Source organism: Scyliorhinus torazame, chromosome 22 (genome assembly GCF_047496885.1).
Source record: "Scyliorhinus torazame isolate Kashiwa2021f chromosome 22, sScyTor2.1, whole genome shotgun sequence".
NCBI lineage: Eukaryota > Metazoa > Chordata > Chondrichthyes > Carcharhiniformes > Scyliorhinidae > Scyliorhinus > Scyliorhinus torazame.
In genome coordinates, this window is record NC_092728.1 from 6,647,381 (window position 1) to 6,706,521 (window position 59,141).

General features: G+C 59.7%; 1 pseudogene; it reads right to left on the reverse strand.

Moving 5' to 3' along the window:
* Positions 1–12,002: 12,002 nt before the first annotated feature.
* LOC140399414 (ETS domain-containing protein Elk-3 pseudogene) lies at positions 12,003–47,041 on the reverse strand (annotated as a pseudogene).
* Positions 47,042–59,141: the final 12,100 nt, after the last annotated feature.

Below are 59,141 nucleotides of genomic sequence, written 5' to 3' on the forward strand. Positions count from 1 at the left end.
GTGCACAGTTCCAGTCTCCATATCCCTCGGTTAGACCCACACTGGGAGCACTGTGCACAGTTCCGGTCTCCGTATCCCTTGGTTAGACCCACACTGGGAGCACTGTGCACAGTTCCAGTCTCCATATACCTCGGTTAGACCCACACTGGGAGCACTGTGCACAGTTCCGGTCTCCGTATCCCTTGGTTAGACCCACACTGGGAGCACTGTGCATAGTTCCAGTCTCCATATCCCTTGGTTAGACCCACACTGGGAGCACTGTGCACATTTCCAGTCTCCATATCCCTCGGTTAGACCCACACTGGGAGCATTGTGCACAGTTCCAGTCTCCATATCCCTTGGTTAGACCCACACTGGGAGCACTGTGCACAGTTCCAGTCTCCATATCCCTTGGTTAGACCCACACTGGGAGCACTGTGCACAGTTCCAGTCTCCATATCCCTCGGTTAGACCCACACTGGGAGCACTGTGCACAGTTCCGGTCTCCGTATCCCTTGGTTAGACCCACACTGGGAGCACTGTGCACAGTTCCAGTCTCCATATACCTCGGTTAGACCCACACTGGGAGCACTGTGCACAGTTCCGGTCTCCGTATCCCTTGGTTAGACCCACACTGGGAGCACTGTGCACAGTTCCAGTCTCCATATCCCTCGGTTACACCCACACTGGGAGCACTGTGCACAGTTCCAGTCTCTGTATATAGAATCTATAGATATGTCAGGAATAAACGAATGACTAGGGCAAGAGTAGGGCCAGTCAAGGACAGTAGTGGTAAGTTCTGCGTGGAGTCCGAGGAGATAGGAGAGGTGCTAAATGAATATTTTTCGTCAGTATTCACACAGGAAAAAGACAATGTTGTTGAGGAGAATACTGAGATTCAGGCTACTAGACGAGATGGGCTTGAGGTTCATAAGGAGCAGGTGTTAGCAATTCTGGAAAGTGTGAAAATAGATAAGTCCCCTGGTCCGGATGGGATTTATCCTAGGATTCTCTGGGAAGCTAGGGAGGAGATTGCTGAGCCTTTGGCCTTGATCTTTAAGTCATCTTTGTCTACAGGAATAGTGCCAGAAGACTGGAGGATAGCAAATGTTGTCCCCTTGTTCAAGAAGGGGAGTAGAGACAACCCCGGTAACTATAGACCAGTGAGCCTTACTTCTGTTGTGGGAAAAATCTTTGAAAGGTTTATAAGAGATAGGATGTATAATCATCTGGAAAGGAATAATTTGATTAGAGATAGTCAACACGGTTTTGTGAAGGGTAGGTCGTGCCTCACAAACCTTATTGAGTTCTTTGAGAAGGTGACCAAACAGGTGGATGAGGGTAAAGCAGTTGATGTGGTATATATGGATTTCAGTAAAGCTTTTGATAAAGTTCCCCACGGTAGGCTACTGCAGAAAATACGGAGGCTGGGGATTCAGGGTGATTTAGCAGTTTGGATCAGAAATTGGCTAGCTGGAAGAAGACAAAGGGTGGTGGTTGATGGGAAATGTTCAGACTGGAGTCCAGTTACTAGTGGTGTACCACAAGGATCTGTTTTGGGGCCGCTGCTGTTTGTCATTTTTATAAATGACCTGGAGGAGGGCGCAGAAGGATGGGTGAGTAAATTTACAGATGACACTAAAGTGGGTGGAGTTGTGGACAGTGTGGAAGGATGTTAAAAGTTACAGAGGGACATAGATAAGCTGCAGCGCTGGGCTGAGAGGTGGCAAATGGAGTTTAATGCAGAAAAGTGTGAGGTGATTCATTTTGGAAGGAATAACAGGAAGACTGAGTACTGGGCTAATGGTAAGATTCTTGGCAGTGTGGATGAGCAGAGAGATCTCGGTGTCCATGTACATAGATTCCTGAAAGTTGCCACCCAGGTTGAGAGGGTTGTTAAGAAGGCGTACGGTGTGTTAGCTTTTATTGGTGGAGGGATTGAGTTTCGGAGTCATGAGGTCATGTTGCAGCTGTACAAAACTCTGGTGCGGCCGCATTTGGAGTATTGCGTGCAATTCTGGTCACCGCATTATAGGAAGGATGTGGAAGCATTGGAAAGGGTGCAGAGGAGATTTACCAGAATGTTGCCTGGTTTGGAGGGAAGATCGTATGAGGAAAGGCTGAGGGACTTGAGGCTGTTTTCGTCAGAGAGAAGAAGGTTAAGAAGTGACTTAATTGAGGCATACAAGATGATCAGAGGATTGGATAGGGTGGACAGTGAGAGCCTTTTTCCTCGGATGGTGATGTCCAGCACGAGGGGACATAGCTTTAAATTGAGGGGAGATAGATATAGGACAGATGTCAGAGGTAGGTTCTTTACTCAGAGAGTAGTAAGGGCGTGGAATGCCCTGCCTGCAACAGTAGTGGACTGGCCAACACTAAGGGCATTCAAATGGTCATTGGATAGACATATGGACGATAAGGGAATAGTGTAGATGGGCTTGAGAGTGGTTTCACAGGTCGGCGCAACATCGAGGGCCGAAGGGCCTGTACTGCGCTGCAATGTTCTCCATGTATTATCGAAGGACTTGGGGAGACGACACGAGGCAGAAGGACGATCACAGAACTGAGAACTCAGGTAAAATTGGACAGCGAATGGCCTGGATTTGTACTGGGCCTGGTGTGTAACTATGGAATCATCACTGACTTCTGGGGCGAAATTCTCCGTTATCGGCGGAAAGTCCGCCGATCGGCGCAAAGAACGGCGCAAATCCGACTTGCGTCACGTCGGAAAAATGGGTCGATAGTCTCCGGCCCGAAATGGGCTAGCAGCGACGTAACGGGATCCGCGCTTGCGCAGTGGTTCACGCCGTGCAGCGTCATACGCGCTGCACGGCGTGACGGCTCATAAGGCCGCGCAGCTCCCCCCCACCCGACCGGAACACCCGACCGCAACACCCGACTGGATGGCTGGCCGCCGCTCAGCCCCGAGGTTCGAGTCACGCGATGTGGAGGCGCTCCTGGACGCGGTGGAGCAGAGGAGGGACACCCTGTATCCCGGGCACGGCCGCAGAGCTGCCCCACGCCACAGCCGGCGTCTGTGGAGGGAAGTGGCAGAGGCCGTCACCGCTGTGGCCCTGACACCACGGACAGGCACCCAGTGCCACAAGAAGGTGAACGACCTCGTCAGAGCAGGCAGGGTGAGCCTCCCCATATCCCCCCCTCCCCCATATCCCCCCTCCCCCATATCCCCCATATCCCCCCCTCCCCCATATCCCCCCTCCCCCATATCCCCCCTCCCCATATCCCCCCTCCCCCATATCCCACCCTCCCCCATATCCCACCCTCCCCATATCCCACCCTCCCCCTATCCCACCCTCCCCCATATCCCCCCTCCCCATATCCCCCCTCCCCCATATCCCCCCTCCCCCATATCCCCCCCTCCCCCATATCCCCCTCTCCCCCATATCCCCCCTGCCCCATATTCCCCCTCTCCCCCATATCCCCCCTGCCCCATATCCCACCCTCCCCCATATCCCCCCTCCCCATATCCCACCCTCCCCCATACCCCCCCTCCCCATATCCCCCCTCCCCCATATCCCCCCCTCCCCCATATCCCCCCTCCCCCATATCCCCTCTCCCCCATATCCCCCTCTCCCCCATATCCCCCCTCCCCCATATCCCCCCTCCCCCATATCCCCCTCTCCCCCATATCCCCCCTCCCCCATATCCCCCCTCCCCCATATCCCCCCTCTCCCCCATATCCCCTCTCCCCCATATCCCCCTCTCCCCCATATCCCCCCTCCCCCATATCCCCCCTCCCCCATATCCCCCATATCCCCAAGTGAATCCAGCCCTAACCTTAACCTCTGCAATGCACGCGCAACCGATGGCGTGCATTCATATACCTGCCTAACACTGTTGCCTTTTACCCCTGCCACCCCCCCCCCCACCCCCGCCCCCCCCCCACAGGAGAAGCGCGCACACAACAATAGGGAGCATGTGAGGACTGGAGGAGGCCCCGCTGATGAAAGGCCACTGACCGTACACGAGGAAAGGGCCCTGGAACTGGCTGGCGGACCTGAGGACCGGGAGGTTGCTGATGCAGAGGTCGGGGCCCCACGAGCAAGTGAGCCACCAACAGCCCGTCCCCATATTCCCCCTCCCCTATATCCCCCTCCCCCGTATCACCTGATCACTGCCTGATGTCTAACCATGCATGCTTCATTGTGTATCGCAGGACCAAACGTCCAGGCACCCATCCCCGCAGATGCACACCGCCCGCAGGATGCCCCTCGGAGACCACAGGAGACGGAGAGACCCGCACCCTCCAGCATGCGACGCCCGCAGGATGCCCCTCGGAGACCACGGGAGACGGAGAGACCCGAACCCTCCAGCATGCGACGCCCGCAGGATGCCCCTCGGAGGCCACGGGAGACGGAGAGACCCGCACCCTCCAGCATGCGACGCCCGCAGGATGCCCCTCGGAGACCACGGGAGACGGAGAGACCCGGACCCTCCAGCATGCGACGCCCGCAGGATGCCCCTCGGAGACCACGGGAGACGGAGAGACCCGGACCCTCCAGCATGCGACGCCCGCAGGATGCCCCTCGGAGACCACGGGAGACGGAGAGACCCGGACCCTCCAGCATGCGACGCCCGCAGGATGCCCCTCGGAGACCACGGGAGACGGAGAGACCCGGAGCAACAGGGAGGCGACACCCCCGTCACGTGCGGGAGCGACCACCCAGCGACGAGGGGGGCAGCCACAGGCCCCCGTCACATCCGAGCCAGGACACCACTACCCAGGACACCACTACCCAGGACACCACTACCCAGGACACCACTACCCGGGACACCACTACCCGGGACACCACTACCCGGGACACCACTACCCAGGACAGCACTACCCAGGACACCACTACCCGAGACACCCCTACCCAGGACACCACTACCCGAGACACCCCTACCCAGGACACCACTACCCGAGACACCCCTACCCAGGACACCACTACCCGAGACACCCCTACCCGGGACACCACTACCCAGGACACCACTACCCAGGACACCACTACCCGGGACACCACTACCCAGGACACCACTACCCAGGACACCACTACCCAGGACACCACTACCCGGGACACCACTACACAGGACACCACTACCCGGGACACCACTACCCGGGACACCACTACCCGGGACAGCACTACCCGGGACACCACTACCCAGGACACCACTACCCGGGACACCACTACCCAGGACACCACTACCCAGGACACCACTACCCGGGACACCACTACCCGGGACAGCACTGCCCAGGACACCCCTACCCGGGACACCACTACCCGGGAAGACGAAATACCGGACAGTGACTCAGAGTGGATGGGTGGAGACGAACCCCCGCCCCAAAGTGCCATGGACTCAGAGTGGGACGAAGAGCACGACACAACGCCACTGCTGTCACCAACACCCTCCACCATCGCAGAAACACTCACCACGGTTGGGCACTTTAGTGATGAGGCGTCTGGTACACTCACTGGTGCGCACAACACAGCCGTCCCGGTACAGCAGGTGGAGGTAGGAGCAGCAGAGGGACCGGGCGGTCGGAGGGCAGCCCAGGCCAAGCGAACATCTGCCGCCCAGATGGATCCCAGGTTCCTGGAGTTACCACACCCACACATAGATCCGATGCAACCACTGACACGGAGACGAGCGAAGAGGGTGACGGGCGGCTTGCGGCGGCTGCGGTCGCAGGTGGAGGAGTCCACCCGCGTCCAGGAGCTGGGAGTGGTGCCGGTCATGCGTGCCACCCAGGCCGACACCGCACGGGTGGCGTCCGCGGTGGAGGCAATGGGTGCGACGGTGTCAGACATGGGGAACGGTTTGCGAGGCCTGGGGCCTTCCGTGCAGGCGGCGTCTGTGGCCCAGGAAATGGCTGCCCTCTCACAGGAGGCCATGAGCCAGTGCCAGCGCCAGATGGCAGAGGCGCTCAACGCCATAGCCCAGTCTCAGCAGGCCATAGCCCAGTCTCTGCAGGCCATGGCCCAGTCTCTGCAGGCCATGGCCCAGTCTCAGCAGGCCATGGCCCAGTCTCAGCAGGCCATGGCCCAGTCTCAGCAGGCCATCGCTGAGGGCATCGGCGCCAGTGGCCATGTGCGAGCCGGCGTCGCACTGTCACAGACAGGGTTTGACAACCCCCTGGGCTCCATGGCTGCAAACCTGCAGACCCCTGTCGATACCAGCACGGGCCTCCAGGACTGGCAGCGCCAGATGTCGGGGGGGCGTCGGATGGCCAATCCGTTCGCGTCCCCCACCCATGTAGAGGCCTGGGGGCCATCGGGCACCCCGAGGGAGGAGGAGGTGGTGTGGTCCGTCCCGGCTCCCTCTGTAGGGGAGGTCCCTGTACACCGCGACACCTCGGACTCCCCCCCTTCCGTCCCAGGTGCATCGGGTGGGCAACGGGCAGGACAGGCTGGCAGCTCGCCATCCCAGTCGCCCGGGCCGCAGCCTGGCCCATCTAGGCCAGGACGCCCCAGGAAACGGCCGCCAAAGGGATCCAGTGTCAGAGGGCAGGAATCACAGGAGTCCACCTCCAGTTCTGCTGTACCGTCTGGGGAACCACGTAGACGTAGTCAAAGGGCCCGTAAGGCCAAACAATTAGACACTGAGTAAGTTGGCACGGTTGCAGGGCACAGATGAGTTTTAGGGGCTAGGGCACGTGCATGAACTCCTTTGGTTATTAAAGTCAATGTTACACCTACCGAAGCTGCCTTTGTGCTCTGTCCAAAGCGTGCGGGGGTGTCATGTATGTTGAGCGCAAGTGTGTGTGTGAGGGGTGGTCTTACCTCAGCCCCAGGTGAGTCTGCCCCGTTCCCCCTGGGCCGCCATCAACATCCCCCCGGGCAGAGGACGGGACCGTGCGCTGCAGTGTCACAGCCGCATGCAGGGATGGTCCGGGTGGATGGTGATACTGTGGCCATGGGTCAGACATAGTCCAACGATGTAGAGCCAGGAGCTCACCGCAGGGCGGGTTGTCATCATCCTCCATGGCCTGCGATAGACACGCGTCCACCCGCAACTGTGTGAGCCCGGCCCGTTGTGCCGCCGGTGGATCGGCAATGGGGGGGGGGGGGGGTGGTGTGCATGCGGGTGGGGTGGGTGGGGTTGGGGAGGGGGGTGAGGGTGCTGGGTGGGTGGATGGGTGGGGGGTGTGGGTGGTCGGCTGTTGCCATGGTGTGCGGTCTGTGGCCATACTACCCGATTCCCACGCCCATCTAGTCAGTGAAGTGGGCGTCTATCAGTCTGTCCCGTGCCCACTGGGCCAGCCGGTAACGGTGGACAGCCACCCGCCTGTGTCTACCCCGTCTGCCCTGACCATTGCCCCCATCCCCCTCATCTGGGGAGGACTGGGCCTCTTCCTGCTGCTCCTCCAGTCCGCCCTCCTCTGCCTGCGGCACATCGCCCCTCTGCTGGGCTATGTTGTGCAGGACGCAGCACACCACAATGATGCGGCCGACCCTATCTGACCGATACTGGAGGGCGCCCCAGAGAGGTCCAGGCACCTGAAACGCATCTTCAGCACGCCAAAGCACCTCTCGATCACTCCCCTTGTCGCTACATGGGCATCATTGTAGCGGTTCTCCGCCTCATTGCGTGGCCTCCGTATAGGCGTCATCAGCCACGATCGCAATGGGTAGCCCCTGTCGCCCAGCAACCAGCCCCTCAGCCGGGGATGGCGTCCCTCGTACATGCCGGGGATGGATGACCGCGACAACACGTATGAGTCGTGTACACTGCCTGGGTAACGGGCGCAGACGTGCAGGATCATCATGCGGTGGTCGCAGACCACCTGTATGTTCATCGAATAGGTCCCCTTCCTATTAGTGAACACGGCCCTGTTATCTGCAGGTGGCCGCACGGCGACGTGCATCCCATCGATCGCGCCCTGGACCATGGGGAACCCGGCAACGGCAGAGAAGCCCACGGCCCGGGCATCTTGGCTGGCCCGGTCCACGGGGAAGCGGATGTAGCGGTGCGCCATGGCATAAAGGGCATCTGTCACTGCCCGGATGCACCGATGTCTGCGATATGCCGGACAGGTCCCCACTCGGTGCCTGGAATGACCCCGTTGCATAAAAGTTCAGGGCCACCGTAACCTTGACGGACATGGGGAGAGGGTGACCCCCGCCAGTGCCATGCGGTGACAGGTGTGCCAGCAGGTGGCAGATGTGTGCCACGGTTTCCCGGCTCATCCGGAGTCTCCTCCTGTATTCCCGGTCCGTGAGGTCCTGGTATGACTGCCGGGGCCGGTACACACGGGGCGCCCTCGGGTGCCTCCGTTGCCGTGGGGCCGCGACGTCCTCCTCCCCCTCCTCGTCCTGTCGGTCAGGTGTCCCTTCAGCCTGGGCGGCTGCCGCCTGCCCTTCTGCGGCAGCCTGCGCCGCCTCTCTGGCACGCTCCTCCTCCTCCTCCTCCTCCTCCTCCTCATCCAGGGCAACATGGACATGAGCGGCTGCCACCACGGCGGCCAACATTGCTGGATGGTCTGAAAACATGACGGCCTGGTGGGGGGGAGGGGAACGACAACATGTCATCATTGCCCATATCCCCTCCTCCCCCCAGCCAGGTGGCATGGACCGCATGGGTCCAACTGTTGGAGGCTGGCACCTGGCCATGTGGACCAACTCACTTGCCCCCCATCCCCCTCCCCGGCACGGACCCCCCCGCCCCATCCCCCTCCCCGGCACGGACCCCCCCCCCTCCCCAACCTCCACCCCGGCACGGACACCCCCATCCCCCTCCCCGGCACGGACCCCCACCCCATCCCCCTCCCCGGCACGGACCCCCCCATTCCCCTCCCCGGCACGGACCCCCCCCCATCCCCCTCCCCGGCACGGACCCCCCCCCCCCCACATCCCCCTCCCCGGCACAGACCCCCCATCCCCCCCCCCTCTCGGCACTCCCCCGGAGCCCAGCCTATTCTAACCACCCCCCCCCCCCGCCCCCCCCGCCGCACACACACACACACACAACCCGAGACACACCTCTCCTCACACATTCAGACTGCGGCCACGCCATCGCCTGCCCAGAGCCAACCCCCCAGGCCGTCACTCACCTCCACGCTGGCCGGCGTGAACCTGGAGCACCGGGTCACGCCGATGAAAAGGAGGTTTGATTGACGTCGACGTGAACGGTCATCACGTCGACGGGACTTCGGCCCCATCCGGAAGGGAGAATATCGGCAGGCCGAAAATCGGCTGCCTTGCGCAGACCCGTGACATTCTCCGCGGCAGCGGCGACATTAACGCCCCGCTGACTTTTCTCCCTTCGGAGACTTCGGCGGGGGCGGGGGCGGGATTCACGGCAGCCAACGGCCATTCTCCAACCCGGCGGGGGGTCGGAGAATGACGCCCCCAGATGTCTGATTGGTAAATCTCCAACTCAAACTCTAAACTGTGAGAAACAGCCACCATCGTACAGTTCTGCGCATTGTACACAGATCTCAAAAAGTTTGGTCTCCCCCCGGTGTCCCTGCACCGTGGGGCCCTCCTCCTGGTGTCCCTGCACCGTGGGGCCCTCCCCCTGGTGTCCCTGCACCGTGGGGCCCTCCCCTAGGTGTCACTGCACAGTGGGACCCTCCCCCTGGTGTCCCTGCACCGTGGGACCCTCCCCCTGGTGTCCCTGCACTGTGGGGGCCGCCCCCTGGTGTCCCTGCACCGTGGGACCCTCCCCCTGGTGTCCCTGCAACGTGGGGCCCACCCCCCGGTGTCCCTGCACCGTGGGGCCCTCCCCCTGGTGTCCCTGCACCGTGGGACCCTCCCCCTGGTGTCCCTGCACCATGGGACCCTCCCCTAGGTGTCACTGCACAGTGGGACCCTCCCCCTGGTGTCCCTGCACCGTGGGACCCTCCCCCTGGTGTCCCTGCACCATGGGACCCTCCCCTAGGTGTCACTGCACAGTGGGACCCTCCCCCTGGTGTCCCTGCACCGTGGGACCCTCCCCCTGGTGTCCCTGCACCGTGGGGCCCACCCCCTGGTGTCCCTGCACCGTGGGGCCCTCCTCCTGGTGTCCCTGCACCGTGGGACCCTCCCCCTGGTGTCCCTGCACCATGGGACCCTCCCCTAGGTGTCACTGCACAGTGGGACCCTCCCCCTGGTGTCCCTGCACCGTGGGACCCTCCCCCTGGTGTCCCTGCACCATGGGACCCTCCCCTAGGTGTCACTGCACAGTGGGACCCTCCCCCTGGTGTCCCTGCACCGTGGGACCCTCCCCCTGGTGTCCCTGCACCGTGGGGCCCACCCCCTGGTGTCCCTGCACCGTGGGGCCCTCCCCCTGGTGTCCCTGCACCGTGGGACCCTCCCCCTAGTGTCCCTGCACCGTGGGGCCCACCCCCTGGTGTCCCTGCACCGTGGGGCCCTCCCCCTGGTGTCCCTGCACCGTGGGACCCTCCCCCTGGTGTCCCTGCACCGTGGGACCCTCCCCCTGGTGTCCCTGCACCGTGGGACCCTCCCCTAGGTGTCACTGCACCGTGGGACTCTCCCCCTGGTGTCCCTGCACCGTGGGACCCTCCCCCTGGTGTCCCTGCACCGTGGGGCCCACCCCCTGGTGTCCCTGCACCGTGGGACCCTCCCCCTGGTGTCCCTGCACCGTGGGACCCTCCCCCAGGTGTCCCTGCACCGTGGGACCCTCCCCCTGGTGTCCCTGCATCGTGGGGGCCGCCCCCTGGTGTCCCTGCACTGTGGGACCCTCCCCCTGGTGTCCCTGCACCGTGGGAACCTCCCCCTGGTGTCCCTGCACCGTGGGACCCTCCCCCTGGTGTCCCTGCACCGTGGGGGCCCTCCCCTGGTGTCCCTGCACTGTGGGGCGCACCCTCTGGTGTCCCTGCACCGTGGGTCCCTCCCCCTGGTGTCCCTGCACCGTGGGACCCTCCCCCTGGTGTCCCTGCACCGTGGGACCCTCCCCCTGGTGCCCCTGCACCGTGTGGCCCTCCCCCTGGTGTCCCTGCACCGTGGGGCCCTCCCCCTGGTGTCCCTGCACCATGGGGCCCTCCCCCTGGTGTCCCTGCACCGTGGGGCCTCCCCCTGGTGTCCCTGCTCCGTGGGACCCTCCCCCTGGTGTCCCTGCACCGTGTGGCCCTCCCCCTGGTGTCCCTGCACCGTGAGACCCTCCCCCTGGTGTCCCTGCATCCTGGGGCCCTCCCCCTGGTGTCCCTGCTCCATGGGGCCCACCCCCTGGTGTCCCTGCACCGTGGGACCCTCCCCCTGGTGTCCCTGCACCGTGGGACCCTCTCTCTTGTGTCCCCACACCGTTGGACCCTCCCCCTGGTGTCCCTGCACCGTGGGGCCCTCCCCCTGGTGTCCCTGCACCGTGGGACCCTCCCTCTTGTGTCCCCGCGCCGTGGGACCCTCCCCCTGGTGTCCCTTCACCGTGGGACCCTCCCCCTGGTGTCCCTGCACCGTGGGACCCTCCCCCTGGTGTCCCTGCTCCGTGGGACCCTCCCCCTGGTGTCCCTGCACCGTGGGACCCTCCCCCTGGTGCCCCTGCACCGTGTGGCCCTCCCCCTGGTGTCCCTGCACCGTGGGGCCCTCCCCCTGGTGTCCCTGCACCATGGGGCCCTCCCCCTGGTGTCCCTGCACCGTGGGGCCTCCCCCTGGTGTCCCTGCTCCGTGGGACCCTCCCCCTGGTGTCCCTGCACCGTGTGGCCCTCCCCCTGGTGTCCCTGCACCGTGAGACCCTCCCCCTGGTGTCCCTGCACCCTGGGGCCCTCCCCCTGGTGTCCCTGCTCCGTGGGGCCCACCCCCTGGTGTCCCTGCACCGTGGGACCCTCCCCCTGGTGTCCCTGCACCGTGGGACCCTCTCTCTTGTGTCCCCACACCATTGGACCCTCCCCCTGGTGTCCCTGCACCGTGGGGCCCTCCCCCTGGTGTCCCTGCACCGTGGGACCCTCCCTCTTGTGTCCCCGCGCCGTGGGACCCTCCCCCTGGTGTCCCTGCACCGTGGGACCCTCCCCCTGGTGTCCCTGCACCGTGTGACCCTCCCCCTGGTGTCCCTGCTCCTTGGGGGCCCTCCCCCCACCCCTGGGGTCAGGCAGTGTTGGGGTATTCCCGAATCTGGGTATTCCTGAGTTCACGATGTATCTTTACCTTGTCATAATAGTACCTCAAGGCTCGGCTGAGCTTGTCGTAGTTCATATTGGTCTTGTTTTTGCGCAGTCCCCACAGTCGAGCGACCTTCTCTGCGTCCAGCAGTTTGAACTCGCCCAGGTTGGACGTCCAGGTGATCAGATCCTCACTTTGTTTCTCCTCCAGAAGCTGCAGCAGGAACTGCCAGAGGGTCACTGAGGGATCCATCACTGCCCGGGGCAAAAACACCCCCGTCAGCCCAGAGTGTTCACCCCGACACACACCCTCATACACACCCTCACCCCCCCCACACACACACCCTCACACACACCCTCACACACACCCACACACACACTGCCCGGGGCAAAAACACCCCCGTCAGCCCAGAGTGTTCACCCCGACACACACCCTCACCCCCCCACACACACACCCTCACACACACCCTCACACACACCCACACACACACCCACACACACACTGCCCGGGGCAAAAACACCCCCGTCAGCCCAGAGTGTTCACCCCGACACACACCCTCATACACACCCTCACCCCCCCACACACACACCCTCACACACACCCTCACACACACCCACACACACACCCTCACACACACCCACACACACACCCTCACACACACCCTCACCCCCCCCACACACACACCCTCACACACACCCTCACCCCCCCACACACACACCCTCACACACACCCTCACACACACCCACACACACACCCTCACACACACCCACACACACACCCTCACACATACCCACACACACACTGCCCGGGGCAAAAACACCCCCGTCAGCCCAGAGTGTTCACCCCGACACACACCCTCATACACACCCGCACCCCCCCCACACACACACCCTCACACACACCCTCACACACACCCACACACACACTGCCCGGGGCAAAAACACCCCCGTCAGCCCAGAGTGTTCACCCCGACACACACCCTCATACACACCCTCACCCCCCCACACACACACCCTCATACACACCCTCACCCCCCCCACACACACACCCTCACACACACCCTCACACACACCCACACACACACTGCCCGGGGCAAAAACACCCCCGTCAGCCCATAGTGTTCACCCCGACACACACCCTCATACACACCCTCACCCCCCCCACACACACACCCTCACACACACCCTCACACACTCCCTCACACACACTGCCCGGGGCAAAAACACCCCCGTCAGCCCATAGTGTTCACCCCGACACACACCCTCATACACACCCTCACCCCCCCACACACACACCCTCATACACACCCTCACCCCCCCCACACACACACCCTCACACACACACCCACACACACACTGCCCGGGGCAAAAACACCCCCGTCAGCCCATAGTGTTCACCCCGACACACACCCTCACACACACCCTCACACACACCCTCCCCCCCCCACACACACCCTCACACACACCCTCACACACACTGCCCGGGGCAAAAACACCCCCGTCAGCCCAGAGTGTTCACCCCGACACACACCCTCACACACACCCTCACACACACCCTCCCCCCCCCCACACACACCCTCACACACACCCTCACACACACTGCCCGGGGCAAAAACACCCCCGTCAGCCCAGAGTGTTCACCCCGACACACACCCTCATACACACCCTCACCCCCCCCACACACACACCCTCACACACACCCTCACACACACTGCCCGGGGCAAAAACACCCCCGTCAGCCCAGAGTGTTCACCCCGACACACACCCTCATACACACCCTCACACCCCCCACACACACACCCTCACACTCACCCTCACACACACCCACACACACACACTCACACACACCCTCACACACACCCTCACACCCCCCACACACACACCCTCACACACACCCTCACACACACCCTCACACTCACCCTCACACTCAACCTCACACACACCCACACACACACCCCCACACACTCCCCCACACACACGCCCTCACACACACCCTCACACACACACCCACATACACACCCCCACACACACACCTTCACACACACCCGCACTCACACCCTCACACCCCTCCTCACACACACCCTCACACACTCCTTCACACACACTGCCCAGGGAAAAAACACCCCCGTCAGCCCAGAGTGTTCACCCCGACACACACCCTCACACACACTCTCACACCCCCCCACACACACACCCTCACACACTCCCTCACACACACTGCCCGGGGCAAAAACACCCCCGTCAGCCCAGAGTGTTCACCCCGACACAAACCCTCACACATCCCCACACACACACCCTCACACCCCCCCCACACACCCTCACATCACTGCCCCGGGGCAAAAACACCCCCGTCAGCCCAGCGTGTTCACCCCAACACACACTCACACCCCCCCCCACACACACACACCCACACACACCCTCACCCCCCCACCGCACACACACACCCTCACACACTCCCTCACAGTCACTGCCCGGGGCAAAAACACCCCCGTCAGCCCAGAATGTTCACCTCGACACACACCCTCACACACACCCTCACACACACACCCTCACACACACACCCTCACACCCCCCCACACACCCTCACACACCCCCACACACACCCTCACACACTCCCTCACACACTCCCTCACACACACTGCCCGGGGCAAAAACACCCCCGTCAGCCCAGAATGTTCACCCCGACACACACCCTCACACACACCCTCACACACACCCTCACACACACCCTCACACACACACTCACACACTCCCTCACAGTCACTGTCCGGGACAAAAACACCCCCGTCAGCCCAGAATGTTCACCCCGACACACACCCTCACACACACCCTCATAACCCCCCCACACACACACGCTCACACACACCCTCACCCTCACACACACCCTTAAACCCCCCCCACACACACCCTCACACACTCCCTCACAGTCACTGCCCAGGGCAAAAACACCCCCGTTAGCCCAGAGTGTTCACCCCGACACACACCCTCACACACACCCTCCCCCCCACACACACACCCTCCCCCCCACACACACACCCTCACACCCCCCCACACACACACCCTCACACCCCCGCGCACACACACCCTCACACACACCCTCCCCCCCACACACACACCCTCACACACACACCCTCACACCCCCCCACACACACCCTCACACCCCCCCCACACACACACCCTCACACACCCTCCCCCCCCACACACACACTCCCTCACACACACCCTCACACACACCCACACACACACTGCCCGGGGCAAAAACACCCCCCGTCAGCCCAGAGTGTTCACCCCGACACACACCCTCACACACACCCTCATAACCCCCCCACACACACACCCTCACACACACCCTCACACACACCCTCACACACACCCTCACACACACACCCTCACACACACACCCTCACACACACCCTCACACACACACCCTCACACCCCCCCACACACACCCTCACACCCCCCCCACACACACACACTCACACACACCCTCCCCCCCCCACACACACACACACCCTCACACACACCCTCACACACACACCCTCATACACTCCCTCACACACACTGCCCGGGGCAAAAACACCCCCCGTCAGCCCAGAGTGTTCACCCCGACACACACCCTCACACACTCCCTCACACACACCCACACACACACACCCACACACACACACCCACACACACACCCTCACACACTCCCTCACACACACTGCCCGGGGCACGTCAGCCCAGAGTGTTCACCCGACACACACCCTCACACCCACCCCACACACACACCCCCACACACTCCCTCACACACACCCTCACACCCCCCCACACACACACCCTCACACACCCCCTCCCCCCCCACACACACACTCCCTCACACACACCCTCACACACACCCACACACACACTGCCCGGGGCAAAAACACCCCCCGTCAGCCCAGAGTGTTCACCCCGACACACACCCTCACACACACCCTCATAACCCCCCCACACACACACCCTCACACACACCCTCACACACACCCTCACACACACCCTCACACACACACCCTCACACACACACCCTCACACACACACCCCCACACACTCCCTCACACACACCCTCACACCCCCCCACACACACACCCTCACACACCCCCTCCCCCCCCACACACACACTCCCTCACACACACCCTCACACACACCCACACACACACTGCCCGGGGCAAAAACACCCCCCGTCAGCCCAGAGTGTTCACCCCGACACACACCCTCACACACACCCTCATAACCCCCCCACACACACACCCTCACACACACCCTCACACACACCCTCACACACACCCTCACACACACACCCTCACACACACACCCTCACACACACACCCTCACACACACCCTCACACACACACCCTCACACACCCCCACACACACCCTCACACCCCCCCCACACACACACACTCACACACACCCTCCCCCCCCCACACACACACACACCCTCACACACACCCTCACACACACACCCTCATACACTCCCTCACACACACTGCCCGGGGCAAAAACACCCCCCGTCAGCCCAGAGTGTTCACCCCGACACACACCCTCACACACTCCCTCACACACACCCACACACACACACCCACACACACACACCCACACACACACCCTCACACACTCCCTCACACACACTGCCCGGGGCACGTCAGCCCAGAGTGTTCACCCGACACACACCCTCACACCCACCCCACACACACACCCCCACACACTCCCTCACACACACCCTCACACCCCCCCACACACACACCCTCACACACCCCCTCACACACACTGCCCGGGGCTAAAATACCCCCGTCAACGCAGAGTGTTCACCCCGACACACATCCTCACCCCCCTCCCACACACACCCTCACACACACCCCCACACACACACCCTCACCCCCCCCACACACACACCCTCACACACACACCCTCACACCCACCCTCACACACCCCCACACACACACCCTCACACACTCTCTCACACACACTGCCCGGGGCAAAAACACCCCCGTCAGCCCAGAGTGTTCACCCTCACACACACCCTCACACACTCCCTCACACACACCCTCACACACACACCCTCACACACACACCCTCACACACACACCCTCACACACACCCTCACACACACCCCCACACACACACCCTCACACACTCCCTCACAGTCACTGCCTGGGGCAAAAACACCCCCGTCAGCCCAGAGTGTTCACCCTCACACACACACACACCCTCACACACACACACACACACACACTCCCCCACACACACACCCTCACACACACGCACTGCCCGGGGCAAAAATACCCCCGTCAGCGCAGAGTGTTCACCCCTCCACCCCCCTCACACACACACCCTGACACACACACCCTGACACACACACATACACACTGACACACACACACCCTGACACACACACCCTGACACACACACATACACACCCTGACACATACACACACAGATACACACACACACACAGACACACACCCTGACACACACACACACCCAGCTGAGAGTTCCAGCAGGAAGCGACCTCAGCTATGTTCACTATTATCACTCTCTCGCTCTACCCACTACCTCTCCTATCTTTCCCTCATGCTATCTCTCCACACCTTGTTCTCTCTATCTCTATCCCTCCCATCTATCTTTCTTTCACTCCCTTGCTCGCTTCCTCCGTCATTCTCTCGTTATTCCTCTCCCCACCTTGTGCTCTCTTTCCCTCCCTTTCCTATCCTCTCCTACTCTGTATCACTCTCTCTCACTCCCTCCGTCACTCTCCCTTTCTCTCCCCCTCACTCCCTCCGTCACTCTCCCTTTCTCTCCCCCTCACTCCCTCCCTCCCTCTCTCTTCCTCTCTCCCCCTCCCTCCCTCCCGCTCTCCCACACCCCCTCCCCCCTCCCTCACTCTCTTCCCCTCCCTCCCTCTCTCCCACACCCCCTCCCCCCTCCCTCACTCTCTTCCCCTCCCTCCCTCTCTCTCTCCCACACCCCCTCCCCCCTCCCTCACTCTCTTCCCCTCCCTCCCTCTCTCTCTCCCACACCCCCTCCCCCCTCCCTCACTCTCTTCCCCTCCCTCCCTCTCTCTTCCTCTCTCCCCCTCCCTCCCTTCCCCTCCCTCTCTCTCTCCCACACCCCCTCCCTCCCTCGCTCTCTTCCCCTCCCTCCCTCTCTCTTCCTCTCACCCCCTCCCTCTCTTCCCCTTTCTCCCCCTCTCTCTCTCTTCCCCTTTCTCCCCCCCTCTCTCTCCCTATCTCTCCATCACTCTCCCCCTCCCTCTCTCCTCCCTCTTTCTCTTTTTCTCTCCCACTACCCCTCTCTCTCCCTCCTTCCCTCTATTTCCATTTCTTTCTCTCTCCCTCTCGCTCTCCAACCCTCTCTCTCACTCCCTCTCTCTCTCGATCTCTCTCCCTCCTCTCCCTCACGCTCTCTCACTCTGCCTATCCTCTCTCTCTCTCCTCCTCTATCCCTCAGGTGAGAGGGAAGTGGGACACAATCTCTGCCCATTCTGTTCTCACCCTCAGTCACATCCCCGAGTCCTTTCCCTGCTCAAACTGAACAGAGCCTCACATTGAACCAGCTCCAAACACAGAGAATGATTCACTGAAAAACACTCCCACACATTCAGGGCTCCCTCGTTCTCCTCTTCCCGGCAGCTCACCCAATGGGTGTCATTCAAATCTGTGTCACCCAGCTGTGAACTCATTCACTATCACCTCCTCCAGCCCCTACACCCCTCCCTATCTCTGTAACCTCGTCCAGCCCCTACAACCCTCCCTATCTCTGTAACCTCCTCCAGCACCTACACCCTCCCTATCTCTGTAACCTCCTCCAGCCCCGACGCCCCTCCCTATCTCTGTAACCATCCTCCAGCCCCTACACCCCTCCCTATCTCTGTAACCTCCTCCAGCCCCTACACCCCTCCCTATCCCTGTAACCTCCTCCAGCCCCTACACCCCTCCCCATCTCTGTAACCTCCTCCAGCCCCTACACCCCTCCCTATCTCCGTAACCTCCTCCAGCCCCTACACCCCTCCCTATCCCTGTAACCTCATCCAACCCCAACAACCCTGCCTATCTCTGTAACCTCCTCCAGCCCCTACACCCCTCCCTATCTCTGTAACCTCCTCCAGCCCCTACACCCCTCCCTATCTCTGTAACCTCCTCCAGCCCCTACACCCCTCCCTAGCTCTGTAACCTCCTCCAACCCCAACACCCCTCCCTATCCCTGTAACCTCCTCCAACCCCAACAACCCTGCCTATCTCTGGAACCTCCTCCAGCCCCTACACCCCTCCCTACCCCTGTAACCTCCTCCAGCCCCTACACCCTCCCTATCTCTGTAACCTCCTCCAGCCCTGACACCCCTCCCTATCTCTGTAACCTCCTCCAGCCCCTACAACCCTCCCTATCTCTGTCACCTCCTCCAGCCCCTACACCCCTCCCTATCTCTGTAACCTCCTCCAGCCCCTACACCCCTCCCTATCCCTGTAACCTCCTCCAACCCCAACAAACCTGCCTATCTCTGTAACCTCCTCCAGCCCCTACACCCCTCCCTATCCCTGTAACCTCCTCCAGCCCCTACACCCCTCCCTATCTCTGTAACCTCCTCCAGCCCCTACACCCCTCCCTATCTCTGTAACCTCCTCCAGCCCCTACACCCCTCCCTATCTCTGTAACCTACTCCAGCCCCTACACCCCTCCCTATCTCTGTAACCTCCTCCAGCCCCTACACCCCTCCCTATCTCTGTAACCTCCTCCAGCCCTGACACCCCTCCCTATCTCTGTAACCTCCTCCAGCCCCTACAACCCTCCCTATCTCTGTCACCTCCTCCAGCCCCGACACCCCTCCCTATCTCTGTAACCTCCTCCAGCCCCTACACCCCTCCCTATCCCTGTAACCTCCTCCAACCCCAACAAACCTGCCTATCTCTGTAACCTCCTCCAGCCCCTACACCCCTCCCTATCCCTGTAACCTCCTCCAGCCCCTACACCCCTCCCTATCTCTGTAACCTCCTCCAGCCCCTACACCCCTCCCTATCTCTGTAACCTCCTCCAGCCCCTACACCCCTCCCTATCTCTGTAACCTCCTCCAGCCCCTACACCCCTCCCTATCTCTGTAACCTCCTCCAGCCCCTACACCCCTCCCTATCTCTGTAACCTCCTCCAACCCCAACACCCCTCCCTATCCCTGTAACCTCCTCCAACCCCAACAACCCTGCCTATCTCTGTAACCTCCTCCAGCCCCTACACCCCTCCCTATCCCTCTAACCTCCTCCAGCCCCTACACCCTCCCTATCTCTGTAACCTCCTCCAGCCCCTTACACCCCTCCCTATCTCTGTAACCTCCTCCAGCCCCTACACCCCTCCCTATCTCTGTAACCTCCTCCAGCCCCTACACCCCTCCCTATCTCTGTAACCTCCTCCAACCCCAACACCCCTCCCTATCCCTGTAACCTCCTCCAACCCCAACAACCCTGCCTATCTCTGGAACCTCCTCCAGCCCCTACACCCCTCCCTACCCCTGTAACCTCCTCCAGCCCCTACACCCTCCCTATCTCTGTAACCTCCTCCAGCCCTGACACCCCTCCCTATCTCTGTAACCTCCTCCAGCCCCTACAACCCTCCCTATCTCTGTCACCTCCTCCAGCCCCTACACCCCTCCCTATCTCTGTAACCTCCTCCAGCCCCTACACCCCTCCCTATCCCTGTAACCTCCTCCAACCCCAACAAACCTGCCTATCTCTGTAACCTCCTCCAGCCCCTACACCCCTCCCTATCCCTGTAACCTCCTCCAGCCCCTACACCCCTCCCTATCTCTGTAACCTCCTCCAGCCCCTACACCCCTCCCTATCTCTGTAACCTCCTCCAGCCCCTACACCCCTCCCTATCTCTGTAACCTCCTCCAGCCCCTACACCCCTCCCTATCTCTGTAACCTCCTCCAGCCCCTACACCCCTCCCTATCTCTGTAACCTCCTCCAGCCCTGACACCCCTCCCTATCTCTGTAACCTCCTCCAGCCCCTACAACCCTCCCTATCTCTGTCACCTCCTCCAGCCCCGACACCCCTCCCTATCTCTGTAACCTCCTCCAGCCCCTACACCCCTCCCTATCCCTGTAACCTCCTCCAACCCCAACAAACCTGCCTATCTCTGTAACCTCCTCCAGCCCCTACACCCCTCCCTATCCCTGTAACCTCCTCCAGCCCCTACACCCCTCCCTATCTCTGTAACCTCCTCCAGCCCCTACACCCCTCCCTATCTCTGTAACCTCCTCCAGCCCCTACACCCCTCCCTATCTCTGTAACCTCCTCCAGCCCCTACACCCCTCCCTATCTCTGTAACCTCCTCCAGCCCCTACACCCCTCCCTATCTCTGTAACCTCCTCCAACCCCAACACCCCTCCCTATCCCTGTAACCTCCTCCAACCCCAACAACCCTGCCTATCTCTGTAACCTCCTCCAGCCCCTACACCCCTCCCTATCCCTGTAACCTCCTCCAGCCCCTACACCCTCCCTATCTCTGTAACCTCCTCCAGCCCCTTACACCCCTCCCTATCTCTGTAACCTCCTCCAGCCCTTCACCCCTCCCTATCTCTGTAACCTCCTCCAGCCCCTACACCCCTCCCTATCTCTGTAACCTCCTCCAACCCCAACACCCCTCCCTATCCCTGTAACCTCCTCCAACCCCAACAACCCTGCCTATCTCTGGAACCTCCTCCAGCCCCTACACCCCTCCCTATCCCTGTAACTTCCTCCAACCCCTACATCCCCACCCTATCTCTGTAACCTCCTCCAGCCCCTACACTCCCTCCCTATCTCTGTAACATCCTCCAGCCCCTACACCCTCCCTATCTCTGTAACCTCCTCCAGCCCCTACACCCTCCCTATCTCTGTAACCTCCTCCAGCCCCTACACCCTCCCTATCTCTGTAACCTCCTCCAGCCCCTACACCCCTCATCTCTGTAACATCCTCCAGACCATACACCCATCCCTATCTCTGTAACCTCCTCCAGCCCCTACACCACTCCCTATCTCTGTAACCTCCTCCAGCCCCTACACCCCTCCCTATCTCTGTAACCTCCTCCAGGACCTACACCCTCCCTATCTCTGTAACCTCCTCCAGCCCCGACGCCCCTCCCTATCTCTGTAACCATCCTCCAGCCCCTACACCCCTCCCTATCTCTGTAACCTCCTCCAGCCCCTACACCCCTCCCTATCTCTGTAACCTCCTCCAGCCCCTACACCCCTCCCTATCTCTGTAACCATCCTCCAGCCCCTACACCCCTCCCTATCTCTGTAACCTCCTCCAGCCCCTACACCCCTCCCTATCTCTGTAACCTCCTCCAGCCCCTACACCCCTCCCTATCTCTGTAACCTCCTCCAGCCCCTACACCCCTCCCTATCTCTGTAACCTCCTCCAGCCCCTACACCCCTCCCTATCTTTGTAACCTCCTCCAACCCCAACACCCCTCCCTATCCCTGTAACCTCCTCCAACCCCAACAACCCTGCCTATCTCTGTAACCTCCTCCAGCCCCTACACCCCTCCCTATCCCTGTAACCTCCTCCAGCCCCTACACCCTCCCTATCTCTGTAACCTCCTCCAGCCCTTACACCCCTCCCTATCTCTGTAACCTCCTCCAGCCCCTACACCCCTCCCTATCTCTGTAACCTCCTCCAGCCCCTACACCCCTCCCTATCTCTGTAACCTCCTCCAACCCCAACACCCCTCCCTATCCCTGTAACCTCCTCCAACCCCAACAACCCTGCCTATCTCTGGAACCTCCTCCAGCCCCTACACCCCTCCCTATCCCTGTAACCTCCTCCAGCCCCTACACCCTCCCTATCTCTGTAACCTCCTCCAGCCCCTACACCCCTCCCTATCTCTGTAACCTCCTCCAGCCCCTACACCCCTCCCGATCTCTGTAACCTCCTCCAGCCCCTACACCCCTCCCTATCTCTGTCACCTCCTCCAGCCCCTACACCCCTCCCTATCTCTGTAACCTCCTCCAGCCCCTACACCCCTCCCTATCTCTGTCACCTCCTCCAGCCCCTACACCCCTCCCTATCTCTGTAACCTCCTCCAGCCCCTACACCCCTCCCTATCCCTGTAACCTCCTCCAACCCCAACAAACCTGCCTATCTCTGTAACCTCCTCCAGCCCCTACACCCCTCCCTATCCCTGTAACCTCCTCCAGCCCCTACACCCCACCCTATCTCTGTAACCTCCTCCAGCCCCTACACCCCTCCCTATCTCTGTAACCTCCTCCAGCCCCTACACCCCTCCCTATCTCTGTAACCTCCTCCAGCCCCTACACCACTCCCTATCTCTGTAACCTCCTCCAGCCCCTACACCCCTCCCTATCTCTGTAACATCCTCCAGCCCTGACACCCCTCCCTATCTCTGTAACCTCCTCCAGCCCCTACAACCCTCCCTATCTCTGTCACCTCCTCCAGCCCCGACACCCCTCCCTATCTCTGTAACCTCCTCCAGCCCCTACACCCCTCCCTATCCCTGTAACCTCCTCCAACCCCAACAAACCTGCCTATCTCTGTAACCTCCTCCAGCCCCTACACCCCTCCCTATCCCTGTAACCTCCTCCAGCCCCTACACCCCTCCCTATCTCTGTAACCTCCTCCAGCCCCTACACCCCTCCCTATCTCTGTAACCTCCTCCAGCCCCTACACCCCTCCCTATCTCTGTAACCTCCTCCAGCCCCTACACCCCTCCCTATCTCTGTAACCTCCTCCAGCCCCTACACCCCTCCCTATCTCTGTAACCTCCTCCAACCCCAACACCCCTCCCTATCCCTGTAACCTCCTCCAACCCCAACAACCCTGCCTATCTCTGTAACCTCCTCCAGCCCCTACACCCCTCCCTATCCCTGTAACCTCCTCCAGCCCCTACACCCTCCCTATCTCTGTAACCTCCTCCAGCCCCTTACACCCCTCCCTATCTCTGTAACCTCCTCCAGCCCCTACACCCCTCCCTATCTCTGTAACCTCCTCCAGCCCCTACACCCCTCCCTATCTCTGTAACCTCCTCCAACCCCAACACCCCTCCCTATCCCTGTAACCTCCTCCAACCCCAACAACCCTGCCTATCTCTGGAACCTCCTCCAGCCCCTACACCCCTCCCTACCCCTGTAACCTCCTCCAGCCCCTACACCCTCCCTATCTCTGTAACCTCCTCCAGCCCTGACACCCCTCCCTATCTCTGTAACCTCCTCCAGCCCCTACAACCCTCCCTATCTCTGTCACCTCCTCCAGCCCCTACACCCCTCCCTATCTCTGTAACCTCCTCCAGCCCCTACACCCCTCCCTATCCCTGTAACCTCCTCCAACCCCAACAAACCTGCCTATCTCTGTAACCTCCTCCAGCCCCTACACCCCTCCCTATCCCTGTAACCTCCTCCAGCCCCTACACCCCTCCCTATCTCTGTAACCTCCTCCAGACCCTACACCCCTCCCTATCTCTGTAACCTCCTCCAGCCCCTACACCCCTCCCTATCTCTGTAACCTCCTCCAGCCCCTACACCCCTCCCTATCTCTGTAACCTCCTCCAGCCCCTACACCCCTCCCTATCTCTGTAACCTCCTCCAGCCCTGACACCCCTCCCTATCTCTGTAACCTCCTCCAGCCCCTACAACCCTCCCTATCTCTGTCACCTCCTCCAGCCCCGACACCCCTCCCTATCTCTGTAACCTCCTCCAGCCCCTACACCCCTCCCTATCCCTGTAACCTCCTCCAACCCCAACAAACCTGCCTATCTCTGTAACCTCCTCCAGCCCCTACACCCCTCCCTATCCCTGTAACCTCCTCCAGCCCCTACACCCCTCCCTATCTCTGTAACCTCCTCCAGCCCCTACACCCCTCCCTATCTCTGTAACCTCCTCCAGCCCCTACACCCCTCCCTATCTCTGTAACCTCCTCCAGCCCCTACACCCCTCCCTATCTCTGTAACCTCCTCCAGCCCCTACACCCCGCCCTATCTCTGTAACCTCCTCCAACCCCAACACCCCTCCCTATCCCTGTAACCTCCTCCAACCCCAACAACCCTGCCTATCTCTGTAACCTCCTCCAGCCCCTACACCCCTCCCTATCCCTGTAACCTCCTCCAGCCGCTACACCCTCCCTATCTCTGTAACCTCCTCCAGCCCCTTACACCCCTCCCTATCTCTGTAACCTCCTCCAGCCCCTACACCCCTCCCTATCTCTGTAACCTCCTCCAGCCCCTACACCCCTCCCTATCTCTGTAACCTCCTCCAACCCCAACACCCCTCCCTATCCCTGTAACCTCCTCCAACCCCAACAACCCTGCCTATCTCTGGAACCTCCTCCAGCCCCTACACCCCTCCCTATCCCTGTAACTTCCTCCAGCGCCTACATCCCCACCCTATCTCTGTAACCTCCTCCAGCCCCTACACTCCCTCCCTATCTCTGTAACCTCCTCCAGCCCCTACACCCTCCCTATCTCTGTAACCTCCTCCAGCCCCTACACCCTCCCTATCTCTGTAACCTCCTCCAGCCCCTACACCCTCCCTATCTCTGTAACCTCCTCCAGCCCCTACACCCCTCATCTCTGTAACATCCTCCAGACCATACACCCATCCCTATCTCTGTAACCTCCTCCAGCCCCTACACCACTCCCTATCTCTGTAACCTCCTCCAGCCCCTACACCCCTCCCTATCTCTGTAACCTCCTCCAGCACCTACACCCTCCCTATATCTGTAACCTCCTCCAGCCCCGACGCCCCTCCCTATCTCTGTAACCATCCTCCAGCCCCTACACCACTCCCTATCTCTGTAACCTCCTCCAGCCCCTACACCCCTCCCTATCTCTGTAACCTCCTCCAGCCCCTACACCCCTCCCTATCTCTGTAACCATCCTCCAGCCCCTACACCCCTCCCTATCTCTGTAACCTCCTCCAGCCCCTACACCCCTCCCTATCTCAGTAACCTCCTCCAGCCCCTACACCCCTCCCTATCTCTGTAACCTCCTCCAGCCCCTACACCCCTCCCTATCTCTGTAACCTCCTCCAGCCTCTACACCCCTCCCTATCTTTGTAACCTCCTCCAACCCCAACACCCCTCCCTATCCCTGTAACCTCCTCCAACCCCAACAACCCTGCCTATCTCTGTAACCTCCTCCAGCCCCTACACCCCTCCCTATCCCTGTAACCTCCTCCAGCCCCTACACCCTCCCTATCTCTGTAACCTCCTCCAGCCCTTACACCCCTCCCTATCTCTGTAACCTCCTCCAGCCCCTACACCCCTCCCTATCTCTGTAACCTCCTCCAGCCCCTACACCCCTCCCTATCTCTGTAACCTCCTCCAACCCCAACACCCCTCCCTATCCCTGTAACCTCCTCCAACCCCAACAACCCTGCCTATCTCTGGAACCTCCTCCAGCCCCTACACCCCTCCCTATCCCTGTAACCTCCTCCAGCCCCTACACCCTCCCTATCTCTGTAACCTCCTCCAGCCCCTACACCCCTCCCTATCTCTGTAACCTCCTCCAGCCCCTACACCCCTCCCGATCTCTGTAACCTCCTCCAGCCCCTACACCCCTCCCTATCTCTGTCACCTCCTCCAGCCCCTACACCCCTCCCTATCTCTGTAACCTCCTCCAGCCCCTACACCCCTCCCTATCTCTGTCACCTCCTCCAGCCCCTACACCCCTCCCTATCTCTGTAACCTCCTCCAGCCCCTACACCCCTCCCTATCCCTGTAACCTCCTCCAACCCCAACAAACCTGCCTATCTCTGTAACCTCCTCCAGCCCCTACACCCCTCCCTATCCCTGTAACCTCCTCCAGCCCCTAAACCCCTCCCTCTCTCTGTAACCTCCTCCAGCCCCTACACCCCTCCCTATCTCTGTAACCTCCTCCAGCCCCTACACCCCTCCCTATCTCTGTAACCTCCTCCAGCCCCTACACCCCTCCCTATCTCTGTAACCTCCTCCAGCCCCTACACCCCTCCCTATCTCTGTAACCTGCTCCAGCCCTGACACCCCTCCCTATCTCTGTAACCTCCTCCAGCCCCTACAACCCTCCCTATCTCTGTCACCTCCTCCAGCCCCGACACCCCTCCCTATCTCTGTACCCTCCTCCAGCCCCTACACCCCTCCCTATCCCTGTAACCTCCTCCAACCCCAACAAACCTGCCTATCTCTGTAACCTCCTCCAGCCCCTACACCCCTCCCTATCCCTGTAACCTCCTCCAGCCCCTACACCCCTCCCTATCTCTGTAACCTCCTCCAGCCCCTACACCCCTCCCTATCTCTGTAACCTCCTCCAGCCCCTACACCCCTCCCTATCTCTGTAACCTCCTCCAGCCCCTACACCCCTCCCTATCTCTGTAACCTCCTCCAGCCCCTACACCTCTCCCTATCTCTGTAACCTCCTCCAACCCCAACACCCCTCCCTATCCCTGTAACCTCCTCCAACCCCAACAACCCTGCCTATCTCTGTAACCTCCTCCAGCCCCTACACCCCTCCCTATCCCTGTAACCTCCTCCAGCCCCTACACCCTCCCTATCTCTGTAACCTCCTCCAGCCCTTACACCCCTCCCTATCTCTGTAACCTCCTCCAGCCCCTACACCCCTCCCTATCTCTGTAACCTCCTCCAGCCCCTACACCCCTCCCTATCTCTGTAACCTCCTCCAACCCCAACACCCCTCCCTATCCCTGTAACCTCCTCCAACCCCAACAACCCTGCCTATCTCTGGAACCTCCTCCAGCCCCTACACCCCTCCCTATCCCTGTAACCTCCTCCAGCCCCTACACCCTCAGTATATCTGTAACTTCCTCCAGCCCCTACATCCCCACCCTATCTCTGTAACCTCCTCCAGCCCCTACACTCCCTCCCTATCTCTGTAACCTCCTCCAGCCCCTACACCCTCCCTATCTCTGTAACCTCCTCCAGCCCCTACACCCTCCCTATCTCTGTAACCTCCTCCAGCCCCTACACCCTCCCTATCTCTGTAACCTCCTCCAGCCCCTACACCCCTCATCTCTGTAACCTCCTCCAGACCATACACCGATCCCTATCTCTGTAACCTCCTCCAGCCCCTACACCACTCCCTATCTCTGTAACCTCCTCCAGCCCCTCCATCCCCACCCTATCTCTGTAACCTACTCCAGCCCCTACACTCCCTCCCTATCTCTGTAACCTCCTCCAGTCCCTATCCCCCTCCCTATATCTGTAACCTCCTCCAGCCCCTACACCCCTCCCTATCCCTGTAACCTCCTCCAGCCCCTACACTCCTCACTATCTCTGTAACCTCCTCCAGCCCCTACACCCCTCACTATCTCTGTAACCTCCTCCAGCCCCTGCACCCTCCCTATCTCTGTAACCTCCTCCAGCCCCTACCCCCCTCCCTATCTCTGTAACCTCCTCCAGCCCCTACACCCTCCCTATCTCCGTACCGTCCAGCCCCTACACCCTCCCTATCTCTGTAACCTCCTCCAGCCCCTACACTCCCTCCCTATCTCTGTAACCTCCTCCAGTCCCTACCCACCTCCCTATATCTGTAACTTCCTCCAGCCCCTACATCCCCACCCTATCTCTGTAACCTCCTCCAGCCCCTACACTCCCTCCCTATCTCTGTAACCTCCTCCAGCCCCTACACTCCCTCCCTATCTCTGTAACCTCCTCCAGTCCCTACACCCTCCCTATCTCTGTAACCTCCTCCAGCCCCTACATCCCCACCCTATCTCTGTAACCTCCTCCAGCCCCTACACTCCCTCCCTATCTCTGTAACCTCCTCCAGTCCCTACCCACCTCCCTATATCTGTAACTTCCTCCAGCCCCTACATCCCCACCCTATCTCTGTAACCTCCTCCAGCCCCTACACTCCCTCCCTATCTCTGTAACCTCCTCCAGCCCCTACACTCCCTCCCTATCTCTGTAACCTCCTCCAGCCCCTACACCCTCCCTATCTCTGTAACCTCCTCCAGCCCCTACACTCCCTCCCTATCTCTGTAACCTCCTCCAGCCCCTACACCCCACCCTATCGGTGTAACCTTCTCCATAACCCTACACCCCTCCCTTTCTCTGTAACCTCCTCCAGTCCCTACCCCCTCCCTATCTCTGTAACCTCCTCCAGCCCCTACACCCCTCCCTATCCCTGTAACCTCCTCCAGCCCCTACACCCCTCCCTATCTCTGTAACCTCCTCCAGCCCCTACACCCCACCCTATCTCTGTAACCTCCTCCAGCCCCTACACACTATCTCTGTACCCTCCAGCCCCTACACCCTCCCTATCTCTGTAACCTCCTCCAGCCCCTACACCCCTCCCTATCTCTGAAACCTCCTCCAGCCCCGACACCCCTCCCTATCTCTGCAACCTCCTCCAGCCCTGATACCCTCCCTATCTCTGTCACCTCCTCCAGCCCCTACACCCCTCCCTATCTCTGTAACTTCCTCCAGTCCCTACAGCCCTCACTATGTCTGTAACCTCCTCCAGCCCCGACACCCCTCCCTATCTCTGTAACCTCTTCCAGCCCCTACACCCCTCCATATCCCTGTAACCTCCTCCAGCCCCTACACCCTTCCCTATCTCTGTAACCTCCTCCAGCCCCTACACCCTCCCTATCTCTGTAACCTCCTCCAGCCCCTATACCACTCCCTATCCCTGTACCCTCCTCCAGCCCAAACACCCCCCCCCGCAATCTCTGTAACATCCTCCAGCACCTACACCCCTCCCTATCTCTGTAACCTCCTCCAGACCCTACACCCTCCCTATCTCTGTAACGTCCTCCAGCCCCCACACCCCTCCCTATCCCTGTAACCTCCTCCAGCCCCTACACTCCTCACTATCTCTGTAACCTCCTCCAGCCCCTACACCCCTCACTATCTCTGTAACCTCCTCCAGCCCCTGCACCCTCCCTATCTCTGTAACCTCCTCCAGCCCCTACCCCCTCCCTATCTCTGTAACCTCCTCCAGCCCCTACACCCTCCCTATCTCCGTACCGTCCAGCCCCTACACCCTCCCTATCTCTGTAACCTCCTCCAGCCCCTACACTCCCTCCCTATCTCTGTAACCTCCTCCAGTCCCTACCCACCTCCCTATATCTGTAACTTCCTCCAGCCCCTACATCCCCACCCTATCTCTGTAACCTCCTCCAGCCCCTACACTCCCTCCCTATCTCTGTAACCTCCTCCAGCCCCTACACTCCCTCCCTATCTCTGTAACCTCCTCCAGTCCCTACACCCTCCCTATCTCTGTAACCTCCTCCAGCCCCTCCATCCCCACCCTATCTCTGTAACCTCCTCCAGCCCCTACACTCCCTCCCTATCTCTGTAACCTCCTCCAGTCCCTACCCACCTCTCCTATATCTGTAACTTCCTCCAGCCCCTACATCCCCACCCTATCTCTGTAACCTCCTCCAGCCCCTACACTCCCTCCCTATCTCTGTAACCTCCTCCAGCCCCTACACTCCCTCCCTATCTCTGTAACCTCCTCCAGCCCCTACACCCTCCCTATCTCTGTAACCTCCTCCAGCCCCTACACTCCCTCCCTATCTCTGTAACCTCCTCCAGCCCCTACACCCCACCCTATCGGTGTAACCTTCTCCATAACCCTACACCCCTCCCTTTCTCTGTAACCTCCTCCAGTCCCTACCCCCACCCTATCTCTGTAACCTCCTCCAGCCCCTACACTCCCTCCCTATCTCTGTAACCTCCTCCAGCCCCTACACTCCCTCCCTATCTCTGTAACCTCCTCCAACCCCAACAACCCTGCCTATCTCTGTAACCTCCTCCAGCCCCTACACCCCTCCCTATCCCTGTAACCTCCTCCAGCCCCTACACCCTCCCTATCTCTGTAACCTCCTCCAGCCCTTACACCCCTCCCTATCTCTGTAACCTCCTCCAGCCCCTACACCCCTCCCTATCTCTGTAACCTCCTCCAGCCCCTACACCCCTCCCTATCTCTGTAACCTCCTCCAACCCCAACACCCCTCCCTATCCCTGTAACCTCCTCCAACCCCAACAACCCTGCCTATCTCTGGAACCTCCTCCAGCCCCTACACCCCTCCCTATCCCTGTAACCTCCTCCAGCCCCTACACCCTCAGTATATCTGTAACTTCCTCCAGCCCCTACATCCCCACCCTATCTCTGTAACCTCCTCCAGCCCCTACACTCCCTCCCTATCTCTGTAACCTCCTCCAGCCCCTACACCCTCCCTATCTCTGTAACCTCCTCCAGCCCCTACACCCTCCCTATCTCTGTAACCTCCTCCAGCCCCTACACCCTCCCTATCTCTGTAACCTCCTCCAGCCCCTACACCCCTCATCTCTGTAACCTCCTCCAGACCATACACCGATCCCTATCTCTGTAACCTCCTCCAGCCCCTACACCACTCCCTATCTCTGTAACCTCCTCCAGCCCCTCCATCCCCACCCTATCTCTGTAACCTACTCCAGCCCCTACACTCCCTCCCTATCTCTGTAACCTCCTCCAGTCCCTATCCCCCTCCCTATATCTGTAACCTCCTCCAGCCCCTACACCCCTCCCTATCCCTGTAACCTCCTCCAGCCCCTACACTCCTCACTATCTCTGTAACCTCCTCCAGCCCCTACCCCCCTCCCTATCTCTGTAACCTCCTCCAGCCCCTACACCCTCCCTATCTCCGTACCGTCCAGCCCCTACACCCTCCCTATCTCTGTAACCTCCTCCAGCCCCTACACTCCCTCCCTATCTCTGTAACCTCCTCCAGTCCCTACCCACCTCCCTATATCTGTAACTTCCTCCAGCCCCTACATCCCCACCCTATCTCTGTAACCTCCTCCAGCCCCTACACTCCCTCCCTATCTGTGTAACCTCCTCCAGCCCCTACACTCCCTCCCTATCTCTGTAACCTCCTCCAGTCCCTACACCCTCCCTATCTCTGTAACCTCCTCCAGCCCCTACATCCCCACCCTATCTCTGTAACCTCCTCCAGCCCCTACACTCCCTCCCTATCTCTGTAACCTCCTCCAGTCCCTACCCACCTCCCTATATCTGTAACTTCCTCCAGCCCCTACATCCCCACCCTATCTCTGTAACCTCCTCCAGCCCCTACACTCCCTCCCTATCTCTGTAACCTCCTCCAGCCCCTACACTCCCTCCCTATCTCTGTAACCTCCTCCAGCCCCTGCACCCTCCCTATCTCTGTAACCTCCTCCAGCCCCTACCCCCCTCCCTATCTCTGTAACCTCCTCCAGCCCCTACACCCTCCCTATCTCCGTACCGTCCAGCCCCTACACCCTCCCTATCTCTGTAACCTCCTCCAGCCCCTACACTCCCTCCCTATCTCTGTAACCTCCTCCAGTCCCTACCCACCTCCCTATATCTGTAACTTCCTCCAGCCCCTACATCCCCACCCTATCTCTGTAACCTCCTCCAGCCCCTACACTCCCTCCCTATCTGTGTAACCTCCTCCAGCCCCTACACTCCCTCCCTATCTCTGTAACCTCCTCCAGTCCCTACACCCTCCCTATCTCTGTAACCTCCTCCAGCCCCTACATCCCCACCCTATCTCTGTAACCTCCTCCAGCCCCTACACTCCCTCCCTATCTCTGTAACCTCCTCCAGTCCCTACCCACCTCCCTATATCTGTAACTTCCTCCAGCCCCTACATCCCCACCCTATCTCTGTAACCTCCTCCAGCCCCTACACTCCCTCCCTATCTCTGTAACCTCCTCCAGCCCCTACACTCCCTCCCTATCTCTGTAACCTCCTCCAGCCCCTACACCCTCCCTATCTCTGTAACCTCCTCCAGCCCCTACACTCCCTCCCTATCTCTGTAACCTCCTCCAGCCCCTACACCCCACCCTATCGGTGTAACCTTCTCCATAACCCTACACCCCTCCCTTTCTCTGTAACCTCCTCCAGTCCCTACCCCCTCCCTATCTCTGTAACCTCCTCCAGCCCCTACACCCCTCCCTATCCCTGTAACCTCCTCCAGCCCCTACACCCCTCCCTATCTCTGTAACCTCCTCCAGCCCCTACACCCCACCCTATCTCTGTAACCTCCTCCAGCCCCTACACACTATCTCTGTACCCTCCAGCCCCTACACCCTCCCTATCTCTGTAACCTCCTCCAGCCCCTACACCCCTCCCTATCTCTGAAACCTCCTCCAGCCCCGACACCCCTCCCTATCTCTGCAACCTCCTCCAGCCCTGATACCCTCCCTATCTCTGTCACCTCCTCCAGCCCCTACACCCCTCCCTATCTCTGTAACTTCCTCCAGTCCCTACAGCCCTCACTATGTCTGTAACCTCCTCCAGCCCCGACACCCCTCCCTATCTCTGTAACCTCTTCCAGCCCCTACACCCCTCCATATCCCTGTAACCTCCTCCAGCCCCTACACCCTTCCCTATCTCTGTAACCTCCTCCAGCCCCTACACCCTCCCTATCTCTGTAACCTCCTCCAGCCCCTATACCACTCCCTATCCCTGTACCCTCCTCCAGCCCAAACACCCCCCCCCGCAATCTCTGTAACATCCTCCAGCACCTACACCCCTCCCTATCTCTGTAACCTCCTCCAGACCCTACACCCTCCCTATCTCTGTAACGTCCTCCAGCCCCTACACCCCTCCCTATCCCTGTAACCTCCTCCAGCCCCTACACTCCTCACTATCTCTGTAACCTCCTCCAGCCCCTACACCCCTCACTATCTCTGTAACCTCCTCCAGCCCCTGCACCCTCCCTATCTCTGTAACCTCCTCCAGCCCCTACCCCCTCCCTATCTCTGTAACCTCCTCCAGCCCCTACACCCTCCCTATCTCCGTACCGTCCAGCCCCTACACCCTCCCTATCTCTGTAACCTCCTCCAGCCCCTACACTCCCTCCCTATCTCTGTAACCTCCTCCAGTCCCTACCCACCTCCCTATATCTGTAACTTCCTCCAGCCCCTACATCCCCACCCTATCTCTGTAACCTCCTCCAGCCCCTACACTCCCTCCCTATCTCTGTAACCTCCTCCAGCCCCTACACTCCCTCCCTATCTCTGTAACCTCCTCCAGTCCCTACACCCTCCCTATCTCTGTAACCTCCTCCAGCCCCTACATCCCCACCCTATCTCTGTAACCTCCTCCAGCCCCTACACTCCCTCCCTATCTCTGTAACCTCCTCCAGTCCCTACCCACCTCTCCTATATCTGTAACTTCCTCCAGCCCCTACATCCCCACCCTATCTCTGTAACCTCCTCCAGCCCCTACACTCCCTCCCTATCTCTGTAACCTCCTCCAGCCCCTACACTCCCTCCCTATCTCTGTAACCTCCTACAGCCCCTACACCCTCCCTATCTCTGTAACCTCCTCCAGCCCCTACACTCCCTCCCTATCTCTGTAACCTCCTCCAGCCCCTACACCCCACCCTATCGGTGTAACCTTCTCCATAACCCTACACCCCTCCCTTTCTCTGTAACCTCCTCCAGTCCCTACCCCCTCCCTATCTCTGTAACCTCCTCCAGCCCCTACACCCCTCCCTATCCCTGTAACCTCCTCCAGCCCCTACACCTCTCCCTATCTCTGTAACCTCCTCCAGCCCCTGCACCCCTCCCTATCTCTGTAACCTCCTCCAGCCCCTACACCCCTCCCTATCTCTGAAACCTCCTCCAGCCCCGACACCCCTCCCTATCTCTGCAACCTCCTCCAGCCCTGATACCCTCCCTATCTCTGTCACCTCCTCCAGCCCCTACACCCCTCCCTATCTCTGTAACTTCCTCCAGTCCCTACAGCCCTCACTATGTCTGTAACCTCCTCCAGCCCCGACACCCCTCCCTATCTCTGTAACCTCTTCCAGCCCCTACACCCCTCCATATCCCTGTAACCTCCTCCAGCCCCTACACCCTTCCCTATCTCTGTAACCTCCTCCAGCCCCTACACCCTCCCTATCTCTGTAACCTCCTCCAGCCCCTATACCACTCCCTATCCCTGTACCCTCCTCCAGCCCAAACACCCCCCCCCAATCTCTGTAACATCCTCCAGCACCTACACCCCTCCCTATCTCTGTAACCTCCTCCAGCCCCTACACCCTCCCTATCTCTGTAACCTCCTCCAGCCCCTACTCCCCTCCCTATCTCTGTAACCTCCTCCAGCCCCTACTCCCCTCCCTATCTCTGTAACCTCCTCCAGCCCCTACACCCTCCTATCTCTGTAACCACCTCCAGTCCCCACAACCCTCCCTATCTGTGTAACCTCCTCCAGCCAATGCACCTCTCCTTATATCTGTAACCTCCTCCAGCTCCGACACCCCTCCCTATCTCTGTAACCACCTCCAGTCCCCACAACCCTCCCTATCTGTGTAACCTCCTCCAGCCAATGCACCTCTCCTTATATCTGTAACCTCCTCCAGCCCCTACAGCCTCCCTATCTCTGTGACCTCCTCCAGTCCCCACAACCCTCCCTATCTGTGTAACCTCCTCCAGCCCCCTACACTCTCCCTGTCTCTGTAACCTCCTCCAGCCCCTACACCCCTCCCTATCTCTGCAATCTCCTCCAGTCCCTGCACCCTCCCTATCTCTGTAACCTCCTCCAGCCCCTACACCCTCCCCATCTCTATAACCTCCTCCAGCCCCAAAACACCCTGTCTCTGTAACCTCCTCCAGCCCCTCTACACCCTCCCTATCTCTGAAACCTCCTTCAGCCCCGACATCCCTCCCTATCTCTATAACCTCCTCCAGTAACCTACATCCTCCCTATCTCTGTAACCTCATCCAGCCCCTACATCCCCTCCCTATCTCTGTAACCTCCTCCAGCCCCTACACCCTCCCTATCTCTGTAACCTCCTCCAGCCCCTACACCCGTCCCTATCTCTGTAACCTCCTCCAGCCCCTTCACCCCTCCCATCTCTGTAACCTCCACCAGCCCCTACACCCCTCCCTATCTCTGTAACCTCGTCCAGCCCCCACACCCCTCCCTACCTCTGCAACCTCCTCCAGCCCCAACACCCCTCCCTATCTCTGTAACCTCGTCCAGCACCTACATCCTCCCTATATCTGTAACCTCCTCCAGCCCCTACACCCCTCCCTATCTCTGTAACCTCCTCCAGCCCCTACCCCCCTCCCTATCTCTGTAACCTCCTCCAGCCCCTACAAACCTCCCTATCCCTGTAACCTCCTCCAGCCCCTACAACCCTCCGTATCTCTGTAACCCCCTCCAGCCCCTACACCCCATATCTCTGTAACCTCCTCCAGCCCCTACAACCCTCCCTATCTCTGTCACCTCCTCCAGCCCCTACACCCTCCCTATCTCTGTAACCTCCTCCAGCCCCTACACCCCATATCTCTGTCACCTCCTCCAGCCCCTACACCCCTCCCTATCTCTGTAACTTCCTCCAGTCCCTACAGCCCTCACTATGTCTGTAACCGCCTCCAGCCCCTAGACCCCTCCCTATCCCTGTAACCTCCTCCAGCCCCGACACCCCTCCCTATCTCTGTAACCTCTTCCAGCCCCTACACCCCTCCATATCCCTGTAACCTCCTCCAGCCCCTACACCCCTCCCTATCTCTGTAACCTCCTCCAGCCCCTACACCCTCCCTATCTCTGTAACCTCCTCCAGCCCCTACACCCTCCCTATCTCTGTGACCTCCTCCAGTCCCCACAACCCTCCCTATCCCTGTAACTTGCTCCAGTCCCCACAACCTTCCCTATCTCTGTAACCTCCTCCAGCCACTACACCCCTCCCTATCTCTCTAACCTCCTCCAGCCCCTACACTCTCCCTTTCTCTGTAAGCTCCTCCAGTCCCTACAATCCTCCCTATCTCTGTAACCTCCTCCAGCCCCTACACTCTCCCTATCTCTGTAACCTCCTCCAACCCCTACAACCCTGCCTATCTCAGTAACCTCCTCCAGCCCCCTACACCCCTCCCTATCTCTGTTATCTCCTCCAGTCCCTACAATCCTCCCTATCGCTGTAACCTTCTCCAGCCACTACACCCCTCCCTATCTCTGTAACCTCCTCCAGCCCCTACACCCCTCCCTATCTCTGTAACCTGCTCCAGCTCCGACACCCCTATCTCTGTAACCTCCTCCAGTCCTAACACCCCTCCGTATCTCCGTACCCTCCAGCCCCTACACCCTCCCTATCTCTGTCACCTCCTACAGCCCCGACACCCTCGCTATCCCTGTAACCTCCTCCAGCCCCAACACACCCTGTCTCTGTAACCTCCTCCAGCCCCTCTACACCCTCCCTATCTCTGTAACCTCCTTCAGTCCCTACATCCCTCCCTATCTCTGTAACCTCCACCAGCACCTACGCCCCTTCCTATCTCTGTAACCTCCTCCAGCCCCTACAACCCTCCGTCTCTGTAACCTCCTCCAGCCAATGCACCCCTCCCTATCACCTCCTCCAGCCCCTACACCCTCCCTATCTCTGTAACCTCCTCCAGCCCTACACCCTCCCTATCTCTGTAACATCCACCAGCCCCTACACCCCTCCCTATCTCCGTAACCTCCTCCAGCCCCTACACCCTCCCTATCTCTGTAACCTCCTCCAGCCCCTACACCCTCCCTATCTCTGTAACCTCCTCCAGCCCTACACCCTCCCTATCTCTGTAACCTCCACCAGCCCCTACAACCCTCCCTATCTATGTAACCTCCTCCAGCCCCTACACCCCTCCCTATCGGTGTAACCTTCTCCATAACCCTACACCCCTCCCTTTCTCTGTAACCTCCTCCAGCCCCTACACCCCTCCTTATCTCTGTAACCTCCTCCAGCCCCTACACCCTCCCTATCTCTGTCACCTCCTCCAGCCCCTACACCCTCCTATCTCTGTAACCTCCTCCAGCCCCTACACCCCTCCCTATCTGTGTAACCTCCTCCAGCCAATGCACCTCTCCTTATATCTGTAACCTCCTCCAGCCCCTACAGCCTCCCTATTTCTGTGACCTCCTCCAGTCCCCACAACCCTCCCTATCTGTGTAACCTCCCCCAGCCCCCTACACCCTCCCTATCTCTGTAACCTCCTCCAGCCACCACAGCCCTCCCTATCTCCGTAACATCCTCCAGCCCCTACACCATCCCCATCTCTAACCTCCTCCAGCCCCAAAACACCCTGTCTCTGTAACCTCCTCCAGCCCCTACACCCCTATCTCTGTAATCTCCTCCAGTCCCTGCACCCTCCCTATCTCTGTAACCTCCTCCAGCCCCTACACCCTCCCCATCTCTATAACCTCCTCCAGCCCGAAAACACCCTGTCTCTGTAACCTCCTCCAGCCCCTCTACACCCTCCCTATCTCTGTAACCTCCTTCAGCCCCTACATCCCTCCCTATCTCTGTAACCTCCTCCAGTAACCTACATCCTCCCTATCTCTGTAACCTCATCCAGCCCCTGCATCCCCTCCCTATCTCTGTAACCTCCTCCAGCCCCTACACCCTCCCTATCTCTGTAACCTCCTCCAGCCCCTACACCCGTCCCTATCTCTGTAACCTCCTCCAGCCCCTTCACCCCTCCCTATCTCTGTAACCTCCTCCAGCCCCTACACCCCTCCCTATCTCTGTAACCTCCTCCAGCCCCTACACCCCTCATCTCTGTAACCTCCTCCAGACAATACACCCATCCCTATCTCTGTAACCTCGTCCAGCCCCCACACCTCTCCCTACCTCTGTAACCTCCTCCAGCCCCTACACCCCTCCTTATCTCTGTAACCTCCTCCAGCCCCTATACCCTCCCTATCTCTGTAACCTCCTCCAGCACCTACATCCTCCCTATATCTGTAACCTCCTCCAGCCCCTACACCCCTCCCTATCTCTGTAATCTCCTCCAGCCCCTACCCCCTCCCTATCTCTGTAACCTCCTCCAGCCCCTACAAACCTCCCTATCCCTGTAACCTCCTCCAGCCCCTACAACCCTCCGTATCTCTGTAACCTCCTCCAGCCCCTACACCCCATATCTCTGTAACCTCCTCCAGCCCCTACAACCCTCCCTATCTCTGTAACCTCCTTCTGCCCCTACACCCTCCCTATCTCTGTAGCCTCCTCCAGCCCCTACACCCCATATCTCTGTCACCTCCTCCAGCCCCTACACCCCTCCCTATCTCTGTAACTTCCTCCAGTCCCTACAGCCCTCACTATGTCTGTAACCGCCTCCAGCCCCTAAACCCCTCCCTATCCCTGTAACCTCCTCCAGCCCCGACACCCCTCCCTATCTCTGTAACCTCTTCCAGCCCCTACACCCCTCCATATCCCTGTAACCTCCTCCAGCCCCTACACCCTCCCCATCTCTGTAACCTCCTCCAGCCCCTACACCCCTCCCTATCTCTGTAACATCCTCCAGCACCTACACCCCTCCCTATCTCTGTATCCTCCTCCAGCCCCTACAGCCTCCCTATCTCTGTGACCTCCTCCAGTCCCCACAACCCTCCCTATCTGTGTAACCTCCTCCAGCCCCCTACACTCTCCCTTTCTCTGTAACCTCCTCCAGGACCTACAATCCTCCCTATCTCTGTAACCTCCTCCAGCCCCTACAGCCCTCCCTATCTCCGTAACATCCTCCAGCCCCTACACCCTCCCCATCTCTAACCTCCTCCAGCCCCAAAACACCCTGTCTCTGTAACCTCCTCCAGCCCCTACACCCCTCCCTATCTCTCTAACCTCCTCCAGCCCCTACACTCTCCCTTTCTCTGTAAGCTCCTCCAGTCCCTACAATCCTCCCTATCTCTGTAACCTCCTCCAGCCCCTACACTCTCCCTATCTCTGTAACCTCCTCCAACCCCTACAACCCTGCCTATCTCAGTAACCTCCTCCAGCCCCCTACACCCCTCCCTATCTCTGTTATCTCCTCCAGTCCCTACAATCCTCCCTATCGCTGTAACCTTCTCCAGCCACTACACCCCTCCCTATCTCTGTAACCTCCTCCAGCCCCTACACCCCTCCCTATCTCTGTAACCTGCTCCAGCTCCGACACCCCTATCTCTGTAACCTCCTCCAGTCCTAACACCCCTCCGTATCTCCGTACCCTCCAGCCCCTACACCCTCCCTATCTCTGTCACCTCCTACAGCCCCGACACCCTCGCTATCCCTGTAACCTCCTCCAGCCCCAACACACCCTGTCTCTGTAACCTCCTCCAGCCCCTCTACACCCTCCCTATCTCTGTAACCTCCTTCAGTCCCTACATCCCTCCCTATCTCTGTAACCTCCACCAGCACCTACGCCCCTTCCTATCTCTGTAACCTCCTCCAGCCCCTACAACCCTCCGTCTCTGTAACCTCCTCCAGCCAATGCACCCCTCCCTATCACCTCCTCCAGCCCCTACACCCTCCCTATCTCTGTAACCTCCTCCAGCCCTACACCCTCCCTATCTCTGTAACATCCACCAGCCCCTACACCCCTCCCTATCTCCGTAACCTCCTCCAGCCCCTACACCCTCCCTATCTCTGTAACCTCCTCCAGCCCCTACACCCTCCCTATCTCTGTAACCTCCTCCAGCCCTACACCCTCCCTATCTCTGTAACCTCCACCAGCCCCTACAACCCTCCCTATCTATGTAACCTCCTCCAGCCCCTACACCCCTCCCTATCGGTGTAACCTTCTCCATAACCCTACACCCCTCCCTTTCTCTGTAACCTCCTCCAGCCCCTACACCCCTCCTTATCTCTGTAACCTCCTCCAGCCCCTACACCCTCCCTATCTCTGTCACCTCCTCCAGCCCCTACACCCTCCTATCTCTGTAACCTCCTCCAGCCCCTACACCCCTCCCTATCTGTGTAACCTCCTCCAGCCAATGCACCTCTCCTTATATCTGTAACCTCCTCCAGCCCCTACAGCCTCCCTATTTCTGTGACCTCCTCCAGTCCCCACAACCCTCCCTATCTGTGTAACCTCCCCCAGCCCCCTACACCCTCCCTATCTCTGTAACCTCCTCCAGCCACCACAGCCCTCCCTATCTCCGTAACATCCTCCAGCCCCTACACCATCCCCATCTCTAACCTCCTCCAGCCCCAAAACACCCTGTCTCTGTAACCTCCTCCAGCCCCTACACCCCTATCTCTGTAATCTCCTCCAGTCCCTGCACCCTCCCTATCTCTGTAACCTCCTCCAGCCCCTACACCCTCCCCATCTCTATAACCTCCTCCAGCCCGAAAACACCCTGTCTCTGTAACCTCCTCCAGCCCCTCTACACCCTCCCTATCTCTGTAACCTCCTTCAGCCCCTACATCCCTCCCTATCTCTGTAACCTCCTCCAGTAACCTACATCCTCCCTATCTCTGTAACCTCATCCAGCCCCTGCATCCCCTCCCTATCTCTGTAACCTCCTCCAGCCCCTACACCCTCCCTATCTCTGTAACCTCCTCCAGCCCCTACACCCGTCCCTATCTCTGTAACCTCCTCCAGCCCCTTCACCCCTCCCTATCTCTGTAACCTCCTCCAGCCCCTACACCCCTCCCTATCTCTGTAACCTCCTCCAGCCCCTACACCCCTCATCTCTGTAACCTCCTCCAGACAATACACCCATCCCTATCTCTGTAACCTCGTCCAGCCCCCACACCTCTCCCTACCTCTGTAACCTCCTCCAGCCCCTACACCCCTCCTTATCTCTGTAACCTCCTCCAGCCCCTATACCCTCCCTATCTCTGTAACCTCCTCCAGCACCTACATCCTCCCTATATCTGTAACCTCCTCCAGCCCCTACACCCCTCCCTATCTCTGTAATCTCCTCCAGCCCCTACCCCCTCCCTATCTCTGTAACCTCCTCCAGCCCCTACAAACCTCCCTATCCCTGTAACCTCCTCCAGCCCCTACAACCCTCCGTATCTCTGTAACCTCCTCCAGCCCCTACACCCCATATCTCTGTAACCTCCTCCAGCCCCTACAACCCTCCCTATCTCTGTAACCTCCTTCTGCCCCTACACCCTCCCTATCTCTGTAGCCTCCTCCAGCCCCTACACCCCATATCTCTGTCACCTCCTCCAGCCCCTACACCCCTCCCTATCTCTGTAACTTCCTCCAGTCCCTACAGCCCTCACTATGTCTGTAACCGCCTCCAGCCCCTAAACCCCTCCCTATCCCTGTAACCTCCTCCAGCCCCGACACCCCTCCCTATCTCTGTAACCTCTTCCAGCCCCTACACCCCTCCATATCCCTGTAACCTCCTCCAGCCCCTACACCCCTCCCTATCTCTGTAACCTCCTCCAGCCCCTACACCCTCCCCATCTCTGTAACCTCCTCCAGCCCCTACACCCCTCCCTATCTCTGTAACATCCTCCAGCACCTACACCCCTCCCTATCTCTGTATCCTCCTCCAGCCCCTACAGCCTCCCTATCTCTGTGACCTCCTCCAGTCCCCACAACCCTCCCTATCTGTGTAACCTCCTCCAGCCCCCTACACTCTCCCTTTCTCTGTAACCTCCTCCAGGACCTACAATCCTCCCTATCTCTGTAACCTCCTCCAGCCCCTACAGCCCTCCCTATCTCCGTAACATCCTCCAGCCCCTACACCCTCCCCATCTCTAACCTCCTCCAGCCCCAAAACACCCTGTCTCTGTAACCTCCTCCAGCCCCTACACCCCTCCTTATCTCTGTAATCTCCTCACGTCCCTGCACCCTCCCTATCTCTGTAACCTCCTCCAGCCCCTACACCCTCCCCATCTCTATAACCTCCTCCAGCCCCAAAACACCCTGTCTCTGTAACCTCCTCCAGCCCCTCTACACCCTCCCTATCTCTGTACCCTCCTTCAGCCCCTACATCCCTCCCTATCTCTGTAACCTCCTCCAGTAACCTACATCCTCCCTATCTCTGTAACCTCATCCAGCCCCTACATCCCCTCCCTATCTCTGTAACCTCCTCCAGCCCCTACACCCTCCCTATCTCTGTAACCTCCTCCAGCCCCTACACCCGTCCCTATCTCTGTAACCTCCTCCAGCCCCTTCACCCCTCCCTATCTCTGTAACCTCCTCCAGCCCCTACACCCCTCATCTCTGTAACCTCCTCCAGACAATACACCCATCCCTATCTCTGTAACCTCGTCCAGCCCCCACACCCCTCCCTATCTCTGTAACCTCCTCCAGCACCTACATCCTCCCTATATCTGTACCTCCTCCAGCCCCTACACCCCTCCCTATCTCTGTAACCTCCTCCAGCCCCTACCCCCCTCCATATCTCTGTAACCTCCTCCAGCCCCTACAAACCTCCCTTTCCCTGTAACCTCCTCCAGCCCCTACAACCCTCCGTATCTCTGTAACCTCCTCCAGCCCCTACACCCCATATCTCTGTAACCTCATCCAGCCCCTACAACCCTCCCTATCTCTGTAACCTCCTCCAGCCCCTACACCCTCCCTATCTCTGTAACCTCCTCCAGCCCCTACACCCCATATCTCTGTAACCTCCTCCAGCCCCTACACCCCCTATCTCTGTAACATTGTCCAACATCGCTCTCTCTGTGCCTTGCCTTGTGAACCAGGGTCTGATTTAAGCTCCAAATAAAAAGCAACAGGATGTTGGATTGAGTTCAAGCTTTATTTAAACACAAGTTGCCATTTAGACCCAACCCAGGGATGTTAGTCCCATAATTCATTGTGTCACTGGGGAGTGCCGCACTGTCAGAGGGTCAGTGCTGAGGGAGTGCCGCACTGTCAGAGGGTCAGTACTGAGGGAGTGCCGCACTGTCAGAGGGTCAGTGCTGAGGGAGTGCCGCACTGTCAGAGGGTCAGTACTGAGGGAGTGCCGCACTGTCAGAGGGTCAGTGCTGAGGGAGTGCCGCACTGTCAGAGGGTCAGTACTGAGGGAGTGCCGCACTGTCAGAGGGTCAGTACTGAGGGAGTGCCGCACTGTCAGAGGGTCAGTACTGAGGGAGTGCCGCACTGTCAGAGTGTCAGTACTGAGGGAGTGCCGCACTGTCAGAGATTCAGTACTGAGGGAGTGCCGCACTGTCAGAGGGTCAGTACTGAGGGAGTGCCGCACTGTCAGAGGGTCAGTACTGAGGGAGTGCCGCACTGTCAGAGGGTCAGTACTGAGGTAGTGCCGCACTGTCAGAGGGTCAGTACTGAGGGAGTGCCGCACTGTCAGAGGGTCAGTACTGAGGGAGTGCCGCACTGTCAGAGGGTCAGTACTGAGGGAGTGCCGCACTGTCAGAGGGTCAGTACTGAGGGAGTGCTGCACTGTCAGAGGGTCAGTACTGAGGGAGTGCCGCACTGTCAGAGGGTCAGTACTGAGGGAGTGCCGCACTGTCAGAGGGTCAGTACTGAGGGAGCGCTGCACTGTCAGAGGGTCAGTACTGAGGGAGTGCTGCACTGTCAGAGGGTCAGTGCTGAGGGTGCGCCGCACTGTCAGAGGGTCAGTGCTGAGGGAGTGCTGCACTGTCAGAGGGTCAGTACTGAAGGTGCGCCGCACTGTCAGAGGGTCGGTACTGATGGAGTGCCGCACTGTCAGAGGGTCAGTACTGAGGGAGTGCCGCACTGTCAGAGGGTCAGTACTGAGGGAGTGCCGCACTGTCTGAGGGTCAGTACTGAGGGAGTGCCGCACTGTCAGAGGGTCAGTACTGAGGGAGTGCCGCACTGTCAGAGGGTCAGTACTGAGGGAGTGCCGCACTGTCAGAGGGTCAGTACTGAGGGAGCGCCGCACTGTCAGAGGGTCAGAACTGAGGGAGCGCCGCACTGTCAGAGGGTCAGTACTGAGGGAGTGCCGCACTGTCAGAGGGTCAGTACTGAGGGAGTGCCGCACTGTCAGAGGGTCAGTACTGAGGGAGTGCTGCACTGTCAGAGGGTCAGTACTGAGGGAGTGCCGCACTGTCAGAGGGTCAGTACTGAGGGAGCGCTGCACTTGTCAGAGGGTCAGTACTGAGGGAGCACCGCACTGTCAGAGGGTCAGTACTGAGGGAGTGCTGCACTGTCAGAGGGTCAGTACTGAGGGAGCACCGCACTATCAGAGGGTCAGTACTGAGGGAGTGCTGCACTGTCAAAGGGTCAGTACTGAGGGAGTGCTGCACTGTCAGAGAGTCAGTACTGAGGGAGTGCTGCACTGTCAGAGGGTCAGTACTGAGGGAGTGCCGCACTGTCAGAGGGTCAGTACTGAGGGAGTGCTGCACTGTCAGAGAGTCAGTACTGAGGGAGTGCTGCACTGTCAGAGGGTCAGTACTGAGGGAGTGCTGCACTGTCAGAGGGTCAGTACTGAGGGAGTGCCGCACTGTCAGAGGGTCAGTACTGAGGGAGTGCTGCACTGTCAGAGGGTCATTACTGAGGGAGTGCCGCACTGTCAGAGGGTCAGTACTGAGGGAGTGCTGCACTGTCAGAGGGTCAGGACTGAGGGAGTGCTGCACTGTCAGAGGGTCAGTACTGAGGGAGTGCTGCACTGTCAGAGGGTCAGTACTGAGGGAGTGCTGCACTGTCAGAGGGTCAGTACTGAGGGAGTGCCGCACTGTCAGAGGGTCAGTACTGAGGGAGCGCTGCACTGTCAGAGGGTCAGTACTGAGGGAGTGCCGCACTGTCAGAGGGTCAGTACTGAGGGAGTGCCGCACTGTCAGAGGGTCAGTACTGAGGGAGCGCCACACTGTCAGAGGATCAGTTCTGAGGGAGTGCCGTACTGTCAAAGGGTCAGTACTGAGGGAGCGCTGCACTGTCAGAGGGTCAGTACTGAGGGAGTGCCGCACTGTCAGAGGGTCAGTACTGAGGGAGCGCCGCACTGTCAGAGGGTCAGTACAGAGAGAGTGTCGCACTGTCAGAGGGTCAGTACTGAGGGAGTGCCGCACTGTCAGACACACACATTATATTTTTTCCAATTAAGGGGCAATTTAGCGCGGCCAATCCACCTACCCTGCAGATCTTTGGGTTGTGGGGGCGAAACCCACGCAGACATGGGGGAGAATGTGCAAACTCCACAAGTGGACCAGGGCCAGAATCGAACCCGGGTCCTCGGCAGCGTGAGGCAGCAGTGCTAACCACTGCTCCACCATGATGCCCTCACACACTCTCCCGCGCACAAACCCACTCACGTACACACACACTCACAATCCTGTCTCACTCAAACACTCACATCTCCCTCACATACTCTCACAAGCACTCTTACACACGCTCTCTCACACGCGCTCACACACGCGCTCACACACGCACTCACACACGCACTCTCTCATGCACAATCTCTTTCTCACTTACTCTCACACTCCCTCATACTCTCCCTCTCACACTCACCCTCACACACACACTCTGACACTCACACATACCCTTGCACTTTCACACTCATTCTCACACACGCACATTCTGACGCACTGTCTCTCGCGCACTCACACACACATACTCTGTCTCACACTCTCCCTCTCTCATAGTCTCTCTCATACTCTTTCTCTCTCCCTCTCACACTCTGTTTCTCTCTCTCTCCCACACACACTCTCTCCCTCTCCCTCACACTCACTGTCTCTCTCCTTCTCTCACACTCTCACTCCCCCTCTCCCTCCCTCTCTCTCTCTGTCTCTGACTCTCTCTCTCTCTGTCTCTCTCCTTTGCTCACACACTCTGTCCCCCTCTCTCCCTCCCCCTCTCTCACTCCCTCTCTCTATCTCTCTCTGTCTGTCTCACTCCCTCTCTCTCTCTGTCTCTCTCTCTCTCTCTGTCTCTCTCTCACTCCCTCTCTCTCTGTCTCTCACTCCCTCTCTCTCTCTCTCTCTGTCTGTCTCACTCCCTCTCTCTCTCTCTCTGTCTGTCTCACTCCCTCTCTCTCTCTGTCTCTGTCTCTCTCTCTCTCTCTGTCTCTGTCTCTCTCTCATTCCCTCTCTCTCTGTCTCTCTCTCCCTCTCATACACACACACTAATGTGGACTTACCTGGACAGAGCGATGCCCAGGTACATTCAGCTGCTTTTGTCCGGGCTCCGGGAGGGAGTTGTGTGAGTCAGAGTAATCTGCCTGGATGTGCAATTTCACATTGTCAGTGTGAGGCCTCATTGAGGAGGCTGGGCGAGGGGGTTTACATTGGTAAATATCACAGGAGGAGGGGGAGGAGGGGAAGGAATCAGGGGGCGATAGAGAGAGAGAGTGAAATCCTGGCCACAGGAAAGGCAGCATATGTAGCACAGGGGACAGCTCCAGGTGAGGCAATCTGTAAACATACACTCACTCCACAGGTAACACCACCAACTGGATACTCTCCCTGTCCCTCATACAGAGCTCCCCTCAAACCCTCCCCAAAGATTATACCCTCCCCATCCCACCCCCCTCTCAGCTTGGAGAGATCAGAGATACACACCCTCCCCTCTGCCCAACATTTATAAACCCCTTAGATTTCAGTCTGTGTTGGAGCATCTCTCTCTGTCTGAGTCTCCCTGTCTCTCCATCTCTCTCTCTGTCTCTATCTCTCTCTCAGTCTGAGTCCCCCTGTCTCTCTCTGTCTCTCCATCTCTCTCTCTGTCTCTATCTCTCTCTGTCTGAGTCCCCCTGTCTCCCTGTCTCTCCATCTCTCTCTCTGTCTCTATCTCTCTCTCTGTCTGAGTCCCCCTGTCTCTCTCTGTCTCTCCATCTCTCTCTCTGTCTCTATCTCTCTCTCTGTCTGAGTCCCCCTGTCTCTCTCTGTTTCTCCATCTCTCTCTCTGTCTCTATCTCTCTCTCTGTCTGAGTCCCCCTGTCTCTCTCTGTCTCTCCATCTGTCTCTCTCTCTCTCTCTGTCTGAGTCCCCCTGTCTCTCCATCTCCCTCTCTCTCTCTATATCTGTCTCTCTCACTGTCTCTCTCTCTCTCTGTCGCTCCATCTCTCTCTGTCTCTCACTCTGTCCCTCCATCACTCACTCTGTCTCTCTCCCTCTCTGTTTGTCTCTCTCCCTCTCTATCTCTCTCTCTGGCTGTTTATCCTTTGACCCTCTGTGGGGGTTTGGAGAGGACTCAAATCTCACGGGAGAGGTCAAGTGGGTGGCTGTGGGGGTGGGGGTGATTGAGGGGAGGTCTCGGTGGGAATTGGGGGCGTCCCGGGGATTGGGAGGGTCAGGGGGAGGGGATGGGTCACAGGGAGGGGGACTGGGGGGTTGTCGGGGAGAGGGATCGGGGGGGTGGTCTCGGGGGGATCTCGGGGAGGAGGATTGGGGGATCTCGGGGAGGGGATGGGGAGTGTCTCGGGGAGGGGATGGGGGTGTCTCGGGGAGGGGATGGGGGTGTCTCGGGGAGGGGATGGGGGTGTCTCAGGGAGGGGATGGGGGGGTCTCGGGGAGGGGATGGGGGTGCCTCAGGGAGGGGATGGGGGGGTCTCGGGGAGGGGATGGGGGGGTCTCGGGGAGGGGATGGGGGGGTCTCGGGGAGGGGATGGGGGGGTCTCGGGGAGGGGAGTTGGGGGGGTCTCGGGGAGGGGATGGGGTGTTGGGGGGTCTCAGGGATGGAATGGGGTGTCTCGGGAAAGGTGTTGGGGGGGTCTCAGGGAAGGGGATGGGCAGTTGGGGACGGTCTCGGGGGGAGGGGGAGTCACGGGCAGGGGATGGGGGGGTCTCGGGGAGGGGGATGGGCAGTTGGGGACGGTCTCGGGGAGGGAATGGGGGTGTCTCAGGGAGGGGGATGGGGAGTTGGGGGGGTCTCGGGGAGGGGGATGGGGAGGGTCTCGGGGGAGTCACAGGGAGGGGATAGGTGGGGTCTCGGGGAGAGGATGGGGGTGTCTCAGGGAGGGGGTTGGGGAGGGTCTCGGGGGGGAGGGGGAGTCATGGGGAGGGGATGGGTTGGTCTCGGGGAGGGGGTATCGGGGAGGGGTGTCTCGGGGAGGGGATGGGGAGTTGGGGGGGGTCTCGGGGAGGGGATGGCGCGTTGGGGGGGTCTCAGGGAGGGGATGGGGTGTCTCGGGGAGGGGATGGGGTGTCTCGGGGAGGGGGATGGGGTGTCTCGGGGAGGGGGATGGGGAGGGTCTCGGGGGAGTCACAGGGAGGGGATAGGTGGGGTCTCGGGGAGAGGATGGGGGTGTCTCAGGGAGGGGGTTGGGGAGGGTCTCGGGGGGGAGGGGGAGTCATGGGGAGGGGATGGGTTGGTCTCGGGGAGGGGGTATCGGGGAGGGGTGTCTCGGGGAGGGGATGGGGAGTTGGGGGGGGTCTCGGGGAGGGGATGGCGCGTTGGGGGGGTCTCAGGGAGGGGATGGGGTGTCTCGGGGAGGGGATGGGGTGTCTCGGGGAGGGGGATGGGGTGTCTCGGGGAGGGGAATGGGTAGTTGGGGATGGTCTCGGGGGAGGGGTCGTCACGGGGAGGGGATGGGGGGTCTCGGGGAGGGGATGGGGGTGTCTCGGGGAGGGGATGGGGGTGTCTCGGGGAGGGGATGGGAAGTTGGGGGGGTCTCGGGGAGGGGGTTGCGGGAAGGGATGTCTCGGGGAGGGTTATCTCGGGGAGGGTATGGGGAGTTGGGGGGGGGTCTCGTGGAGGGAATGGGGGGTTCTCGGGGAGGGGGAGTAGGGGAGGGTCTCGGGGGGAGGGGAGTCACAGGGAGGGGATGGGTGGGGTCTCATGGAGGGAATGGGGTGGTCTCGGGGATGGGGAGTTGGGGGGGTCTCGGGGATGGGGAGTTGGGGGGGTCTCGGGGAGGGGGAGTTGGGGAGGGTCTCGGGGAGGGGGGGGAGTCATGGGGAGGGGATGGGTGGGGTCTCGGGGAGGGGATGGGTGGGGTCTCGGGGAGGGGGTTGGGGAGGATCTCGGGGGAGTCACGGGGAGGGGGTGGGGGTTCTCAGGGAGGGGGTATCGGGGAGTGGTGTCTCGGGGAGGGTTGTCTCGGGGAGGGGATGGGGAGTTGGGGGGGGGTCTTGGGGAGGGGGATGGGGAGTTAGGGGGGGGTCTCGGGGAGGGGGATGGGGAGTTGGGGAGGTTCTCGGGGGAGTCACTGGGAGGGGATGGGGGGTCTCAGGGGGTGTCTCGGGGAGGGTTGTCTCGTGGAGGGGATGGGGGGTTGGGGGGGTCTCGGGGAGGGAGATGGGGAGGAGTCTCGGGGAGGGGGATGGGGAGTTGGGGAGGGTCTCGGGGGGAGGGAGGGTCACGGGGAGTGGATGGGTGGGTCTCGGGGAGGGGGAGTCACGGGGAGGGGATGGGGGGGTCTCGGGGAGGGAATGGGGAGTTGGGGGGGTCTCGGGGAGGGGGAGTTAGGGGGGTCTCGGGGAGGGGTATGTGGAGTTGGGGAGGGTCTCGGGGGGAGGTGGAGGCACCGGGAGGGGATGGGGGTCTCAGGGAGAGGGTATCGGGGAGTGGTGTCTCGGGGAGGGTTGTCTCGTGGAGGGGATGGGGGGTTGGGGGGGGGTCTCGGGGAGGGGGATGGGGAGGGGTCTCGGGGAGGAGGATGGGGAGTTGGGGAGGGTCTCGGGGGGAGGGAGGGTCACGGGGAGTGGATGGGTGGGTCTCGGGGAGGGGGAGGGGATGGGGGGGTCTCGGGGAGGGAATGGGGAGTTGGGGGGGTCTCGGGGAGGGGGAGTTAGGGGAGTCTCGGGGAAGGGTATGTGGAGTTGGGGAGGGTCTCGGGGGGAGGGGGAGGCACCGGGAGGGGATGGGGGTCTCAGGGAGGGGGTATCGGGGAGTGGTGTCTCGGGGAGGGTTATCTCGTGGAGGGGATGGGGGGTTGGGGGGGGTCTCGTGGAGGGGGATGGGGAGGGGTCTCGGGGAGGAGGATGGGGAGTTGGGGAGGGTCTCGGGGGAGTCACAGGGAGGGGATGGGTGTGTCTCGGGGAGGGGGAGTCACGGGGAGGGGATGGGGGGGGTCTCGGGGAGGGTTTTGGGGGGGTGGAGATGTGTCTAGGTATGGGTGTGGGGGGGGGGGTTGGATTGGGGTTTGTCACGGGTTGCGGGTGTGGGAATTGGGGCAGGGCCGGCTGGATCAGTCAGGGCGCCAGGCACGAAGACTCGTGTAGTTGAATATCCGTTTGGCCGAACACCCCGAGGGGGCAGGACAGGAGGAAAGTGGGCGACTGCCGTTGGGGACGCAAATACGAGCAGATGGTGCTGCTGGCTGGCTGATGAGGGTCCCTCCTTCGACCTATCCCCACACCTGGGCAGAGGGGGCTGGCTGCCTCTCCGAGTAACGGTGAGCGGGGATTGCTAGGGGCAGAGAGCAGGAGTCTTACTGCTGGCTGTTTCAAAGCTTTCCTCCCTCTTGAATGTCACACCACACGATTCCCTCGAGTAACCACGGCAACACAGTCAATCCTTTCACATTCCTGGCTGGCAAATCCAACCATTCGAGATGAAAAGGTTTCTTGAATAAACATCACCCTCTCATTGTTCAAAACGACACAACCACAAACCTATTTCTGCTCATTCCAGCAGAACATTACTGTCCCCATCAAACACTCCCAGGACAGGTACAGCACGGGGTTAGATACAGAGTAAAGCTCCCTCTACACTGTCCCCATCAAACACTCCCAGGACAGGTACAGCACGGGGTTAGATACAGAGTAAAGCTCCCTCTACACTGTCCCCATCAAACACTCCCAGGACAGGTACAGCACGGGGTTAGATACAGAGTAAAGCTCCCTCTACACTGTCCCCATCAAACACTCCCAGGACAGGGACAGCACGGGGTTAGATACAGAGTAAAGCTCCCTCTACACTGTCCCCATCAAACACTCCCAGGACAGGTACAGCACGGGGTTAGATACAGAGTAAAGCTCCCTCTACACTGTCCCCATCAAACACTCCCAGGACAGGTACAGCACGGGGTTAGATACAGAGTAAAGCTCCCTCTACACTGTCCCCATCAAACACTCCCAGGACAGGTACAGCACAGGGTTAGATACAGAGTAAAGCTCCCTCTACACTGTCCCCATCAAACACTCACACGGCAGGTACAGCACGGGGTTAGATACAGAGTAAAGCTCCCTCTACACTGTCCACATCAAACACTCCCAGGACAGGAATGTATTCCACATTCTCCCCACGGGAGTGAGTCCCACATTCTCCCCACTCCCTGTGGGAGCGAGTCCCACATTCTCCCCACTCCCCGTGGGAGTGAGTCCCACGTTCTCCCCACTCCCTGTGGGAGCGAGTCCCACATTCTCCCCACTCCCTGTGGGAGCGAGTCCCACATTCTCCCCACTCCCTGTGGGAGCGAGTCCCACATTCTCCCCACTCCCTGGGGGAGTGAGTCCCACATTCTCCCCACTCCCTGGGGGAGTGAGTCCCACATTCTCCCCACTCCCTGTGGGAGTGACTCCCACATTCTCCCAACTCCCTGTGAGAGTGAGTCCCACATTCTCCCCACTCCCTGTGGGAGCGAATCCCACATTCTCCCCACTCCCTGTGAGAGTGAGTCCCACATTCTCCCCACTCCCTGTGGGAGCGAGTCCCACATTCTCCCCACTCCCTGTGGGAGTGAGTCCCACATTCTCCCCACTCCCTGTGGGAGCGAGTCCCACATTCTCCCCACTCCCTGTGGGAGCGAATCCCACATTCTCCCCACTCCCTGTGGGAGCGAGTCCCACATTCTCCCCACTCCCTGTGGGAGCGAGTCCCACATTCCCCCCACTCCCTGTGGGAGCGAGTCCCACATTCCCCCCACTGCCTGTGGGAGCGAGTCCCACATTCTCCCCACTCCCTGTGGGAGCGAGTCCCACATTCTCCCCACTCCCTGTGGGAACGAGTCCCACATTCTCCCCACTCCCTGTGGGAGCGAGTCCCACATTCTCCCCACTCCCTGTGGGAGCGAATCCCACATTCTCCCCACTCCCTGTGGGAGCGAGTCCCACATTCCCCCCACTGCCTGTGGGAGCGAGTCCCACATTCTCCCCACTCCCTGTGGGAGTGAGTCCCACATTCTCCCCACTCCCTGTGGGAGCGAGTCCCACATTCTCCCCACTCTCTGGGTAAAGATGTTTCTCCTGAATTCCCCCCGATTGGGTTGATTAGTCTCGGTCTTGTATTGACGGCCCCCCGGGTTCTGGTCTCTCCCCCTCCCCCGACACAAGTGGAAATATCTTCTCTACATCGACCCCGTCGAAACCCCTTCATCATTTTAAACACCTCGATCAGGTCACCCCCTCAGCTTCGTTTCTCGTGAGCAGATCCCCCCCCTCCACTCGCCTGTTCGATCTCTCCTCAGAGTTGTTTCTTCACAGTTCTGATTCTGGTCTGATTTGTGCGAGTCAGTGTGAGATACACTCTGTTCCTCACACGCTTCCCAAAGCCTGTGAGGGCGCAGCACATGTTCCTTAGCACCTTGCAATGTGAGACTGACTTCTTAAAGGCAATTTTATTCTCCAACGCCAGGCGATGTGAGGCAATCTCCTGAAACGGAACAGCTTTGAACCTGCTCACGGACACTCAGTGTGCGTTCCACCAGGGTCACTCAGCTCCTGACCTCATTGCAGCCTTGGTTCAAACATGGACAAAGGAGCTGAATGCCAGAGGTGAGGTGAGAGTGACTGCCCTCGACATCAAGGCAGCGTTTGACCGAGTGCGGCATCAAGGAGCCCGCGCTAAACTGGAGCCAATGGGCACAGAAAGAAGTCTTACAACACCAGGTTAAAGTCCAACAGGTTTGTATGGAATCACTAGCTTTCGGAGAGCAGCTCCTTCCTCAGGTGAAGGGAGTCAATGGGAGTCAGGGGGAAAACTCCCCGCTGGTTGGGGTCATACCCGGCACAAAGGAAGATGGTTGTGGTGGTTGGAGGTCAATCATCTCAGCTCCAGGACATCACTGCAGGAGTTCCTCAGGGTCGTGTCCTCGGCCCCAACCATCTTCAGCTGCTTCATCAATGACCTCCCTTCCATCACAAGGTCAGAAGTGGGGATGTTTGCGGGCGACTGCACAATGTTCAGCACCATTCGCCACTCCTCAGATACTGAATCAGTCCCTGTCCAAATGCAGCAAGACCCGGACAATATCCAGGCCTGGGCTGACAAGGGGCAAGTTACATTCACCCCACACAAGCCCCAGGCGATGACCATCTCCTACAAGAGAGGATCTAACCATCGCCCCCTTGACGTTCAATGGCATTACCATCGCTGAATCCCCCACTATCAACATCCTGGGGGTTACCATTGATCAGAAACTGAACTGGACCCAGACACATTAATACTGTGGCTCCCAGGGCAGGTCAGAGGCTGGAATCCTGTGAAACCTGGGATGTTAAGACTTCACAATCCGTTCGTCGCCATCAGGACCACCTAAATGGCTCAATGAGGCACCACTTCCTCAGCCCATACCCAGTGAGAGTCAGTGTGTGTGGGACCCGTACCCCAGTGAGTCAGTGTGTGTGGGACCCGTACCCCAGTGAGTCAGTGTGTGTGGGACCCGTACCCCAGTGAGAGTCAGTGTGTGTGGGACCCGTACCCCAGTGAGAGTGTGTGTGTGGGACCCGTACCCCAGTGAGAGTCAGTGTGCGTGGGACCCCTACCCCAGAGAGAGTCAGTGTGTGTGGAACCCATACCCCAGTGAGAGTCAGTGTTTGTGGGACCCGTACCCCAGTGAGAGTCAGTGTGTGTGGAACCCGTACCCCAGTGAGTGTCAGTCTGTGTGGAACCCGTACCCCAGTGAGAGTCAGTGTGTGTGGAACCCGTACCCCAATGAGAGTCAGTGTTTGTGGAACTGTACCCCAGTGACAGTCAGTGTGTGTGGGACCAGTACCCCAATGACAGTCAGTGTGTGTGGGACCCGTACCCCAGTGAGAGTCAGTGTGTGTGGGACCCGTACCCCAGTGAGAGTCAGTGTGTGTGGAACCCGTACCCCAGTGAGAGTCAGTGTGTGTGGAACTCGTACCCCAGAGAGAGTGTGTGTGTCTGACCCGTACCCCAGTGAGAGTCAAGATGTGTGGGACCCGTACCTCAGTGAGAGTCAGTATGTGTGGGACCCGTACCCCAGTGAGAGTCAGTGTGTGTGGGACCCGTACCCCAGTGAGAGTCAGTGTGTGTGGGACCCGTACCCCAGTGAGAGTCAGTGTGTGTGGAACCCGTACCCCAGTGAGAGTCAGTGTGTGTGGAACCCGTACCCCAGAGAGAGGGTGTGTGTCTGACCCGTACCCCAGTGAGAGTCAAGATGTGTGGGACACGTACCTCAGTGAGAGTCAGTGTGTGTGGGACCCGTACCCCAGTGAGAGTCAGTGTGTGTCGGACCCGTACTCCAGTGAGAGTCAGTGTGTGTGGGACCCGTACCCCAGTGAGAGTCAGTGTGTGTGGGACCCATACCCCAGTGTGAGTCAGTGTGTGTGGGACCCGTACCCCAGTGAGAGTCAGTGTGTGTGGGACCCACACCCCAGCGAGAGTCAGTGTGTGTGAAACCCGTACCCCAGTGAGAGTCAGTGTGTGGGACCCGTACCCCAGTGAGAGTCAGTGTGTGTGGGACCCGTACCCCAGTGAGAGTCGGTGTGTGTGGGACCCGTACCCCAGTGAGAGTCAGTGTGTGTGGGACCCGTACCCCAGTGAGAGTCAGGGTGTGTGGGACACGTACCCCAGTGAGAGTCAGTGTGTGTGGGACCCGTACCCCAGTGAGAGTCAGTGTGTGTGGCACCCGTACCCCAGTGAGAGTCAGTGTGTGTGGGACCCGTACCCCAGTGAGAGTCAGGGTGTGTGGGACACGTACCCCAGTGAGAGTCAGTGTGTGTGGAACCCGTACCCCAGTGAGAGTCAGTGTGTGTGGAACCCGTACCCCAGAGAGAGGGTGTGTGTCTGACCCGTACCCCAGTGAGAGTCAAGATGTGTGGGACACGTACCTCAGTGAGAGTCAGTATGTGTGGGACCTGTTCCCCAGTGAGAGTCAGTGTGTGTGGGACCCGTGCCCCAGTGAGAGTCAGTGTGTGTGGGACCCGTACCCCAGTGAGAGTCAGTGTGTGTGGGACCCGTACCCCAGTGATAGTCAGTGTGTGTGGGACCCGTACCCCAGTGAGAGTCAGTGTGTGTGGAGCCCGTACCCCAGTGAGAGTTGGTGTGTGTGGTACCCGTACCCCAGTTAGAGTCAGTGTGTGTGGGACCCGTACCCCAGTGACAGTCAGTGTGTGTGGGACCCGTACCCCAGTTAGAGTCAGTGTGTGTGGGACCCGTACCCCAGTGAGAGTCAGTGTGTGTGGAGCCCGTACCCCAGTGAGAGTGAGCGTGTGTGGGACCAGTATCCTAGTGAGAGTCAGTGTGTGTCCGTACCCCAGTGAGTCAGTGTGTGTGGAACCCGTACCCCAGTGAGAGTCAGTGTGTGTGGAACGCGTACCCCAATGAGAGTCAGTGTGTGTGGAACTGTACCCCAGTGACAGTCAGTGTGTGTGGGACCCGTACCCCAATGAGAGTCAGTGTGTGTGGGACCCGTACCCCAGTGAGAGTCAGTGTGTGTGGGACCCGTACCCCAGTGAGAGTCAGTGTGTGTGTAGAACCCGTACCCCAATGAGAGTCAGTGTGTGTGGAACCCGTACCCCAGAGAGAGTGTGTGTGTCTGACCCGTACCCCAGTGAGAGTCAAGATGTGTGGGACCCGTACCTCAGTGAGAGTCAGTATGTGTGGGACCCGTACCCCAGTGAGAGTCAGTGTGTGTGGGACCCGTGCCCCAGTGAGAGTCTGTGTGTGTGGGACCCGTACCCCAGTGAGAGTCAGTGTGAGTGGAACCCGTACCCCAGTGAGAGTCAATGTGTGTGGAACCCGTACCCCAATGATAGTCAGTGTGTGTGGGACCCATACCCCAATGATAGTCAGTATGTGTGGGACCCGTACCCCAGTGAGAGTCAGTGTGTGTGGAACCCGTACCCCAATGATAGTCAGTATGTGTGGGACCCGTACCCCAGTGAGAGTCAGTGTGTGTGGGACCCGTGCCCCAGTGAGAGTCTGTGTGTGTGGAGCCCGGACCCCAGTGAGAGTCAGTGTGTGTGGAACTGTACCCCAGTGACAGTCAGTGTTTGTGGGACCCGTACCCCAATGAGAGTCAGTGTGTGTGGGACCCGTACCCCAGTGAGAGTCAGTGTGTGTGGGACCCGTACCCCAGTGAGAGTCAGTGTGTGTGGGACCCGTACCCAAGTGAGAGTCAGTGTGTGTGGAACCCGTACCCCAGTGAGAGTCAGTGTGTGTGGAACCCGTACCCCAGAGAGAGTGTGTGTGTGGGACCCGTACCCCAGTGAGAGTCAATGTGTGTGGAACCCGTACCCCAATGATAGTCAGTGTGTGTGGAGCCCGTACCCCAGTGAGAGTCGGTGTGTGTGGGACCCGCACCCCAGTGAGAGTCGGTGTGTGTGGGACCCGCACCCCAGTGAGAGTCAGTGTGTGTGGTACCCGTACCCCAGTGAGAGTCAGTGTGTGTGGAACCCGTTCCCCAGTGAGAGTCAGTGTGTGTGGAACCCGTACCCCAGTGAGAGTCAGTGTGTCTGGGACTGTACCCCAGTGAGAGTCAGTGTGTGTGGAATCCGTACCTCAGTGAGAGTCAGCGTGTGTGGGACACGTACCCGAGTGAGAGTAAGTGTGTGTGGGACTGTACCCCAGTGAGAGTCAGTGTGTGTGGGACCCGTACCCCAGTGAGTCAGTGTGTGTGGGACCCGTACCCCAGTGAGACTCAGTGTGTGTGGGACCCGTACCCCAGTGAGAGTCAGTGTGTGTGGGACCCGTACCCCAGTGAGAGTCAGTGTGTGTGGGACCCGTACCCCAGTGAGAGTCAGTGTGTGTGGGACCCGTACCTCAGTGAGAGTCAGTGTGTGTGGGACCCGTACCCCAGTGAGAGTCAGTGTGTGTGGGACCCGTACCCCAGTTAGAGTCAGTGTGTGTGGGACCCATACCCCAGTTAGAGTCAGTGTGTGTGGAACCCGGACCCCAGTGAGAGTCAGTGTGTGTGGAACCCGTACCCCAGTGAGAGTCAGTGCGTGTGGGACCCGTACCCCAGTGAGAGTCAGTGTGTGTGGAACCCGTACCCCAGTGAGAGTCAGTGCGTGTGGTACCCGTACCCCAGTGAGAGTCAGTGTGTGTGGGACTGTACCCCAGTGAGAGTCAGTGTGTGTGGAACCCATACCCCAGTGAGAGTCGGTGTGTGTGGGACCCGCACCCCAGTGAGAGTCGGTGTGTGTGGAACCCATACCCCAGTGAGAGTGAGTGTGTGTGGAACCCATACCCCAGTGAGAGTCATTGTGTGTGTGGAACTGTACCCCAGTGACAGTCAGTGTGTGTGGGACCCATACCCCAATGAGAGTCAGTGTGTGTGGACCCCGTACCCCAGAGAGAGTGTGTGTGTCTGACCCGTACCCCAGTGAGAGTCAAGATGTGTGGGACACGTACCTCAGTGAGAGTCAGTATGTGTGGGACCCGTTCCCCAGTGAGAGTCAGTGTGTGTGGGACCCGTGCCCCAGTGAGAGTCTGTGTGTGTGGGACCCGTACCCCAGTGAGAGTCAGTGTGTGGGACCTGTTCCCCAGTGAGAGTCAGTGTGTGTGGGACCCGTACCTCAGTGAGAGTCAGCGTGTGTGGGACCCGTACCCGAGTGAGAGTAAGTGTGTGTGGGACCCGTACCGCAGTGAGTCAGTGTGTGTGGGACCCGTACCCCAGTGAGAGTCAGTGTGTGTGGGACCCGTACCCCAGTGAGAGTCAGTGTGTGTGGGACCCGTACCCCAGTGAGAGTCAGTGTGTGTGGGACCCGTACCCCAGTGAGAGTCAGTGTGTGTGGGACCCGTACCACAGTGAGAGTCAGTGTGTGTGGGACCCGTACCCCAGTGAGAGTCAGTGTGTGTGGGACCCGTATCCCAGTTCGAGTCAGTGTGTGTGGGACCCGTACCCCAGTTAGAGTCAGTGTGTGTGGGACCCGTACCCCAGTGAGAGTCAGTGTGTGTGGGACACGTACCCCAGTGAGAGTCAGTGTGTGTGGAACCCGTACCACAGTGAGAGTCAGTGTGTGTGGGACCCGTAACCCAGTGAGAGTCAGTGTGTGTGGGACCCGTACCCCAGTGAGAGTCAGTGTGTGTGGGACCCGTGCTCCAGTGAGAGTCAGTGTGTGTGGAACCTGTACCCCAGTGAGAGTCAGTGTGTGTGAAACCCGTACCCCAGTGAGTCAGTGTGTGTGGGACCCGTACCCTAGTGAGAGTAAGTGTGTGTGGGACTGTACCCCAGTGAGAGTCAGTGTGTGTGGGTCCCGTACCCCAGTGAGTCAGTGTGTGTGGGACCCGTACCCCAGTGAGAGTCAGTGTGTGTGGGACCCATACCCCAGTGAGAGTCAGTGTGTGTGGGACCCGTACCCCACTGAGAGTCAGTGTGTGTGGGAACCGTACCCCAGTGAGAGTCAGAGTGTGTGGGACCCGTACCACAGTGAGAGTCAGTGTGTGTGGGACCCGTACCCCAG